Here is a 72,089-nt window from a genome sequence, read left to right on the forward strand (position 1 = left end):
TTTATTTTATCTATTGAACTCTTCATTTCTAATATTTCATTTAGATTTCTCTCTAAAATTTCACAGGAAAATTTATCATTCATGTTATGTATGGATTCCTTTAATTCCTGAATTTGCTTCTGGTTACTTTTGAGTAATACTATGATTAAATTTTGGTTTCCATTTCTAGAATTTCATCAATCATTTCATCTTCACTTTCTAGGATTGAAGTGTTGTTGTGTTCCTTTGGGGGCATCATGTTGTATTCTTTATTCTTATTTCTTGAATTTCTCTATTTGTTTTTAAGCATTTGTGGAGATGCTTGTTGTTTTTTTTTTTTTTCCCTCTGATTGCTTTAATATTTGGACTATTTTTCTGTGGCTTAGTGGAGTGTCTGCTCTTTCAATGAATACCCACTCATGTGCTGGGTGTGGCTCTGTTAAGCACTCCAGGGTGGGGCCATGGCTCACTTGGTTAATCCTCCGCCTGTGGTGCTGGCATTTCATATGGGTGCCAGTTCTAGTCCCGGTTGCTCCTCTTCCAGTCCAGCTCTCTGCTGTGGCCCAGGAGTGCAGTGGAGAATGGCACAAGTGCTTGGGCCCTGGATCAGCATGGGAGACCAGGAGGAAGCTCCTGGCTCTTGGCTTTGGATCTGTGCAGCACCAGCCATGGTGGCCATTTGGGGAGTGAACCAACGGAAAGAAGACCTTTCTCTCTGTCTCTCTCTCACTGTCTACAACTCTACCTGTCAAAAAGGGAGGAGGGGGGCTCCAAGGTGAAGGGAGTGTCCAAGGTGGAAGCCATATTGGGTATGGTAAGTGTCTCACCTTTCTCTCTCTCTCTCTCTCTCTCTCTTTTTTTTTTTTTTTTTAATCAAAGGAGAAGACTATATCAGCTCTGTTGGCATAGTCTCAGCCTCACACCCTCACTTCCAAGGCAACCAATGTCCAGATGCTAGTCCCATTGGGTGCAATATTATCCATGCTACCACACAAACCACAATAAGAAACCACACTCAGTGTGAGCATGGAACCCACTGCAGTAAACCGCCCAAAGCAATCAGTGAGCTTTAGCTTATGGAGTTGCCCACAGTGACTGCCCAGAGAGACAGACATTTCCTGCACCCTTCCAGGCAGCCACAGATTTTCCACAGCCCTAGCACACAAGGCTCCCAAAGTAATGGGGCACTGAGGATCCATTCTGCCCTTCTAGTCCATCCCATCCACAGCAAGTCAGAGGTGCTCTCAGAGCCAGCTGCCTGTGGATTTTCCACCCAGGCAGCCTAAGCCCTAGAGCCTATGCCATACTAGGAGGCTGGGCACACCTCACACTGCTACTTGGTAGCCCAGTCCCCTGTCAATCTTCCTAGTCAGACTCTGACATGTCCTCTTTGCTGGTTGCTGGACACAGGGACACAAGCTGAAGCCAAGGATATGGGCCATCTTCTACTGCTTTCCCAGACCATAGCAGAGGGCTGGATTGAAAGTGAAGCAGCCGGGGCTCAAACCAGGACCCATATGAGATGCCAGCACAGCAGGCAGCGGCTTTACCTGCTATGCCACAGCACCAGTTCCTGAAACCCCATTTTCTATACCCTTTTCTTCCCTCCTTTCTGAAGATTGTGTACATATTTGCTTTTTGAAGGTAAAATTATTTTAAATGTATATTGTGCAATTGTACCATGTTAGATCATTTAGAGTTTCTTGCATTAAATATTTTGATTGCCAGTGAAGAAAATTAAGTTGTACCATAATAACGCAATGAATAATAACATATAACATAACATATAAAATATAAAAAGGCATTAGGTCCCTTCTATGAATCAAATATTCTGGTATCTTATTACGTGCATTTAAAAATTAAATCTTTATAATAAAGAAAAAAAATCAGTGATATAGACCTTAAAATGATAACCTGGAAAGAACACTTTGCATTGGATTACATGGTCAAATTGTCTTATTCATCATGTAAAATCTGCCCTGTATCAAACAATAGTTATTTAAAATATTAACTCATTTATTATGTATAACAGTTATAAGAGGTAATTCATTTATTATTATTGTACATTTCTTACAGCTCAAGAAAATAGAAGTTCAAGCCTTCCCATAGATTGTCTGGTATCATATGACTAAAATACAGTGGAACATGAATTTAAACATAGATGGTTTGGCTATAGAGTATACATGCTCAACCACAATGCAATGGGGGGTCTCTTCTCTCTTGCCTTCATCAGAATGTAGCAAATGCTAACTACAATTAAAACCTGCTAGGTTATTTAAAGACAAAACATAATGGAAGCAAAAGAGATCTGCAAGTATATTTGGGCATTGTCTTTATACAAAGATCTGAAAGATTAAGAGTCAAATGAATTATTTATATTTACGCTGAGAGATAATTGTGATTCAAGAAAAAGAGACTGTTAGATGGTGTTAAAATGTGAATCAAATAAATGTATGGTCATGTAACAGGTTAGATGAAATTTCAACAACGGTTATACATTACAGAAATGGAGGAAACAATTTGACTCATTTTATTGGCCTTATTATTATTCTAAATTACAGAGAACTTGATGAGAAAAATTTATAAGTCCAATGATTATATCAAAAGATATCACAGAGGAAGCAGTCAAATGGAGGAAGATGGAAAACATCATGCTGAGTGAATTAAGCCAGTCCCAAAGGGACAAATATATGTTCTCCCTGATCGGTGACAACTAACCAACAACAAAAAAGGACACTTTATGTTCTGTGTGGATGCAAACTGATGAAATCTTTACTTAATATATACTAAATTGATCTTCTGTATATAAAGATAATTGAAAATGAATTTTGATGTGAATGGAATGGGAGAGGGAGTGGGAGATGGGAGGGGTGCGGGTGGGAGAGAAGTTATGGGGGGGAAACCAATGTAATCCATAAACTGTACTTTGTAAAATTGTATTTACTAAATAAAAGTTAAAGAAAAGAAAAAAAAGTAGCTAATGTTGGAGTCTTCCAGCTTGGGTGTTGAGTGTCATTTAACTCTGCCTATCTCAAAATTTGTTCTATCAGACATTTACTTATATTTTTTTTTTTTCTGGAATGTGTTATTCTATGTATATAAAACTACTCTGTGAATGCTGCCTTATTTTTTTTTCTTTTATTTATTCCTCTTACACATTCTTTACTTATACACCAAAGCCCTTTTTGATATTAATTATATCCTATCACCTCCAGTATTATTACAATATAATATATATGTATGTATATATATTCTCCCATTAAATGCTATAAGAATAAAATGCTCATAATTTAATGGCAAAATTTTGTATCTTAATATAATTCTAGTTTAGGGTAGTCGCTTGAATATTTTACTTTTAACAGTACTTTGTGTTGGTGTTATCCCTGGATAAAAACTGTTTAAGGTCCATAGTACGTCTTCTAGAAATATTTTTTTCGTTTTTTGACAAAATATTCTTAAGATGCTCCAAATGATAAAATAAAAATCTATTTTAATGCCTTGAGCAAAATGATTTATCATAACAAAATAATCTTGAAATATAGAAGCCCTTGTTTTAGCAGAATAATAGCTTCTAAAGATGTTCAAATTCTTATTTCCAGAACTTATCAATATCTGATCTTCCATGTCTAAAACAAAAAAACTTGATTGGATGATTATATTCAGTATTTTTCTATTTGGATGTATTCCTTGATTATCTTGGTGGACCCATCTAACCAAATGGTTCAATGAAACTGATAAACTGTCCTGCCAGTAGACAGAAATGAACAGTGGTCAGAGAGATGTTATGTTTCCAATTTCGAAGGCATACGAAAATAAAAAGCCAAGAAATGTGATTTGGCACTGGAGTTTGAAAAAGCCTAGATATAGATTTTTTTCCCCTAGACCTACAAAAGAAATAATTCTGGTAAAGATTTGGCTTTAGCCCAGAGAATAACATCAGATTTCTGATCTATATGACTGTAAAATAATAGATTTATATTTGTGGAAAAAAATTTTGTAATTATTTGTTAGTATAGTAATGCAAGTCTAATGCAGCTGAAATATCAATAAAATTTTTGCCAAACAAATTTTTATGCAGTGTGATTTCTATTATACATTATTTTTAAATCATGCCATTATTTCAAAGTCTATGATACTTAAGCTTCTATATGGTCTCATCAAATTATACCATCCATGCTATGGAGTAGAGTCAGCTTTGGAGTTTTTAATAACAATTGATGCATTTTTCCATATTTTGCATAAGATAGTAAATTGTATGGGAATAGTTTTCCATGTATTTCCCTGAGCATGTTCCTGAAATATCTGTCTCTTTCTCTTTTCTATCTAGCTATCTATGTATCATCTCTAATTTCTCTGTCCTTCTCTCAATCTGTCTTCTATTTATCTTGCATCCAATTTCTATGCATTAATTTCCATTAATATACTTATATATAATACACTTATATACTTAATATACTTATAATATCTTAATGTATGTGCAATTTTGAAGATTTGAATCTACCCACATTTTAACTGAAAACAATTATGTCTACCCTGTAAATATTTCTAGTGTCAAAACTGATTTATTATCATTTATATCATTACCTTCAGGTAAAAGTATACAAATCCCTGTCTGTTTCATTTACGATATAGCTGCACTTTATTACTAGGTTTCAGATTCTGAAATAAGTCACTGAATATAATTTCTTTTCTCTGGTAAAATTACAGTTTTTATGACTAAACAAAGTGACACAAGACTGACTGACTACTTCTTGTTAATGATTATGTCATCTCATGAATCTCCATTACAAGTGTTGACTCTTAGAAAGCGAAACTGACCAGCTGCTTTTCCCACGTTTCTAGCTTTCATTTTCTCTGTATGGCTATGTCACAAAGTCCTCTGTTCCCTTGCCTCTTTTCCCTTCTATCTATTGAAATTTCAGTCTTTCAAATCAATATAATTTACATAATTTAGATGATTTTATTCTCATTGAAAACTACATCAGAACTAATCTAGATAAAATATTAAACAGATACAAAATGAATTATTTTAGCTTGTAGAAATATATTTAGAACTTTTTTTACATTTGTATTAACTTCTGCCTATTGGAGTAAAAAGAAATTAATTTCTTATAGTTTTAAATAAATATTAGTATACTTATATTACAGTGTATTTATGGATACAAAAGAGAAAAATAAATCAGATTCCAAAATCGTACTTAAATATTTAATATTATATTTTTAAAATTTATAAACAATGAAACTTAAAATGTATTTTTTATCTTTATAACACAAGCTGAAACATATCCAGCTACTTAACTACTTATCCATCAATATGTTGGAGAGTGTCCATTAGTGACCAGGAATGCAGATCCCAAATTCACAATATTAGCTAATAATCTTGGCCCTTATCCTGCCTGGCTCTTTGAGGTAGAAGACGTTTTTACGTGTTATCTCCGTACCTTGGTAACTTGCTCAGTTACTAGAATTAAAATGGATGTGTACAACAAAATACTCAGAAAAACATAAACATACAGAAAGAAAATATTATGATCTGTTCTATAATAAGAAAAGGTGAAATAGAAAGTGGAATAGATATCAATGATGACCCATTGATAGTGAATAGCTCTGAAAGATTTTAAGCAATGGTTTTTGCACTAGGATGGCATATAAACAAGTATGATGTGGCACAATGCATTAACCTGCCTCAGTATCAAAATAACTATTACTGTGCTATTTACCATCAATAAAGAAACACAAAAAGTCCCTATAAATAGTGAAAATTCAAAACCTGTCCAGTTACAAATTGCTTTTATATTGATGCCACCTTTAGGGAGACATTTCAAATTGAAATTCCTGCTTTTGATCACCTTGACATTGTTCATTGGAATGTACAAGAGAAATTGCTTATCAAAGACACATAAAACTTCTTAAACGATTGGAATTTAAAACCCATCCCTGGAGCATGTCTTAATATTGAAACAATTTCATAGTCAGGGTTTGAATCTAAGTCCTCATGGATTTTAAATGGGAATTGTTTTCACATGGCTTACACAAAAAAGGAGGACTAAATACAATCCTATGCTATTATTTTGATGTAGTGTGAAATTCAAGTTTTTCAAGGAAAATCATAATATATTATGTACTTATGGTCATGTTTTCTGATAAACTTTGTTTCCATCTCAATTCTCAACTTTTTGCAAAGATTAATTAAATTATGAAATATTGTTACATTTTAGAACTCATAAAATACCAGTGCCCGTTCTGTGGCATAGCTGATAAAGCCATCATCTGCAGTGCCAGCATCACATATGGGCACTGATTGGAGTCCCAGCTGTTCCACTTCCCATCCAGCTTCCTGGTAATGTGCTTGGGAAAACAGCAGAAGATGGCCCAAGTTCTTGGGTCCTTATACCTACGTGGGAAACCCGGAAGAAGCTCCTGGCTCCTGGTTTTGGATCTGCCCAACTCCAGCCATTGTGGCCATTTGGTTAATGAAGCAGTAAATGGAAGATCTTTCCCTCTCTCTCTCTCTGTCTCTCTCTTTGTAATTCTTCCTTTCAAATAAATAAATAAATAAAAGAAGAAATCATAAAATGCTGACAAATGGAATTAATCATTTTGTAGACATGAAAATGCTGCTACAGCAATACTTATCTTTTTTTTATTTGAAAATTTATGTGACATATTCTTTTGTTAATATGTAGCGCATTTACATAAAGCATAATAATTCGTATATATAGCAAGAAAATATTAACATACTAAACTAATATTTAACATATTTTCTAAGTTTATAGTGCTTAACACCTAAATGATGAGACTGAATAAAATATCAGGAATTTAGGTTACAGCTAGCTATGAATATGTTTCTCAGTTTTATTTCATTCAATCTAGGTTCAAAGTTTTGGGTAGACAATGTTTGTTTGATTTCTTTTTGTAGGGAAATATCCTGCAGCATTGCTGTCCCACACCACTACAATCAATTCAAAAAATAAGTATTAACTCAACTAGCATTTTTTTAAAGCAGAGGCAGAGAGAGAGTGAGAGGACTTTCACCTGTTGGTTTACTCCCCAGCTGTCCACAATGTCAGGAGCTGTGCCTATGGGAAACCAGGAGCCAGGAACTTCTTCCGGTTCTCCCAGGCAGGTGCAGGGGCCCAAGGACTTGGGCCATCTTCCATTGATTTCCCAGGCCATAGCAGTGAGCTGGATCGGAAGTGGAGCAGCCTTGATTCAAACTGGCGCTTACATGGGATGCTTGCACTGCAGGCAGCAGCTTTAACTGTTATGGCACAGTGCTGGCCCCTCAAATGGCATTAAATGTGCAAGAGACAAGCATATCTTCATGGCTGATATAAATGGAATTAGTACCCTACTATGAAAAGACAGATAAAGAAAATCATATCATTCCTTAATACATTTTATAAAATGAACATTATAGAATGACAAGGAATATCAACTTTGGTTAGGGTAAGTTAGGATAATTTAAAGGAGAGCTTTTCTGTAATGAGATAGCCAAAACACAGTCCAAAAAAGGAACAAGGAAACCAAACCAATATCTGGGCTGGAATGTAGCCCATGAAACAGAATGAGCTATGAACTGCTCAGAGAGACTGATGTGAATCCTCTGCCTAGCATCAGAAATACACATAACATGTGCTCTCAACTGTTAGAAGACAGTCATGAGAAGCCGGTGAGCAAGTGTGTTACTTGATTTTATTTACTTTCTATGAAAATCCTTGTGACAACTTGTTAGGATATTCTATAACATGTAGGGAGGTAAGAGGGTGGGAAGGATTCCAGTAAGAGACTATTGCAGAATCCAGGAGAGAGAAAGTACTAGTAGATCTAAGAATTGAAGCATTAACCCAGAATATCCTGTGAAAAATAAAGTAGAGATGTTTCCAGTGCTAATGAGAAAAACCTTTCACTCTTGTTTCTGATTCAGATGTTTATTCTTCTGAATGGCCAATACAATCTCATGGTTGGGCTTCTAAGAAGCAGCTTGTAGCACTGTAGAAGAGATTTTAGAAGAGTACATATTAGATATGCACCTCCAATGAAATTACCAAAATTTGTCTACAAAAGACAACTTTTAACTATTAAAATGTTAATGTCTGTCAAGTTACTCCATGTTCTAAAAATATTCAATTCTGACTGTACACAGTTGTCATTACTTACTTGTAACTTCTGTTGTAGATCCAGGAACATATATGGGTCAGGTTAAGATTGCATAGTGAGACACGATTACTTCAAACAATGACCTTGCCATTTGACAACTGGTTTAAATTCAGTGTGCCACTTGAACTCTTTAGTCTCTTAAGCTTCTGTTTTCTCACCTATAAGAAGATGATAATAGTATCTCCTCAGAGGGTTGCAAGAGGGTTAAATTCATTGGTTAATAACTTATAGGGATGACTTCATGCTAGTAGTAATACCATTACATACATTTTTAAAAAGAGTTAACACAGAGAGAGAAGGAGAGAGAGAGAGAGAGAGAGAGAGAGAGAGAGAAAGAGAGAATCTTCCATCCACTGGTTCACTCCCCAAATGGCTGCAACAGCTGGAGATGAGCCAAATTGATGCCAGGATCCAGGAGCTTCCTCTGGATCTTCCCATGTGTGTGCAGGGGCCCAAGGACTTGGGCTATCTTCCACAGCTTTCCCAGACCATAGCAGAGAACTGGATCAGAAGTGGAGCAGCCAAGATTCGAACTGGAGCCTATATGGGATGCTGGCACTGCAGGCAGAGACTTTACTCGCTATGCCATAGCACCAGCCCCCTACATGTTTTTATATCATTCATACTCCTTATGTCTATATGACATAGAAATTATTTTCCTACATATAAAAATACTTATCTAAAATAGCACAGGAAGCACATCTACTCCTGGGATAAATCTTTTCATAAAGGTTTAAAACAGAGATGCTTTTAATCATCTCACTTGTGGTGGAATGAGAAGGCCATGCCAAGGTGGCCACTGGCAAGCGAGCCATCAGTTACTCAGGAATGGCTTTGGAAACTGCCTGGCAACAGGCTGTGACTGGATGGCTTTGGAAACTGCCTGGCAACAGGCTGTGATTGGTTGGGGCATAGACCACCCCTAGACCAGCTTGGCTGGTCTTGGCTATATAAGATGTGGTCAACTGAAATAAATGAGTCTGCAGGCTGCTCGCCTCAAGCCTACTTTCACACGACTCCCGGGGTTTGTGTGGTGACTCCACGCCTCTTGCCCCCACCACGCTGCTCCTCTCAGAAACGAATCCACTGCAACACTCACTGGTATTTTATGGTTAAATAGTTTTCTATTCCTTCTTTGGAAAATTTCCACAAAACTTATTGTAGGGGCTGACGCTGTGGCAAAGTGGGTGAAGCTACTGCCTGCCGTGCCGGCATCCCATATGGGCTCTGGTTTGAGTCCTGGCTGCTCCACTTCTGATCCAGCTCTCTGCTATGGCCTAGGAAACCAGTAGAAGATGGCCCAGATCCTTTGGCCCCTTCACCCATGTGGGAGACCCAGAAAAAGCTCCTGGTTCTGGCTTTGTTCAGATCAACTCAGCTCAGGCAGTTACAGACCATTTGGGAGTGAACCAGTGGATGGAAAACCTCTCTCTCTTTCTCTCCCTCTCTCTCTATAACTCCATCTTTCAAATAAAATAAATGATAAGAAACTTATTGCATCAAAGAATATGATTTTTTTTTTCTTATGGTTTCATGGAAATGCAATGTGGATCTCATTGGATCAATTTCAAGGTGTTGTTACTAAGGCTATACCCAATTTGGAGTCTCTAAGGAAAATTTTATTTTCTAGTCTTTTCCAATGTCAAGAGTGATCCACATTCTTAGAGTTGTGACTCCTTTCGTTTTCAAAGTCAGAAGTGTTGCATTTTTATCCATTTTTCCTGTATAGATACTTCTGTTCTGATTTTTCTCCCTCCTCCTTCCACATTTGAAGAAGTTTGTGATGGCAATGGGCCTAACCACATGACCTAGAATAATCTCATTTTAACATCAGTCTATTAGAAATCTCAATCCCATCTGCAACCTTAAGTCTATTTTGATGTATAACCTAATTCATTCTCAGATTCTGGAAATTAGGACATGGACATATGTAGGAAGCCATTATAATAAAATGTCTGTGTCAATGTGCAGTGTTCTTTGTTAATAATACTCCCTTTACGTGATAGTTCCTTCTGCCACTTAAAACGTCACTTTGATTCTATTTGTTTTTGAAAAGATGATGAGAAATGTCTTTGTGAAACACAAGGTATGTGATAAATTGTTATTAAAATGATACTTTGACACATAAATTATGAGTTAGTAACAAGCAACTAAAGCTGCAGACTTTAAATTTAAATCCAGGGGATGGGTGTTCAGCCTAGAGGTTAAAATGCCTTACAAAACGCTGAAGTAATTCGGTTTAATTTCTGGCACACCACTGGGGCATCAGTATTGTCTACATAATTAAGCACCTGCCATCTTTGTTGTAGACCTGGATTGAGTTCCCCAGTCCTGGCTTTCACCTCTGCCCAGCACCAGGACACTGCAGACATTCAGAGTGTACACCCGTAAAATGGAATGTTCTCTCTGGATATCGCTCTTCCTCACAAACTGTCTGCTATTATTTCTTTTTGGTTATACACTATTAAATGTGATATCATTTAAATTATATATTGAGCACAACACTCCAACAAAAAGAAGAAAAAGATGAATTTTCTTCCCTGGAAACATCTATATAACTTGTTTTTTTTTGTTTGTTGTTTTTTGTTTTTTTGTTTTTTGTTTTTTTTGTTTTTATGTTTTTGACAGGCAGAGTTAAACAGTGAGAGAGAGAGACAGAGAGAAAAGTCTTCCTTTTCCGTTGGTTCAACCCCCAATGGCTGCTCCGGCACACCGCGCTGATCCAAAGCCAGGAGCCAGGTGCTTCCTGGACCCAAGCACTTGGGCCATCCTCCACTGCACTCCCGGGCCACAGCAGAGAGGTGGACTGGAAGAGGAGCAACCGGGACAGAATCTGGAACCCCGACCAGGACTAGAACCCAGGGTGCCGGTGCCGCAGGCGGAGGATTAACCTATTGAGCCGCGGCGCTGGCCTATATAACTTGTTTTGACCAGAGTTGAAATTTTCACTTATGGTTTCCTGCTCAGGATTTTGTTCCATTATTTTAGCACTGTAGTTTACAAAATCCCATTTTTTAAATATTATTTTTATTTTTTTTTTTTTAATTTGTAAGGCAGAGTGACAGAGAGAGAGAGAGAGTGAGTTCATTCCGCAAATGGCCAACACAGGGTCAGGCTGAACCCAAGAGACAAGAGTACCATTGGATTCTCCCACATGGGTGGTAGGGACCGAAACACTTGGGCTGTCTTCTGTTTCTTTCCAAGGTATATTGGAAGGGAGGTGGATTAGAAGTGGAGCAGCTGAGATGTGAACTGGCAGGCAGTGCCTTAAAGACCAGCTGCTTCACAATGCTGACCCCTTAACTGAAAAATCTTTACTCCAAACTTAAATCATATTGAATTATCTTCAACATTATCTATCTGGTATGGTATACAATTCTCAGTAGTCAATGGTTGGATGTGTGGATATAAGTAAAGAACAAAACAAAAGTTCATTTTCCTGGAATGTTAATTTTGCACTAAGTTTTGGCAAAATACAGCCTTGATGTTAAGATTTAAGACCTGTTTCAACAAGTACAGTATGATACTTAATATGTTTTCATGATACAATTGTAACTCTGAGAACAATGTCTGATTATATGTTTAAACTTTCCTATTAATAGAGTATATCTGACAAGGGCTAAAAATCAACAAGGAAACCTAAATGAGCCAAAAGCTGATAAAGTATAAAATATGAATATAAACTGCTTAAAGTGATAAGTAATAGTGAAATCAATCAAGATTTAGGGTGCCAGAGAAGGAAGCCAATTATCTGCAACCTGATAGTCCCTGGCTATTTCACCTAACTGGCTGTTCACACAAGGCTAATATTTTGGATTTCAGCAAAGCAGAGACTCATTCCTGTGGTGTCAGACAAAACTAGAAAAATTTTTGAAGTTTTGTAAAATTAAAATACTTTCTTTCCAAAATATTGCTAAATCTACAGCCAAGAGGTCTAAAAGGTAAGTGGGTAGAAATTGGCAGTTTTACAGCACTGAGGAGAATAAAATTAGAATTAGGTACAGCTCCAGGAGACCATTACACATGAATCCACTCAGATGTCAGCTAGGATTTCTGTCTAGTATCCATCCAGCCTTCACTCCTCCTGTCACTAACTTGCTTAAGATAAAAAGCTCGCAAATATCTCTTTTTAGTAACTAATTTAAGAACCATTTCTGGAGAAGGTTTGCTTCTGCTAGGATACAATAAAAAAAATTCCAACAAACAGGGCCACATGAACATAAAATAAAGGACAATTAAAATTTCCAAAGTACAGTTTATGGATTACAATGGCTTTCCCCCCATAACTTCCCTCCCACTCTCACCCCTCCCATCTCCTGCTCCCTCTCCCATTCCATTCACATCAAGATTCATTTTCAATTATCTTTATATAGAGAAGATTGATTTAGTATATATTAAGTAAAGATTTCACCAGTTTGCACCCATACAGAACATAAAGTGTAAAATACTGTTTCAGTACTAGTTATAGCATTACTTCACATTGGACAACACATTAAGGACAGAGATCCTACATGAGGAGTAAGTACACAGTGACTCCTGTTGTTGACTTAACAATTTGACATTCTTGTTTATGTCATCAGTAGTCTCCCTAGGCTCTAGTCATGAGTTTCCAAGGCTATGGAAGCCTTTTGAGAAGTGTACCTCCTTCTTTGATGACCCGTTCCTTCTACTGGGATCTCACTCGCAGAGATCTTTCATTTAGGTCCTTTTTTTTTTTTATGTTTGTGACTCGAAGTGGTCATGGTAATATTGTTTTGGTGTTTTTTCCCCCAAAATAGTGAGCAGTTCCTAATAAATATTTCAAAAAAAAATTACATAGTGTTTATAATACTGGAGATTTAGGGACCAGGATTGTGGCATAGTGGGTAAAGTGGCCGCATGCAATGCTGGCATCCCATATGTGTACCAGTTCATGTACACGCTGCTCCACTTCCAAACCAGCTCCCTGCTATTGGCCTAGGAAAAGCAGGAGAATATGGCCCAAGTTCTTGTGTTCCTGTACCCACTTGAGGACCAGGAGGAAGCTCCTGGTTCTTGGTTCTGGCCTTTCTCTGCCCTGGCTATTGAGGCCATCTGGGGAGTGAATCAGTGGGTGGAAAATTTCTCGCTTTTTTTGTCTCTCTCTGTTTGAAACTCCAAGTTTCAAATAAACAAATAAATCTCTAAAAAATACTTAATTTTTCTTGAGTAAAATGTATCATTTCCCTGTCTCATATTTTGAATGTCTTTTCTTCCCTTATAGTAAAACTCTAAGATGCATTTCTTTTTACACTGGAATTTGCTAAAATGCCGAGACTCTGGCTATGTCTCTAAACTTGTATTGTACCACTATTCCTTTCATTAGCAATGGTACATTTACTTTAAATTCTTCAGGCAAATATTAAGCTCAGAAATCTAAGAATGCTACCACATCGATCTTCCAACTTCCATGACTGTACTTCACTATGTTGTACCTGATTTGAAATTTTCTTTGTTTTATAAATATCTTATTCTATCTAAACCAGTGTTCAATATACTTTGTGAATGTGATTTTCCATCAAAACATATGAAAAATTAACATAAAGGATAGGAATGCACAGTTATGACAATCCTGCCCCACACCAAATACTGGGCCTGATTCCTGGCTTTGGCTCCTGACTCCAGCTTCCTGCTAACACACAACGTAGATTGCAGCAGAGATGTCTCAAGTGGTTGGATCACTGTCACCTACGAGGGTGGTTGCATTTCTGGTTCACAAATGAAGATCTTGTATTGTTCCATTTAGGCACTTAGGATGGCAGCTCACTCTCTCTCTGTCCTTCCTTCATCTCTCACAAACAAATACATAAAAAGTTTAAAAATAATTAACATTATAGTATATATGTATTTATTCATCTGCAATATATTATCTTTTCTTTATAAGCGATCTCCAAAAAACTGGTGCCCGAGACAATTCCTAGAAATGAAGTGAGGGTATTTCAAAATGTTTGTGGAAAATAGAATTAAAAGATGTTTATTTTGATACAAAAATATTTTGAAATCCATGAATATGTTTTTTTTCATAATGCATATTTCCCATGAATTACCTGAGGACACTTTGTATAGGTTTGCTAAACGTTAAAACCATTAGTAAATAATAGTGTCCTTTCTTTGCAATTAAAAAGAAATAGTTAAATGCAATTACTATATAAGCTTATCAAATAATTTATTTTAGTCAATCCCCAATATTCCTAACAAGAGAAAATTATTTGCTTTTTTTCCCACTTGACTACACAGTGTATTATTTTATAAGAAATAAAGTGATATTTTTTGGTTAAAATTTCTTTTTTTTTAACTTTTATTTAATGAATATAAATTTCCAAAGTACAGCTTATGGATTACAATGGCTTCCCCCCCATAACGTCCCTCCCACCCACAACCCTCCCCTTTCCCGCTCCCTCTCCCCTTCCATTCACATCAAGATTCATTTTCAATTCTCTTTATATACAGAAGATCAGTTTAGCATATATTAAGTAAAGATTTCAACAGTTTGTACCCACATAGAAACACAAAGTGAAAAATACTGTTTGAGTACTGGTTATAGAATTAAATCACAATGTACAGCACATTTAGGACAGAGATCCTACATGAGGAGTAAGTGCACATTGACTCCTGTTGTTGACTTAACAAATTGACACTCTTGTTTATGGCATCAATAATCACCCTAGGCGCTTGTCATGAGTTGCCAAAGCTATGGAAGCCTTTTGAGTTCACCGACTCTGATCATATTTAGACAAGGTCCTAGTCAAAGTGGAAGTTCTCTCCTCCCTTCGGAGAAAGGTACCTCCTTCGTTGATGGCCTGTTCTTTCCACTGGAATCTCACTCGTGGAGATCTTTCATTTAGGTGTGTTCTTTTTTTTTTTTCCCCAGAGTGTCTTGGCTTTCCATGCCTGAAATACTCTCATGGGCTTTTCAGCCAGATCCGCATGCCTTAAGGGCTAATTCTGAGGCCAGAGTACTGTTTAGGACATCTGCCATTCTATGGGTCTGCTGTGTATCTCGCTTCCCATGTTGGATCGTTATCTCCCTTTTTTATTCTATCAGTTAGTATTTGCAGACGCAGCTCACTAGGCTAATCCTCCGCCTTGTGGCGCCGGCACACCGGGTTCTAGACCCGGTTGGGGCGCCGGATTCTGTCCCGGTTGCCCCTCTTCCAGGCCAGCCCTCTGCTATGGCCCGGGAGTGCAATGGAGGATGGCCCAAGTGCTTGGGCCCTGCACCCCATGGGAGACCACGAGAAGCACCTGGCTCCTGGCTTCGGATCAGCGTGGTGCACTGGCTGCAGTGACCATTGGAGGGTGAACCAACGGCAAAAAGGAAGACCTTTCTCTCTCTCTCTCTCTCTCTCTCTCTCTCACTGTCCACTCTGCCTGTTAAAAATAAAGACTCAAAGCTTTCAAGTGATATATTTTTAATCTCAAGAAGTACTTATCACTGAAACATTTGATCAAAAACATGTTGCTTTAATATTTGCTAAAGTTAGCTTTCTTCTATTGGAATAGTTTTTAAATGCCCTATTTATACTCTTCTATAAATGAGCTGGGGGAATAATCTAGCCACAAAAGACCGACAGTAACTCAGATGCCAGTGGGAAATTAAATATTTTTAATCAAATACTGTACTATGGTAGGTTATTTTACATCTTGTGTTGTGTGATCTGGAATACAAATATGCCTATCTATGTATTAAGAAAAGAAAACATCCTAGAAAGGAAATCCTAAGAGTCATATAGACATACTGCAAAGTCAATGCAATTGTTTCACTCATAATTTTGAGACTTCTCAAAAGTAATGGTAGAGAGAGTTAAGGTTTCCATACAATAAGAGAATGTCCAATGCAGAGAAATTAAATCTATGAATCAGAAGACTGTGGTATCAGAAGCCTGTATTATTTTAATTATGTTCTCATCGTTTCACTTAGAGGGATTGTCATAGATGTGTAATTATTTAATCTCCCAAAGATTAAGTTAACTTACCTTTGAATTATACAATTCTACTTCTCCACAGAGGAAATATTAAAAATTAAAGAACAAAGTCTCTAAAAATAGAAAAATAATGTAAACGGCATTTTGTCAATACATAATTGTTGGATATGATGTGTGAGTAGTTAGAGTCTGGTAAGAATCAAAATCAGAACTTAATCAGAAGGCCGACTGAGCAGTCAGAACTGAGGGCTTTGCAAGCTGCTCTTTGGTTAGAGGTCTTATACTTTTATTACATGGTGGGTACCAGCACTGAATCAGGTTTAAACAAGGCAGATTTATGTGTGGTTGTCAATCACAATTCCTGGTAATAACTTATGGTCTTAGTTATTGATGCTGAAGGTAAATTACTTTGCCATACTATATGCAGGTAGATGCAAACAACTTTTCATAAAATGATCCAACAGATAAAACTTACTCTGTTTTAACGGACAGCAGATGTTTCCAGAGTCACAGATTTTGTTGAAAAGTCAGACTGAATCTGAGTGCAAGGTGTCATCCCTGCACAGATATTGTTCCATATGACCAGGCCCCTGAAGTCACCATTTCACTCTTAGGTTCAGATGTAGAAACACCTGAATATCTACTTGTTAATGGTAATTTTTATTATTATTGTTATTATTATTATTGAAGATGCATGCATTTCTACATGTATTTTCATTGCAAGAATGGATTTGACACAATTCTTATCTTAATAAATTTAATATTTATTGAATCATATTGGTTTGTAACTTTTCTGCCTTCTATTTTAGCTTTTATGAAGATACCACCTTTCTCCATAGAAATGCAATTACTTCATTTACCTAAAACAACACCAGGTGTCTAATGAGTGAATTTACTGCTGATAATTTGCATATCTGTACATTATACCAAAATTATTTTTTCTTTGTATTTTTGTCAGTCAATAACTAAAATTAATAAATACATATAGCATTTATTGCAATTATTTCTAAAAATGCATCCAAAACTTATATTTAGACTATAATTTTCTTAGGAACAAAGGACATAGGAAATACAAACCTAAATAGGTATTCTGAGTGCTTTATATCAATGAATAATTTGAGTCATTGTTTATTTTTTACATCTGAGAAATTCTATAGCAGCACTTACATTTGAAAGTACAATAAAGAAAAAGAATTTTGAAGATATACTATCAAGTATAATAGTAAAATTATATATCAGTCACACACATTATTAATAATTAATGTTAATAAAATAGCTATAAAATAATCATTTTCAAAGTTTGCCTCAGTATGAGACATGTGCAAATTTGTTTTTAAAATTGGATTATTTTGGGGCCAGTGCTGTGGCATAGCAGGTAAAGCCATCACCTGTGGTGCCAGCATCCCATATGGACACTGGTTTGAGTCACGGCTGCTCCATTTCCAATCCAGCTCTCTGCTATGGCCTGGGAAAACATTAGAAAATGGTCCAAGTCCTTAGGCCCCTGATCTTTTAAAACATCGGATTATTTTACACATTTTACTTATTTATTTAAAATATTATTTATTTGAAAGACGAAGGAACACTACTTGCTTGCTTAAAGGATCACTAAGTAGTAGAACTAAATAGGTATTACTTTGTGGTCTGAGATAAAAATTCACCAACCCACATTCCAAGAACTGGGAAGACAATATTTAGCCTGCAAAGCCAATCCACTCAAAATCAAAAAGTTGTTTTCTTTAAATGCAAATATTAGGGAGTGGTTATAAGTAGTAAGAAACCATACTAGGAGAGAAAGGAAGGGACAATAATTGATCATACCATACAAAGAAACAGGCAACATCCAGATTTCCTTGGGTAGGAATAATTCTAAGAACCAACATATTAGTTTGTGCACTAGTTGAAATCAGGTATACGAAAACTGCTGCTGAAGAGACAGTGCATTTCTTTAGCCTGGGGAGGGAGTGGTTGCAGAGAGCTCGTGGCTAGTCACATTTTAAGGACAGATGTTGAAGCATCTGATGCTTACACCTGAGAAAGTTAATTACCTAATTAAATTCTTAGAAGGAGCAGGAAAATAAGCCCGTGGTGCATAATTTGCCCAAGCTGAGTTACATGCTGTACTACTGGAATGAATGTAAAGTTTAAACTCTCTGACTCAGAAGAAAGAAAACAAATAAGGATTGCATTTCAGAAGAATTCCAAAAATTAAATACATGGAAGAAAAAGAAAAATAGCATCAAAAAGATACACATTCAAAATTTTCTTCTAAATGATTAATTTCTCTAAAATAGACATATATAGAGAAATATTACTAATTAAATTTTGTATTATACAAAATGCAAATTTATATTCCTCTTATACTCACCTAAAAACAATAGCTCTTGATTGCTGGATAACACTTACTGAGGTTGAAAAGTTAATTCAGGCCACCAAATTAGCATCTATATGTGGCTAAGATTTGTTTTTATTTGCTGGCTGCCTAGAAGGCTTATTTTTGTGAACCACATTTACTATTCATGTCATACACATGATTAGGTCAAAGTCAAAATGCTAAAATTATGTCAGTTACAAAATCAAATTTTATTTTACACTACACTTCTTGATTGGATAACTTGATTGGATAACTTTTTTTCATATGTTACATATTTTTCACCCAAATGGCTGTATGCAAATTCATTAACTGAAGAAGTTTTAGCTAGAACTTAAATTACCTGAATTTTAAATATGGATTGTTGTAATTTTGTTTAAAATTTTAATCCAGTATTTAGTATTGTTCTAAAGTATTTGCTATCAAAAAGCTTTAAATAGCCAAATGTAAATATATTGGTGTTTTGACCATGATAGAAATGGAAGCGTTGAAGGCCAGCGCTACGGCTCACTAGGTTAATCCTTCACCTGTGGTGCTGGCACCCCTGGTTCTAGTCCTGGTTGGGATGCCAGTTCTGTCCTGGTTGCTCCTCTTCCAGTCCAGCTCTCTGCTGTGGCCCGGGAAGGCAGTGGAGGATGGCCTAAGTGCTTGGGCCCTGCACCCGCAGCGGGAGACCAGGAAGAAGCACCTGGCTCCTGGCTTCGGATCAATGCAGCGTGCCGGCCTTAGCAGCCATTTGGGTAGTGAACCAATGGAAGGACCTTTCTCTCTGCCTCTCTCTCTCACGGTCTAACTCTGCCTGTCAAAAAAAAAAAAAAAAAAAAAAAAAAAGAAAGAAATGTAAGAGTTGAAAGAAACCATTTGTATCTAAGCTGAAACCACCAAATTATTTTTATGCTAGGATATGTTAACATACTAGAGTTCGTGTGAGAGAAAGAGGTTACATTTGCAAATTTTTAAAAAATACTTGAAATACATCTACATGATTATCTTAGGGCAAGAAAAAGGAAATGTGTAATTGCCTTATAAATAAAATTTGAAAGCTTATTGTTTACTACCATGTTTAAAAAGTTTTAATTAATATCTCTTGAAAAGAAAAAGATTTTTTCTATATAATAAATTATTGCTTCATTCTAATTCTAATCACAAAATTACCAAGGAATTTAAATAAACGAAAAAGAATCAAACAAAAGAGGGTACTCCTGAGTATTACAATAATACCTTCTTATACAATGTACTGTAAAATGACCTAGAGTGTCATTTAAATCTTGGAATTGATGTAGTAAACAAATGGTTTTCATTTCCAAGATCAATAAATCCTATATGAAAATATTTTGGGTGCTGGCACTGTGGCATAGTGGGTAAAGCCTCTGCTTGCAGTACCAGCATCCCCTGAGGGTGCCGGTTCAAGTCCTGGCTGCTCCACTTCTAATCCAGCTCTTTGCTGTAGCCTGGGAAAGCAGTAGAAGAGGGCCCAAGTCCTTGGGCCCTTGCAGCCATGTGGGAAACCCAGAAGCAGCTCCTGGTTCCTGGCCTATGATCAGCACAGCTCTGGCCTTTGTGGCCATCTGGGGAGTGAACCAGCAGATGGAAGACTTCTCTCCTTGTCTCTCTCTCTCTCTCTCTTTCTCTGCCTTTCTGGAACTCCGCCTTTCAAATAAAGAAATAAATCTTAAAAAAATATATTTTGCTGCTAGTAAATTGTTAAACATCATATAACAATTACATAGAATACAATATTAAATAGATATGGTCTCTACAATTTATAACTTTCCATAAAATACATATGTTTAAAAATACTTATTTTGATGTGGGCAGAAATGATTTAGTATGTTTCTTAGCAAACAGAAAGAAGTCACACAATAATGTAAATGTACTTCAAACTTCCAGTACGTTTTAGCTATGAAAATTTGACAATATGTATGGGAAAGATAATTTCCAGCAGTACATGTGAAATAACATGAACCATCAGAAAATGCTACATTTATTTGTGATTATTTTAGCTAATATAAATATCTACATAAAATTTAAGTTTTAAAATATGAATAATATGAATTCTGGTAACACATAAGGCCATCATAATTGCAATATAATTTACAAAGCAGTATAATTAGCATAGAAATCCATACAACTTTACCCTTGCAAATATCAGAGTTTTCTTCCATAAAATTGTCTAATGGAAGCTTGTTTTTCAATAATATGGTTAGTAGTTACCTTTTACAGAGTTCATCTAGCAATGTAATTGATGCCATTAGAGTAGTGCTGAGATGTAGGGGATTAGGAGATGAGGTTTTCTTCTTTATCAATGAGTTCACAGTATAAATGGAAATGGGAAATGAGAGTGTGTTTTATTCACTCATAACCTTACCTCACTGACTGAGTGCTGAACATCAATCTACATAACAATGAGACATTCATTATCAGTGATTGCCTATCTTTCTGTTGATTTTTTTAAAAATTGCAACCATCTGTAAATGTTCAAAGCATGATTGTGTTTAATTCCTTTGGAAAGTCTATTTTATGAGTGAAATATGAATTCCATAGTGTTTTCAGGTTCAAGTGACCTGGGCAAGCCTTTACCTTTTCTAGACCCTGTTTTCATATTTCTATGATGTGATAACAAAATCAGTCTCTGTTTACTTTGAAGAGAATGAAAATAAAAATGATAAGGCAGATCCTCCAAGGACCCAAATAGCTCCTGATCTTAAGTGAAATACTTTAAAGAAATTGAATTAATATTTCTCATCCACTTACTAAAACCTCAATAGTTAGTATATCAAAATCATTATAGAAACTCAAAAGAATGGAAGTACAAATGCAGCAAAACATAAATTAAACTTTACATTGATTTGAAAATACTAAAGATCACATTATGTAATATAACATCAACTCGGAAAGAAAATAGTAAGAAGGCAGGAGCTAGGACTAATGAAGGTTGATCATGGAAAATATTGCTTGTGGAGTGCCTTATGGTTTATATATCATCTGATATTTTACTTGCTTTCAGTCTCCAAATGATGATTTGAAGTCTTCTCTAAAAATGGATTGTGAATTATATTTGATGTGCATCTCAGATCCTCTTTCAATAATTTTCCAAAGCCTCCATACAGTGTGACCAAAACTGAGCCCTATGCAGTTCCTTTGATGTAGATCCTAGAAACTGCCTGGCCCCAGGTTCCCACAGTCTGCCAGTCTCCCTCTCTTTCTTCAAAGTTTATTTTCTATGCTTCTGTAATTGCAAATCAGTCGCTTACTAAAATTACCTCACTAAATTGAGGGAATAGTACAGTCAGCCCCACAAGGTCCCAGACCACAAAACTGATGAGATCATTTATCTTCTTTAAGTTAACATGTTGGTATTTCTTCTTGTCTTGATGATTTGTCAGTAACTCTAATTTTTGTGCAAAAATTAACATCCACCTGTGTGTAACCCAAGACTGATTGGATCCCACTTTGCAATCATGAGAATTCCCCAAAGAACAAGATATTGTTGACCAAGCAAATGAAGGCCACAAACAGAGCAGACAAACCAGAGATATACACACAAACTGAACACACACTTTTAAGCTTATCCTTAAACTCTTGAAGAGTCCAAGAATTAAGTAACAGCTGCCCAGGTCCCTGCTCGGCACTGTGCAAAAAAACAGCTACTCTCACCCATCACCCTGAAGGCAGTGATTTGCTTGCTGTGCATCAGGCAAATAGACCCAGATTTTAAGCATCTACAACAGGGAGAGCTAACAGTCTCCTACTCTTTGTCCAGTTGCCTTAACTTCTACAGCAATGAAAGGCTATTCTCACTGTGACTGTCAGCCAGGTTGTGGTAATAGATCACTCTTTTAACAGAATGAATCCAGCCTATAAGCAGAACAGTAGTATACTGACCTACTTCTTCCAATCCTACTTGGTTTGCCTCAAGTGGGCATTCTTTGATCCAGAACTCCACAGCGGGATAAGAGTGCAATCTGAATCAAGTGCCATGCAAGATTCTGTCTGATCCTTCTCATTTCCATCACTTTCATAATAGTTATTCCTTAGTAGATTTGTGAATGCCTAAATCCACGTTCCTCTTTGCTTTCAAGAGAACACAACTTATACACATATAACAGAAGAATGAACAAAAACAGCACCATGTCCAGGGGATGTGTGTTGATTAACTTTTTTTGAAGATTTTATTTAATTATTTGAGAGGCAGAGTTACAGACAGAGAGAGGGAGACACAGAGAGAAAGGTCTTTCATCTGCTGGTTCTCTCCCCAACTGGATGCAACAGTCAGAGCTTGAGTCAATCCAAAGCGAGGAGCCAGGATCTTCTTTCGGGTATCCCACGTGGGTACAGGGGCCCAAGCACTTGGGCCACCTTGTACTGCTTCCCTAGGCCATAGCATAGAGCTGGATCAGAAAAGGAAACATGAGGACGAGTACTGGAACCCATACTGGATGCCCAAGCCACCTACCGGGGCTTAGTCCACCATGTCACAACGCCAGCCCCTTGATGATTAATTTTGACTGAATCACAGCTTACAAAGCACACACAAAATTCCTGGGTGCATGTATGAAGGTGTTTTCTATAAATAAAGATCTCCGTCACCAATGTGGAGGGATTTCATCCTTTCACTGAGGATCTGAAGAGAGCAAAAAGACTGAGGAAGCACACATTCTTTCCATCTGGCTTTTTCTCTATTTTTGCCTGTTTTAGCTGTGGCACATGGATTCTTCCTTCAGTCAGATTTAAACCATCAGTGCTTTTGCTAATCTTAGGTCTTCAACTTGCACTATCATTTATACCTTTGGTCTCTGTATCCATGTGCATGTGTGTGCATGCACACATGCAAAATTGATTTTGTCTCTGGAGAAGCCAGACTAATGTATGGGTAAATAAATTGAGAATCACTGTGAGAACCTTGTAAACCAAAAATAAGCAGACAGCAAATTTCTCTCCAATCTCTAATCAGTCTTTATGTAGGCAAGTCATAGCCAGAGTTAACATGTTGTTGAAAGTATTTCAAAGTGAGATTCAACTGAAGCATCAAAAATCTCCAGAGTAAAAACTGGCAAACGATGTCACTAACAAAAGACTGTTCTTAACTTACATAAAAAGAAGAAGAAATTGGCGAAAACATAGTATCTTCTCAGGAGCCAAATTTACACCAGCTTCCAGCAAAGATAGAATAACTAGAAAAAATTACACCACCACCTATAAACTGTAAAAACTTGCGAAATAATAAGGCAGTATTTTCAGAGAGTAACAAAGAACAACACAAGTTCAAGATCCCTGAGAGAGGTGGGTCCATGATCTTGCAGGATTTATGCTTGTGAAATATTTCTCAGTAGCAACACATAAACCTGGTTTGCAAACACAGCATGGTGGCACAACTAAACTAAGGAGGCTCAGATCACAGTCTGGGGACCCAGAGGCTTCAACATCTCCTCGGGCATCCAAAGATAAGAAGCTGCACAATACAGTTGTCCAATAAATTTACAAAAGGGTATTCAACTATTTTGTGCCTTACAACTACAGTCTGCCTGCACTAGATGAGAATATTCATTCTTCCCAGAGAGAGGCTCTCATGGAGCAAGAGTGGAATTCATCTTTCTGTATTTACCACAACTCAATGATGGTATATTGAATATGAGAATGTTAATGCTTATAAATTATAATTCAATAAAGTTAATCAAAGAGTGCTGATTTAAAAGTAGAATCTTTGGGCAGGGGCTATGGTGCACTGGGAAAAGTAGCTGCCTACAGTGCTGGCATCCCATATGGACACCGGTTCTAGTCCTGGCTGCTCCACTTCCAACCCAGCTCTCTGCTATCACCTGGGAAAGCAGTAGAGGATGGCCCAAGTCCTTGAGCCTCTGCACCCATGTAGGAGACCCGGAGGAAGCTCCTGGCTCTTGGCTTCGAATCAGCACAGTTCCAGCCATTGCAGCCAATTAGGGAGTGAACCAGTAGTTGGAAGACCTCTCTCTCTCTCTCTCTCTCTCTCTCTCTCTCTCTCTGCCTCTTCTCTCTATGTAACTCTGACTTTCAAATGAATAAATAAATCTTTAAAAAAAGAGTAAAATATTCTAGGCATAAATGTATTGGGTAATTTTTATTTCTTTTTTTTTTTTCAAATATGCTTTAGAGATAGGGAGGAGCCTGCCTCTTGTTTCTTTTTTTTTTTAAGATTTATTTATTTATTTGAAAGGCAGAGTTACAAAGAAGCACAGGCAGAGAGAAAGAGACAGAGAGAAAGAGAGAGATCCTCCATCCACTGGTTCACTCCCCAAATGGCTGCAATGGCAAGAGAAGGGTTTATCTGAGGCCAGGAGCCAGGAGTTTCTTCTGGGTCTCCCATGCAGGTGGTATAGGGGCCCAAAGACTTTGCTATCTTCTATTGCTTTTCCAGGCCATAGCAGAGAGCTGGATCAGAATGGAGCAGCCAGGACTTGAACGGGCACCAACATGCGATGCCAGCACTGCAGGTGGCTGCTTTACCAGCTAAGCCACGGTGCTGGCCCCACTTTTTGCTTTATATTTTACTCTTGTTTTAAAGATTTATTTTATTTATTTGAAAGACAGAGTTACAGAGAGAGGTAGAGCCAGAGAAAGAGAGAGAGAGAGAGGTCTTCCATTCGCTGGTTCAGTCCCCAAATGCCCACAATGGCTGAAGCTGAGATGATCTGAACCCAGGAGCCAGAATCTTCTTCTGGTTCTCCCATGTGGGTTCAGGGACTTAAAGACTTGTACCGTCTTCTACTGCTCTCCCAGGCCATAGCAGAGAGCTGGATGAGAAAAGGAGCAGCCAGGACTCGAACCGGCAACCATATGGGATGCTGGTGCTGCAAGCCAGGGCTTTAACCTGCTGTGCCAGGAGGCTGGCGCCTATTTTACTATTTTAAACATTATTTTCCTTTATTTGAGAGTAAGAGAGACAGAAAGAGAGAGAGAGAGAGAGAGAGTCCACTGATTCACTTCCCGAATGATCACAATTGCCAGAATGGGAGCAGGTCAAAGCCAGTAAACAGGAGCTCAGTGCAGGTCTCCCATGTTGGTGGCAAGAACTCCAGCACTAGGAACGTCATCTGTGGCCTTCGATGGGATGTTGGAATTGCAGCAGTGGCTAGGACCACAGCCTGGCACACTGGTATGGGACAAATATGTCCCAAAAAGTGTCCTTAGGTGTTGAGTCAAGCACTGCTCTACGTGGATTATTTTTTACATCACAAATATGTAAGCAGAATGACGAACTTGATAGCTACATTTACTACTCCCAATTCAAAACTAAAAGTGGTTCTCAGCTCCTATTTCTTTCTGTATCTATCTGGCTAACTTCCCATCATCATCATCATCTATCTCCCAATTAAAATCTCTCTACCTAGTTTTCTTTAGATAGATAGAGGAATATAGAGGTAGAGATATATACATATACAAACCACACCTATATATATATATATATATATATATATATATATATCCTTGTTATTTTCTGTTATATTTTAAAAATTTACAACAAATGCTGAAATATTGTTTTAGAGGAAATGCAGGTCTCCATATGCCTCTGGTCAAAATATTTTCATGAATTTTACAGTATTTAGCCTTGCCTGGTATGTGTTTTTACTTATATAGACTTTATTTAATATTTATTACAAATTATTTAATATTGAATCATAGAACAAAGCATTCATGCTAAACAAAGGTCAGATATTTATTTATTTATTTATTGGTAAAGCACATCACGCAATTTTGCATAGGAATACAAGGCAGTTCTTTAGCACTTTACAAGTATCTGTGGATCATTTGAAGCAATGAGGTCTTTAAAAATGAATATTTGAAAAAAAGTGAAAGTAGTGGGGCCGGCGCTGTACCACAGCAGGTTAAAGCCCTGGCCTGAAGCACCGGCATCCCATATGGGCGCCGGTTATAGTCCCAGCTGCTCCTCTTCCAATCCAGCTCTCTGCTGGAAGGCATTATAGGATGGCCCAAGTTCTTGGGCCCCTGCACCCACATGGAGGGCCCAGAAGAAGCTCCTGGCTCCTGGCTTCAGATAGGCGCAGCTCTGGCTTTGGTAGCCATCTGGGGTTTGAACCAGTGGGTGGAAAACCTCTTTCTCTGTCTCTACCCCTCTCTGTAACTCTGTCTTCAAATAAACAAAATAAATCTAAAAATGAAAAAAGTGAAAGTGGTAATGAATTGATCATGGAAGGGACAGTTGTTTATATGATGAGAAATTCAGCATGAAAACAGAGATATCTTCTTGTTCAGCTTCCGCTTGGAACATGGACATCAGGTGACAATTTGTTTTACTTTTCTGTACATGACTGTAAATGACAGCAAATGTTCTGAGGAACACTAATTTGGGAATTACAAATTTTATAATGGAGGTATTGTCAAAGATGGAATCTATACATAAGGGGGATTGACACTATAAATTTAATACAGTAATATATACACATTTTTACTAAAAATTATAAGTCCTTAATCATTTTGTTTTATGGCAACAAGGCTTACAGTCTAACAATAATTGGCAAGCTTCTATCTCTTCTGGAGAACTCATATAAATAGTTAAATACACACCTTGAATGGTCCCTATCTTATTTTTACTACAATTCTGGAGAAAAAATAACTTCCTTCTCTTTTTTTCAATCCCAATGAGATCTGGAAAAATCAGGGTCACAGAATCAAGTGCTCCTACCACATATATCTAGGTACTCTGAGCCTTGGACTTCTTAAATTCGTTGAACATTTGAACCCACTTTCTTGACTTCCACAATTCAATGAACAGAAAACGAAAGTCCAATACGCTTGTAAGTGTAAGCTCCTGAGTTAGGAACTGCTGAGTTATTTTAATTGTCAATTTTTGTGTCAACCTGGCTATTCCATGGTTCCTCAACATTTAGTTAAACACCAGGGAAGATGTCAATGTGAAAATATTTTTTAGATGAGATTTATACTTGAATCAGTAGACTTTGAGAATTCTTCATACTTTGGGTAGACTTCATTTAATCAGTTGAAAATCTAAAAAGAAGAGACAAAATGGTAGATCCTGATGGAAGAGGGAATTCTGCTTCCAGATTGCATTTGTGTTAAAGCTGCAACGTCAGTTCTTTCCTGGGTCTGCGCTGTGAAGCCAGATAGGAAGTTTTCAGACTTATTAGTCACGCAATCATGAATTAACTCTACATTTTTCTATTTATTTATATATGTATGTATATACACATATATACACAAGTTCTAATGGTTAGTTTTATCTGCAGAATTCTAATATATTTGTTGCACTTTTCTATATAAAATATTAAGACAAATTATGTGAAAATGGGACTATGTAAGCATGGGTAATATTTACAAACTCATATAAAACACAGACACATGTGCACACAGACACACACTCTAATCACACGATCTTTATTCCTTATTTTCAGATATTGCAGGCTATATTCACATTACTATTGCTTGAAGAGTATTACTTGGAAAGTTTAATTTGTAAGATATAAAATTCAGTCATTTCTGTAATCATCTAGATTACCTATATTTTTGGAACTCCTAATCCGGATGTATCTAATCTGGCTATAATTTCTTATCTCCCTTTAAAATCTGAGCAATGGCATCTGTACCTGTTAATAGTTTTGCTTTATTCTGCCAATCAGACACGTATCTATCACTTTTAATGTGGATTAAAACATTGCTATTACTTCATCAAAGTATATTTTTGTAAGTTACAGATATTTCTATAAACCCATTTTTCCAATCATGAAATAGTTTTTATTTTTATGATAATTATTGACCAAATTGTCTTCCATTGCAACCCAGAGTGAAATAATGTTAAATATTTGCATATAGTCATGCCTTTAGGCTTCCATTTAAATCACTCAGAAGCATGTTTTGCTCTAATTCAAACAGTTTTAGGTAATGTACAAAGTAAAATCTGTAATATTGAATATTATTTACCTTGTAGGGTTTCCATGGAGATTGTCTGATAGAAAGCATGTACAAGGCCCACCTTACTTCCTTGCAGATAACAAATATTATAATGTAGCTGCTCTATTCTTAGCAAAGATAGTTTACAATCAAGATTGCCCATAAGAAGAATTTTGAAATTTGAGAATAGATATAAAATATATATTTGATAACATAACAGTGAAGACTTTCCATAACCAAGATAACAGAAATGAAGGAAGCTAAGAAAAGTGAACTCTATGTTGACATGGCTAAACCTTATGTATGACAGATATGATTTTAAAAAGAGAAACTGAAAGTCTGTTAATAAGAAATCGCTGAGTAGTACAGAATTTTCAGGAGTCTCAGGAAGCATGAAAAAAAAAATCCACAGCAAAGCAAAACAAAAACCACCATTTAGTTTCTTTAAAAGACAAGAGACTGGGCAGGCATTGTGCCCTAATAGGTTAAGTCCTCACCATGAAAGCCGGAATTACAAATGGGTGCCACTTCCAACCTTGCTCCCTGCTAATTCACCTGGGAAAGCAGCAGAAGGTGGCGCCTGTGCTTGGTCCCCTGCACTCATGTGGGAGATCCCCATGAAACTTCTGGCTTCTGTTTGACCCAACTCGGGATATTGAAGCCATCTGGGGGAGTGAACCAGTGGATTGAAGATTTCTCCTGTCTCTCCATCTGTATCTCTGCCTTTCAAATAAATAAAATAAATCTTTAAAAAAATAAAAAATAAATTTAAAAAATAAAAAAAGGTGAGAGATTATAATACCAAGTTTCAAGTGGAAAAAATGAAGAAAATCACTTCTAGGACAAGATATATCAGAATGAGACTACAGTTCTCAAAGAGTTAAAGTTTCAAAACTTTTCCAATGCTTGAAGAGGTTGAAAAATATATTTCCAACATATTATGAACATTCATATTAATCATGATGACATTTTGTAAAACTTTAAATTATTGCTACAATTTCACATAAAATATCTTATATCCAAATAGACATATATGAATTGACACAAAACAAAATGAAAAATATAAATAACCCAAAGATATATCCAGATATAGATTTAACCAACAAGATTTAAAAGCTACTTTTATTATTAAACTTAAAATGATAAATGGTAAGTTAAATACTTTTCAATAGAAGGAGTAATTGCAAAACATCAGTTACATGGAAACTTTTATTTATAAATAAAATATTTCAAATCTGAAATTTAATAGGTAGACTTCACTGTAGAATAATAAATGCTGTAGAGAGAATTAGTGGATTGGAAGAAGAATCAAGAAAATATGCAGTCTGAAAGCTGAGAACGATAGTTATAAATTTAAATAGAATATATACACTCTACAGGATACTATAACCATGGAAGAAATGATACTACAACCCCAGATACAATAAAAGGGACATAGGTAGAACTGTTAATTGAAGAAATAATAATGACTAATTTTCAAAATATATGATGATATATTGAAAATTTTTAATTTATGTAAATTTATTAAATATGAATTTACTTCTCAGAAGAAGTAAAGGGCTGTAAAAGAGAGAAAGTAAGCTGGAAATTCTTGGTATAATGGCAATGTCCCATTTGTTGAGACTGTTCATTTCATAATTCATTAATCTCCACACTTATGGTTGATTCTGTTTTTATGTATATGTTATGTGTCAATATTAAACCAAATAATAATAAGCCCATCATAATTTATAACGTCATTTACATTATTTTTAAAATATATATAAAATAATTATAACCTTATCAAAATTCTTTCTCTAGGAAAAAAAAACAATAAAAAAGGAGAAAAACCATTACTTAGTCAGCTATTTGTTCACAATAGTTGGTCATTTTTCCAGGTAACATTTAATATTGATGGCTTTTGCTTTATTCTCCTGAGTGCTCTTATTCTGAAGAGTTCATAAACTTCAATTGCCTGTCCTAGACTCAATGGTATTATAAACTCTTGTATTTATTATGTGATAAAGCCCCCTCAAGATCTTTTTCATCCCTTATTCTTCAGCTCCAATCCTTTCCTAATCTTTCTCCGTTACATCATCACATATCAAGAATTCCACATTTATAAACTTGTCTTCAAAACATGCACAAAATACATACTGAAAAATACATGTATTACTGTCAATAAATTACATTTTAAAGAAAGTTAAGTAATTTTAATGAGACTTCAAGTGATAATCAAGCTTAAAAACTAATCTCAAAAATAATTATAGTAATTTAACAATCTTCATTAAACTTAAAAATAAAATCTTGAACATAAGTATTCATAATAAAAGCAGAAGTTAGATGAATTAAACATTATCAATTATATGTATGATACAGAACAAGCAAGAATGAGGGGAAATTCACAATAACTTTTTACTCTAACTTGCTTTGTATCATTTTAAGCTGTTATTCTTGCACCTACTTTCAGATTAATGTAATAAATGTTGACTAAATTAAAAGGGGCAAAAGATGTTTTGATTTTTTGTTCTTTGTATTCAGGAACATGGTATGTTTGAATAGCAAATTAAGTTACCCAAATGAGATCAGCTTGGAATTCTAAAGAATCTTTTCTGATTCATGCAGAGTCATGCATTAACCACTTGAGATTTGGATAAAAGGAACTTAAGACTTTTCCTTTCTCATTTAAAGATAATTGCTTTAATAACTTACTCTCTAGTTTGTCTTCAGAAAATCGGCTTTCTAAATAAGTTCTCTATTGAAGGTCCTCAGGTGTACACAATGTCAAATTTAGTATTAACTGGAGTGTATTATCTATGATAAGAGGAAGCTCCACCTATGCTTTTATTTCACGCTTGATCTTAGCCAAAAGGCCGAGAAGTGATATGCTTATATTTCAATGCACATTTGCTGGAATATATGTAATCTCACTATCTATATTAATGACTAGATAAGAGAACTATACAAGATGACAAGTTAAAAATTTCCTCCTTTTGACATTCAAAATAAACAGTTGATTAACAATACTAAATATTAAAAATTATGTATTGTACTGAAATATATATATAATGTATCAATATATTCACATAAAGCACAATATTAATTTTGTCATTTAAATTATGTACTCAGTTGTTTCCCACAGGCAAATGCACTAGACTAACATTATAAACATTTGAGAAAATGTTACTTGATTTGAAATAATTTGCAATATCACTAACTATTGATTAGTCCTCAGCAGATTTAATAGTGGAATAAATTTAGATTTGTATAGTTTATGGTTTCTGAAACTCACTCTTTTATACATGTTTCACTGATATATGTCCAGAAAATGCAGGCTGATCCCTGGGGGCAACTCTTTCAACTATTGTGTTCTTGGTTTTCCTATCTCTGTTATGTATAACTAAGTCTCTTTTCTCTCTACTTTTTTTTATTTTAACAATGGCTAATAAGATATTTTGCTTTAACCAATGTTGTACCACTTAATTATATTTGGTTTATAAGATTGAATATCTATTAGTAAAAATGTAGCACTCCTCAAACCTATTGATAATAGTTGAATCTTCAACTGTGAAGTATATACCGTTATTTTTTAAAAAACATGTACTTATTTATTTGATTCATTTGAAATCAGAAGAAGAAACAAACATAGACACAAACAGAAATGTCTCATTCACTGATCCTATCATCAAATATCCACAACCACTAGGGCTGAGCTTGATGGACTCTGGAACTCAGGAACTCAGTCTGTGCCTCCCACATCCACGGCATAGACACAAGTACTTGAGCTGCCACCTGTTGTTTCCCTCAGTATGCAGTAGCAGAAAACTGGAATCAGGAGTGCAAGTGGGACTCAAATGTAGGCATCTTAATATAGAATGTGAGCAAGTCAAATAGGGTCTTAAACTGATAAACCAAAAGTCTTCCCACTGTAGTTGGTCTTGATTCACTGCTGTAATTTTATATAATACCTTCAAGTAACTGTATACAGGTCAGCTTTTATAGCTGGCAAAATTATTGATTAATCTAGGCTATTAATTTGTGGAAATCAATAGTTTATGTAATCTTCTGCAACAATTTGACTATTAGTGCACATTAAATATATAATGAAACACTTGTCTACACATTTTATTTTTTAAATAGCCTGGATATTTAGTGAGCCAAAGTGGCAATATTTATTATTTCAGGGTTCTAAAATGATTTTCAAATGTAATACACGCTATCAATTATACATGTATGTAAATTCAAATAATACAATTCCCTGTATTTATTGATGATGTGTTAGTAAAGTGAAAAAACATTATTTCTATTTACTGAATAATCAGGATGTGCTTATCTAATGCATGAATAGTTATCACCTAATTTATTCTTCTTTTAACACTATGATTTAAATATTATTTTGTCACATTAAAAATGAGTCATTGAATTCTAAACCTGTTGTGTATTAATAAAAAAAATTCAAATTTTTATAATTTTTCTTTGAAAAAAATTATCTTAAATAATTTTAAATCTTCTTATTAGAATACACATTACTTGTGAATTTGAGTAAAAGGATGACAAAATGAGTACTCAGACTTTCAATTTCCAGTGGATAAATACCCTGAAAACTGTGTAACAATTAAAATCATGTATCTTCCACTTCATTTTAATTCTAGGATGAACAAAAAGATAAAATAAAATCATATTTTCTTTTTTGAAAAAAGAGTTACAGACAGTGAAAGGGAGACAGAGAGAGAAAGATCTTCTATCACCTGGTTCACTCCCTAAATGGCCACAATGGACACAGCTGTGCTGATCTGAAGCCAGGAGCCAGGAGCTTCTTCCAGATCTCCCATGCAGGTACAGGGGCCCAAGGACTTGGGCCATCTTCTACTGCTTTCCCAGGCCATCACAGGGAGCTGGATAAGAAGAACAGCCAGGACTCGGACTGGCAACGATATAGAATGCCAGCACTGCAGGCAGAAGATTAACCTATTGAGCGATAGTGGCGGCCCCAATATTCTTTCTATCTTCAGTTCTCTTATAATATATTTAGTATAAAGTACAAATATATAAATGAAATGATCAGGATAGAGTATCCTACAATTGATAGATAGAAGTCGTAGTTCAGATTGTAAATACTGGAAGAGATACTCCAGGTAGGTGAACATCTTTCAAGATAAAATGAAAATATTGTGTAAGAAGACTGACAATACAATCAGCAGATTTTAATAGAAAATAAAGTTGAATAAATGTGATGTGACAGGTTATAAAATGACTTCTAAGAAACTAATGAGAAATTTAAATCTTATATAAATGTAATTGAAAGTTACGCAATACAAGGAGACTAAGATGAAAATTCAGTGATGAATTGAATGACTTTAGATGCTACTTGCGCTGAGTCTTAGTTCTACTGTTTAGCATGCATGCAGCTGCTGTAAACATTCTTTTCTTCCCGCTAGATTCCACAAAAAGCAGCTAGAAAATCAGTCTATCAATAACATGCAACTTGAAAATCATTAGTAATCTATTTCATCACTACTCTCTATCATAAAGAGTGATGGTGCCTTTGTCAGAGGTCAAATATGTGTGGGAGCTGATACATTTACCTAAATCTTCTCTTCTCAGGTCTCTTGGATGTATATCTTGTTTCTTCCCCAAGGCCTTTGAAGTTAAAAGGCAAGAAAGCTGCCAATCATGATGGTTACTATTTGAGATCAATCACCATTTTACATTTTATTTTCAGTGGATTAAATATTTTATTTCTATCAAATCTACTTTGTAACTCTTAAATACACACACACATATACACACACAGGTATGTCTTAGATCTGTAAACCAATATATATTTATGTAAGTCTGTATGGGATTATTGAGTTATATGGTAACTCCATTTTTAATATTTTGAAGAATTACCATATTGTTTCCATTTTACAGGTAAGCCAGGAACTGTGTATGAGTATGCAAGGTTTCACTTTCTGCATGCCCTTACCAATACATTTTTGTATGGTTTTTACTCATACAAAGGATGGGAGGAAGTATTATATTGTGTTTTTATTTGCATTTTTAATTTGCTGCAGGAGCTCCATTCCCAGCTAAGCCCACAACTGGACTCACTCGGGATTGAAGTGTAGTTATCACCTTTTGCTAATAAGTCTACTGCCTCATGTAAACCGGACACAGGATGGTATAAAAATAGAAGTCAAATATTCTCTAAGGTTTTTGACCCAGGCATTTATGAGAATTGTAGAAGTACATAGTTGCAGACTGTGAAGCTTTTAAATGGTATATAATTAAACTCTTCTCAAAATCAAGGAGGACGTTAGCTACTACCTGCTTGAATTGCTGATAACTAATCACATTTCCTTATTCGCCAGTTTTTTCTATTTAATCTGTATAATTGAAAGCACTTTGTATTTTTGGAGCTGTTCTAGCAGGCTATTTCTTCTCTTCTAGTGTCTTGAAGAAACTAGTTTTCCTGCATGATTAGCATAAAGATTTATCCCCACCTCTCTAATTAATATACAAAGATCTTCACCAAGTACAACTCTTGATATCATCAATTGTTCAGGCTGCTTCTATTAGAGATAAAAGGTTTTTGTTGTGGTGGTGGTTGTTGAAAACATCTTTGTCTGTTTTATTATCCAACAGAACCCCTACAGAGAAGCAGCATGGGTCCACCCCAGCAGCACTGTATTTGATTGCTCTATCACTGTATTCAGAGTATATTCTATTGTAAGTGTAATAATAAGTCTTTTTGGTAAACTATTTGCCCTAAAAAATCATCTCTGAATTTTTAACTGAAATTTCATTTGAACAAAAGAATGCTTAAATTATAATTTTCTCTGAATAGAATATGTAATTTCTTATTATTTAGTATGATTAAATATTTTTTAAATTTAAAATTTTATTTATTTGAAAGGAATTGAAATAGAGAATGCTCATCTGCTGGTTCATCTCCAGTTGCATGCAACAACCAGGGATGGGCCAGGCCAAAGTCAGGAGAACAAAACTCAATCCAGGTCTGCCTCATGCATGGTACAGACCAAATCATAGAGACATTACCTGCTGCCTCCCAGGGTGTGATTAGCAGGAAGCTGGAAGGAGTGGGGCAGGCTTCCAGCCAAGCTGTGGGCAGCCCAGGTAGTCTTCATCACTGCACTAAACACCCACCACTAAGTGTATTGACAGAATATGTGCACAAGTATTTGATTTAATAATTTTATTTAACACTAAATCAAATGGTTAAAGCAACAGGGACTTACTGAGTACATACTTGCCTCAGTTTGACTCTTCTTTCTGAGGTATAAAACTGGATGAAGTAAAAGCAGGTCTGTTGGTAGCAAAGCTATGATTGGGAAACTAAAAATTGGCACAAGAACTCTGAATTTCCACAAGCTATGGTTTCTTACAAGTCCAAATTCAATGCCAGTACAATCAGAGACAGTATATCAAGACAAGATTTCTGATATATTGAACTAATAGTAACTCTACACCAACTCGTATTCCTGAAAATAAGGAAAGTGACTGGTATACTAACTTCACTATTTAACAAATTCTTTTTTTTTTTTTTAATTTTTTGACAGGCAGAGTGGACAGTGAGAGAGAGAGAGAGAGAGAGAGAGAGAAAGGTCTTCCTTTTCCGTTGGTTCACCCTCCAATGGCCGCCGCGGCCAGTGCGCTGCGGCCAGCGCACTGCACTGATCTGATGGCAGGAGCCAGGTGCTTCTCCAGGTCCCCCATGGGGTGCAGGGCCCAATTACTTGGGCCATCCTCCACTGCACTCCAGGGCCATAGCAGAGGGCTGGCCTGGAAGAGGGGCAACCGGGACAGAATCCGGCGCCCTGACTGGGACTAGAACCTGGTGTGCCGGCGCCGCAAGGCGGAGGATTAGCCTAGTGAGCCGCAGTGCCAGCTCTATTTAACAAATTCTAATGAATTTTATAACCAAGGAGAGCCATTCATATCCCACGAATACCCTTCACCCTTGCTCCTGTGATTCTTCATGATTTCCTGGATTCCTTTTCCATTACTACAATAAGCCAACATATCAAATACATCAGATATTAATGTATTGAATTAAGTCTGAGCTACTCGTCACAGGGCAGCCAATTCACCAAGATTTGGTTCAAGGAAACAGGCTTATTCAACAGCTAATGGTCTGGGTCCAGTAATGTGGCACATCAGGTTAAGCCAGATCTTGTGAAGCTGGCATCAAATATGGACTCTGATTTGAGTTGTGGCTGCTCCACGTCTGATTTAGCTCCTTGCTAATGGCCTGAAAAAGCAATGAAAAAGACCTATGTGGTTGGGCCCCCGGTATGCCAATGAGAGACCAGGAAGAAATTCCTGACTCGGCTACTGGCTTTTGCCTGGCCCAGCTTTAGCTTTTGTGGGCATTTGGGGAGTGAACCAGCAGATGGAAAATCTTTCTCTCTCTCTCTCTCTCTCTCTCTGCCTTTCAAATAAATAAACATTTTTAAGAGGTTAGTAGTTTTGGGAGGAAAGCAGACATACCAGTATAAAAGGGCTTTTCACAGCTTTCAAATTACTAGAATTTTATGTGTTTATCTTTATTCAATTTTTATGTACTTGAGAAAAAAGCAGCAGAGACAGAGAATAAGAGAAATCATTTGCTACCACACTCTCCAAATGCATGCATTGTGACTACGCTGCCCATGTTCATAGTTAGGAACCCAGACCTCCGTCTATTTTTCCTGGTAGGTGGCAGGAGCACAAGCACTTGAGGCATCTTGTACTGCCTTCCAGGATGCAACAGCTGGATCAACAGCTAAATATGGAGCAGCCGTATTTTAACCGTCTGTTCATATCTGGGTTCTGATCATATTCGTTTGCTTACCATAGAGGAAAATATCCAAATTATAGATATTTATTGTATACTTTTCTGAATTTCTTAGATTTCAATAAAAATTAGCAAACAAAATGAAAATTGGAAGTCAAAAATATTAGGTAGTATTATTCCAACAAGATCTCTTCTACAAAATATCAGTTCTCATCTCTTAAATTTAAAAAAAAAAAAAAACTTTAATATGATTGTGGTCACATGTCATTCAAGTTTAAAGAATGAGGTATACTAATTAGCTAAAATTTCATATACTTCATTAAATAAGAAAAATGCTAGGCTGAGAAAATTAGTTTTCTTAAAATATTACCCACCTATTCATTTTATTAATAATTTATAATATAATATCTCTTTTTATACAAATATATACCTGTTAGGTTTTTTTTTATTTTCTAATTACAAATACATGCATAGACTGTGTTAATAAAATTATTTAGTTTTCCAGAAACCATGCTTTTTTTTATTCTTAATCCATATTTATCATTAAAAGCTCAGATAGAAATAAATACCTATATCAAATACAGGATTATTATCCATGTGAAGTTCTTAGATTCTTACAATCATATTTTCTGGCAATAAATAACACTACATTTACCTGTGTTATTTTACAACCCTGTAAATAGCACAACTTTGACTAGTACAACATAAGTATTAGTTGTTATACAATGAATTTGCTTATTAAATATTTCACTTTTAATTGTCTTAAATATCTTGAACTTTTCACTTTTAAAATTTATCAACATGATCATGAAACCCTTTACTCAAAATAAGCATTTAAAATCTGCTTTGTAAAGCATTCATAGATTTGACAATTACCAGGGATTTCAATTTCTACTACTATATGACCATAAAAATGAGCACTTTTTGAGTTATTTGAGAAATATCTGTATTTATGAACACTTAAAATATGATGACCAGTCAAATAAGCAAAATGAAATGACAATTGTTTGATAAGTAATTTAGAGTATGTGGCAAATGTACAATTGATAATACTCAAACATACACACTTTTTAAAGACAATAACACTAGGGTCGGCGCCGCGGCTCACTAGGCTAATCCTCCGCCTAGCGGCGCCGGCACACGAGGTTCTAGTCCCGGTTGGGGCGCCGGATTCTGTCCCGGTTGCCCCTCTTCCAGGCCAGCTCTCTGCTGTGGCCAGGGAGTACAGTGGAGGATGGCCCAGGTGCTTGGGCCCTGCACCCCATGGGAGACCAGGAAAAGCACCTGGATCCTGGCTCCTGCCATCGGATCAGCGCGGTGCGCCGGCCACAGCGCGCTGGCCGTGGCAGCCATTGGAGGGTGAACCAACGGCAAAGGAAGACCTTTCTCTCTGTCTCTCTCTCTCACTGTCCACTCTGCCTGTCCAAAAAAAAAAAAAAAAAAAAAAAAAGACAATAACACTAAATCAACCTAATTAAATGAATCAGTATTAGCAAAAGTGGTAACAAAATTTCTCATCTGGCTCAAATACCAACAGGAATGGGTTTTTAAAACACTTTTTTATATCTTGATTTTTGGTTTAGTACCAAGATAACATCAAAGATGTGAATTCCAATGTTATTCTAATGATCAAGAAAATGTCAGTTTATACTTTATTTGTTAATTTAAGAATAAATATTGTCAAAATGGTCATTTACAGTTTGAGTGCAGAGAAATCTTTATAATCACATGTGTATAATCACACACACACACACACACATATATATATATGTTCTATATACCTTAACAAATTAAAAAAAATTGCTCTACTCCCATGATTTGAAAACATTAATAAATAATTTGTATTAAATACATTGATTTTTATGAATAGACCACATTGTCTCTATTACATTGTATGATAACATGCTGAAATAATAAGGTTTAATTAGAAAAATGTAAAGCTAAAAACAGTGATTTAAATACAAAAGTGGCCTATTTCTGACAGATTTATAAAAAGATACATTCCAGATCACCTTAGTAACACAATACCTTCAAGCCTTTGAGCTTCTGCAAAGAAAAATAAATAAGAACACTGTTTTTTCCCTTAATTATTGATAATTGATATTAATTTACACCAGTTTGTTAAATCTTCTAGTTACCTTGAAGTTTTCTCTTATTGAATGAAGAGCTTTGTTATAATGACAAGTACAAATATTTACTAAGATATTATTTTTGGGTGATGTTTGTTTTTCATGGAAATCATCTTTGAAATGCTCATGTTTAGTGGTTTCTCATTGTTTGTCTGTCTCCATGGATAGTGTAACCAATTCCTGAGGCAGCAAGATAAGGAAAATATCCAAACAACATTGGTTCTTCAGATCTGATGATGTTGGTGAGTCAACATGCCCAAGTGTGACTCTCTGTGAAATGCTTTATTACTTAATTTATCTATTTAATTATACTTTATAAATTATCACTCATCAATATTGATGGAGCATTTGATATGTATCCAGGGCCAGATCATGGCAGAGACAATTAAGTATGTTACCCATTACACGTTGTTTTTATTATTTATTAGAGTCTCCAAACGTTTACACCGATTGTTGTTAAGTAAATTATACTTTCTCTGGCAAAGATGAAAGAGAGAGATAGAGGGGAAAAGAGAAAGAGGAGGAGGAGGAGGAGGAGAAAGAAAGGAGGAAAGAGAGAGAGAGAGAGAGAGAGAGAGAGAAGGAGAGAGAGAGAACCAAGCTTTTGGCTATTTTGTAATATATTCGGCTAGTCAGTTGAAATTAAATTTTTTTTTAATTTTTTTGCCAGGCAGAGTTAGACAGTGAGAGAGAGAGACAGAGAGAAAGGTCTTCCTTCCCTTGGTTCAATCCCCTAATGGCTGCTACGGCTGGTGCTGCGCTGATCCGAAGCCAGGAGCTGGGTACTTCCTCCTGGTCTCCCATGCTGGTGCAGGGCCCAAGCACTCGGGCCATCCTCCGCTGCACTCCCAGGCCACAGCAGAGAGCTGGACTGGAAGAGGAGCAACTGGGACAGAATCTGGCGCCCCAAATAGGACTAGAACCCCGGGTGCGGGCGCCACAGGCGGAGGATTAGGCAAGTGAGCCACGCCGGCGGGGAAATTAAATTTAACAATATAATTAGATGGTATTTACTAAAAACAAATTACTTTTGAAATATTGCTTTATATATATATATGTCAAATATATATGTCATATATATATATATATATGTCAAAGTACTTGCTTCAAAAGCTTGTGAAAGAGGGGCTGCCTTTGCGACCCAGCAGTTAATGCTGCTGTCTGAGAGGCCAGCAATGCATATAGATATGGATTCATGTCCCAGCTGCTGCACTTCCAATACAGCTCCCTGCTAATTGCCTGGGAAAAGCGGCAGAAGATGGACCCCCGTCATCCATGTAGGAGACCCTGATAAAGCTCCTGGCTCCCAGCTTCAGTCTGGCCCTACCCTGGTCATCACAGCCATCTGGGGATTGAACCAGCCGTTGGAAAATCTCTGTCTTGCGCTCTCTCACTGTAACTCTGACTTTCAAAATAAATGAATAAATGTTTTTATTTATTTATTTATTTATTTTTTATTTTTTGACAGGCAGAGTGGACAGTGAGAGAGAGAGACAGAGAGAAAGGTCTTCCTTTGCCGTTGGTTCACCCTCCAATGGCCGCCGCTGCAGCCGGCGCACCGCGCTGATCCGATGGCAGGAGCCAGGATCCAGGTGCTTTTCCTGGTCTCCCATGGGGTGCAGGGCCCAAGCACCTGGGCCATCCTCCACTGCACTCCCTGGCCACAGCAGAGAGCTGGCCTGGAAGAGGGGCAACCGGGACAGAATCCGGCGCCCCGACCGAGACTAGAACCCGGTGTGCCGGCGCCGCTAGGTGGAGGATTAGCCTATTGAGCCACGGCGCCGGCTCATGAATAAATGTTTTTAATAAAATATGAAAGAAAGTGATGAGACAAGAATGAGAGGAAAATGGCAACTTCTTTAGCACTAATTATAGCACTTTAAAAAACACCGCAAGTGTTAATGCATTAATATATGATCATATTACTCCATGAGAATTTTAGTAATGAAACAGGCTTCCTCTTTGACATCTACATATGCTAATGTGTTTGTGTGGTGTGTGTATGGGGATGTATACTAGATTATTTACCTTTCTGTGTTCTTTATATGTTTTGGATCAGCTTCAGATCAAAATTTAATAATTTGAATTCAAAGAGTAACATCTCAAGTTTGATTGTATCATAGTTGTTTTCTACATCATAACCTTAGAGCATAAGATTTTAAAGTGTTTCCAAATGCAACAAGTAGACATCTTAATTCAATCATCATGGAACCAAAGCCCTTTTACTTAATGAATGACAAATTCATTAAACCAATACCCTTTATCAGTTACATTTTTACATTAGCTTGTTATTTTATTATAAAGCTGAATGGATTATCCAAGTAGGAGGTAGTTGTGTTAAAATTTAAAGATATCAAAATTATTATTTTTTCTGTATTCATGTATGCACTATCTTCACAGACTGTTTAAATACTGTGCTTACTTGTGACTTAAAAATAGGATCAAAATAGTAGCTGCCTACCATATCCATTTACAATTATTCAAGTTATTTCTCTAGAAACTCAATCCCATAAAATAAGTTCTGCAAACATTTTATTTCTGACCTAACAGTACCTTTCATGGTATATTTAAACACACTTTATTGGTATAATTAAACACTGTTACTCAAAAACACTCAGGTTGCTTGTATTTTATTTTATAGTATTGGCAAAATAACTTTCCCAGATCACTATCACCCACAAACAGTGACCCCATGGTATTTCTGAAATTCATCATGGTCTTAGAACTTGGCATTCTCTCTGCAGATATCTGCCTGGTCTATTCCCTCAACTTTAATACCATTCTGCTCAAATATATTTTTATCAGCAAGGACTTTCTTGATAGCCCTCAGATTGTCAGTATCCATACTGCTTCCAAAGAACAAGATTGTGTGCATGTATGTCATCTGTGTTAATATATTATAGGTCAACTTTATGGTAAAAATAATGAGTCATAAACAAAGCATTTTGAAAATTAGGAAACATTAATATGAGTTTCATAAAATTTACGAAAGCAGTGTATGAGTCCTTAACTGCAATGAAGACCTTTTGTTTAACTATCTCTTCAACTACTTGCAAAAAATGACATATTCACATAATATTTAGTTGTGATAACCATAATTTATTTTTAGTAGCAAAAGATAAGGGACAATATAACTGATTCCTAGCTATTTCTTCTGTGAATTTCCTATTGATAAAATTCTCTGCTCAAATATTATGTGTAAGTAATTCCAACATTTTACGCTACTAATTTTATAGTCATGCTGAACTATGGCCTTTTCCTTTCTTTGTTGAATTTTTTATGGCGCATTAACCCTTGACTGTAATTTAGATTAAATATGCTATCTCAAAAAGAAAAAGTATAAAAATTGGTGAGATATTTGATTAATTTGAACTTATTGTATTATATGAAATAAGGAAGATTTCCAAATTTTTATTCTTCAAATGATTAGTAACCCATTGCAGTATTACCTTTTCTCCCCAATGTCACCTTAAAGTGTAAATATCACCATAAACTGTAGAATAAATTTTTCCATATGTTTGAGTTAGTCAATGTATTACTCTATTTCCTTTAAAAATCTGCATGCTTGTATTCTAGTAAGCAAAACTATTAGTTTAATCATTCCTTTCTTTATTTCCTGTTTCACTGTACATTTACATTTTATGTGAATTTTACAATACACTTTTGTATGAGTACAATTATATTAAATTGTTTCATTAATATAATAACTGACATATACAACATTGAATTTTTCTCTGTAAAACATTTCCAATTATCCAACTTATTTAAATTGTATGTTTTCATCAATAAAATTTCAAAGCTTTTCTGCTAAAGTACTTGTTATTCATTAGAAGAAAGTGTGTGTGAGCATGAGTGTTTGTACTACTAATTTAATAATTTTAATTGCTATTACAACTACAATTAGTTTCATTTGTTAAATGTTAGGGCTAGTTATTGTTCATGCAGTTAAAATTTATTGCTGGTTGTATATATTCTGTGACAATTAATCCTACTCACATTTATAATTATTTACATTAATATTTATCACATGCTTATATTGTTGATTTTCCAAATACCTAACCTCACTATATAAAATAATGATAAATGTGTGTCATTTCTATTGTTTTAGTTGATTTCTTTCCCTTGAATAAGCTGGTAATTTAGAAATATATTCAGAATATTCCTAGTATTAATATGATTTAATCTTGATTTGTGCTTCTGGGTTTTGAACATGTAGATTTTAGTTTTACACACAGAAATAGAAAAATGAGATCAAGAGAGTGAGAGCAAGAAAAAGTGTGAAGAACAAAGTGGATCTAATGAACAGAGGGAAACAGTAGGAAAAGAAACAAAGAGGGAGAGTGAAAGGGAAAAGAAGAGGAAAAAGAGAAAGAGACACAGAGAGATATTTATGAGAGGACTTTTTAAATTACTTTATGTTGAATTTTTCAAACAAGCCTTAAGCCATCAGTGAGCACAACACATAAAAAGTTTAGAAAGTTTTCACCTATCACTATGTGTCAGGATATTTTCTGACCCTCCTTACATTTGCATGTTGCATGAGTCTTTATCTGCCAAACCCGATGACATCCGCCTGGTGGGTGCCAAGTAGGAGTGTATTCAGGATTCTGTTTACTCACTGTTCTCGTGGTGATAGCACCTGCATGCAGCTAAAGAACTGTGGTCATGGGTGAAAGAAGGAGGAAGATGATGTTATTTAAACAGGCTGTAATGGAAAGATGGAGATATCTTTGCAGACAGATGAGATCAGCACAATTGGATGATGTTCCCAGGGCTTGAAACAATCATGTTACGTCCTGCCATCATCTCAGCAAAAAAGAATAGAACTTAGTTTTATCTTTCAGACATGGTGCACACTAGTAACAGTTGAAATTTGTTTTTCTCTTAAGGAGTTAACTTAGATTCCTGCTAATCTTTAACATCCAAGGATTTTTTAAAACTTGGAAAAAGAAAGGATACAAAATCACTTGATGACTCAACTTAGGGCAGTTGATTGGAGGGGTTACTTCACATGTGGTTTCCAGGTTTTCAATTCTGGTAAATTTCAAGATTCCATAAGGTAAATACTGGAATTAGATAGGGCATGGGAAGCTGAAGAGCTAGTTTTTCTGCACTTCCTATGGCTTTAAATCAAGAGGATAAATTGCTAAGACAACTCCTCTTTGAGCCAGGAAACATTGTGGCTGGTACTTGCTATATCACAGCTTGATGTGCTCTTTGAATAAGGCAGTGTGAATATGGATGAAATAATTTAAGGGAAGTGGAAATGGAAACTTGAGAAATGTAGCTTTTGATGTCTATTGGAAAGAGGATGTTATAGATTATTCTAAAGAGAACATTTATGGGAATCTTTATGACACACGATCATGGGAATGTATATGCATGTTGAGTGTGCTCATGTGTAGCTCCAAGGCTCATGATGACTTTCACCACTCTGTTAGAGTTATTAGATGTATCCCAAAACATTTCACTGATAAAATTAAGTGAAATTGATATGTATGAGAATAGTACTCCCAATATGAGAAAATATTTTCATAAGTTGAAGCCCCCATTTTAAGTCATATCATGTAAGCTGATGTGCTAGAAGGAATAAGCATTTGGCCTTACAAATATGTTATCCATATCTATGCTTTCAAATGACACTCAATCTTTTATTTAAAAATGTTGCATAACTGCAGGTTTAGTCATAAAAGGCTATTTGAACTGGCACAAGATATATGTAAAATTCTTGAAGAGACATGATACAATTAACCTGCTCTGCAGAATAAATTCCAATTTTCTACTGGATGGCTACAATCCTAGTGTTTGTTGGAAGTTAGCAAGTTACTAATTTTATATAAGATAGCAAGGCAGTAAATGTTATAAGACATACAATGAGTGTACACTCAAGGATAATGTGAGGCAAGGGGATCTTTGCCAAGGTATGGAGTTGCACAAGAATGACAGAGAAAGCAGAGTGTCAAACATCTGGCCTGTGATTAATTTTTCTTCTGAACACTAGAGTCACAGCAAAGGTTACAAATCTAATACTCCATTAACATGCTGTTCGACACTAAAATATTAAGATTTGACATGTAAAAAACCTTGAATACTATGCATTTTGTGTGCATCACTGGCAGAGGCTTATCATATCAACAATACAAATATTCAGGCTACACAGTGGAAATAATTCATAGTTCAGCCTCTCTGCTTAGTGAGGCAATAAACCCATTATTATGTTAGAGATCTCATCTGTTTTAACTTGGAAAGTGCATTAAAATGTTAGAGTTGTCTTGAGAACTACTTAGTGTATCTGTTACCTCTTTCTTATAGCCACAGGCTTCTTGGTTGTTTACTAATGTTTTGAAAACATTGTAAATCTTGATTCCAAAAAGTATCTCCAATTCATGTGAAAGTCTACTTTTGCTGTGTTAACTTGAAATTTGAAGTCAAGTGGAAAACTTGGAGAACACGTTGTTTATTAATATCTCTGGTAAAGGGCTAATATTTCAGAAATAGAAAGAGCCTTTTCAGTTTGAAAAAGCACCAATTACAAGACACATTTAAACAAGGACAATGTATATTAAAAACCTTTTATTTACAAATGTATGCTAATAGAACTTAAATATAAAAAATTAAATTTAAATTAGAGACATTATTTTTAACACAATGTTTTCAAACATAGTTGACAAACATTCTCTGTGGCAATGAGAAGTCTCCACAATCATACATTATCACAGAGGTGAAAAATGCTATAAACACCATAAAGGCAGATTTGGCAAAATTTATCACAACCGTAAATGCATTCGTCATTAGCCCCAGCAATTTCATACCTCAAAATTTATAATAATCACATTTATTAGTAATGTGTATGCTATTAACAATTTTATATAACTTATCTTTTGTTAAATAACATACTACAACAATTGTAGCTGCTAACACCCAGTACATATTAACTGTCTTATATCTTCTCTCTATCAGGAATCCGGTGGGAGATCAACTGTGTTCTTTCCTTCAAAGTCTATAACAAGGTTTCCATAGAGGATGGAACAGTGTTGGGCTCTCACTTAGAACAGAGGAAAGACCCCTGCCGCCTTTGCAAGCTCCTATGGATGTTGACAGGTTTCATTCTTTGCAGCTGATAGGATTGACACTCAGTTTTCTGCCAGCTGTTGCCTAGAGGTCCTGAGTTCTCTTCCATGTTTGCCTCTCCAGCGTAGCTCTGGTTTCATCAAAGTGTACAAGCAGAGAATGTGGAGATCAAATGAACTAACAACATGAAGATAAAATCATGTGTAATGTAATTGGAAATTAATATATTTTGCTACATTTTGTTGTTTAAAAAGAAGCTAAAATTCTTTGTTTCAATTCTTACATTATGCAACTTAGATATAAATTGATTGTATTGACACCAGGTAAAAATTCTCTTTCTGAGAAACTTGAGATTGTAATCATTATAATTATACCTATTATAATAATATTACTATAATAATATTATAATAGATATAATTACAAAGCATGAAAATCATGTGAGTATATACTGAAATTAAACAAAAAGAAAATAAAACTCTGGACTAATGCAAAATTGGTGACTTTTCTCCACCATGAAATAATATTAGTAATTTTGCATCAAAATATCCATCCAAGATGGAGAAAAGATACAGACTGGCTGAATGATATTTCTCTGATACTAGGATGACAGCACCAGCTCTTTTTTGGTTTCTGTTAGCATGAAATATCTTTTTATATCCTTTAACATTCAGTCTGCATGTATCTTTGTTGGAGAGATGTGATTATTGTAGGCACTAAATAGATGTGTCTTGTTTTTAAATCATTCAGCCAGTCTGTATCTTTTAATTGGAGAGTTTAGGCCATTTACATTCAACTGTAATTTACTATTGATAAGTAAGAAGATGGCCCTGTCATGTTTCATAAATACTCCTTTTTTTTTTTTTACTTTAGATTTCTTTTGTACTTCTTTTGGGGCATTATCTGCCTTCTTATTCTTTAATAATGATGGCTATTTTTCTGTGTTTCTGTGCATAGCACATCCTTAAGCATCTTTGGCAAGCTCTGGTTATTGGCTGTAGCAACTGTGTTCCTGCTACATGTCTGCACCCTCTGCACAGCTTCACAACATTCCTCCTCCTCCCTTAGGACTGCCAGTGCAGTTTTTGCTACAATTTTCCCCTGAGAGTGCACTTACTACACTTTTTTTCAGTGTTTATTCTTAGCCCAGCCCGGTATGTTGCTCCCTAATTCTCCATCTTGGAATTTTTTCCTAGGCTGTACCATTCTATGCCAGTTTATTTTCTTGAACTATGGCAACATGTTGTCCTTGTTGCATTAATCTTTTCATATTTTCTCCTTCAGCTTCTGGGACTTAACAATCTTAGTTATTTTCCTAAATAGTCATTACTTAAGTAGCAGAGACATCAAATTTAAACAGGTATTACCATTACCATCAGAACTTGATTAGAAAATATGATTATTATTATCATTGCTATTATTATTACATAATTCTAAGGCCAAAAAGAAGGAAGTAGGTAGGCATGCCTGTTTAATGCCATATTGCTATATGAAATTTCTCAATTATTTGAATGCTCTTTTGTGAGTCAAAAAAAGATGTATTCAGAATGCTAATGAATTTATACTCACTTGTGCTCTATATAAAATGTATATATGTGTATATATAAATATATGATTTAAATCACTAACAGTAAACATAAAACCTTTCTAAATTTACTGAAGTAAATTTTTTCAAATGAGAAATAAGCTTTCTTATTTTGTCTTAAATTGATTGTATTGACACCACATAAAAATTCTCTTTCTGAGTAACTTGAGATTCATTCAGCTTCTTCTTAAGTTCTGTTAATAAAACACTGAGCTATATTTTGTTTTTATTTTTCGTAGGTTAGTTGAATATGGAGTTAGAAGATAAGGTGCAATCATTATTTTTATATGTATGCCCCTCGTTCAGTGGAAATGCTTATGTGCTGCAATTAAGGAAATGTGTTGCCTACTCACACTAATCAAATTTTCTTTATTTATATAATCACAACAGTTCACAATTTATTGAGTCTGTATGCCAGGCACTTAGTTATAATTGGATCCTTTAATTTGGATTTCACTAACATTCCTGTGGAGATGGTTACATGTTCATTTTTTTAATATATTAGAACACGGAGGCTTATAAAATTACTTACCCAAGATCTCACCACTAGGAAAAGAAAACAAAGACAAGAAAAGACAGCCACATGAAAATTTTGCTTGTTTATTTGAAAGGCAGTGGCATACATAGAAAGAGAGTCATGGGGTGAGAGGGAGCAAGTGGGGGAGAGAGAGAGAGAGAGAGAGAGAGAGAGAGAGAATCTTTGGTTTGCAGGTTCCCTCTCCAAGTGTCTGCAATAGCCAGAGCTGAATCAGGCTGAAGCCAAGAATCGGGAACTCAGCTCAGGTCTCCCATGTATATGGCAAGAATTCAAGTTATTTGGCCACCATCTACTGTCACCCAGGCGCTGCTTCATCAGAACTGAATGTGGGGCTTATCTCAGGCACTCTGATTTGAGATTTGTACATCTCAAGTGATGGCTTAACTGCTAGATCACAAAACCCTACCTGTGCCAGGAAACTTTCAAACATTATATTTAACTGTCTCTCAACATCATTTTCTAGATTCCATAAACAGTACATAAATGACATCAAATGCTTACTTGTCTTTATTCAGATTACTTCAGATAAACTATAACAAAGTAATTCTCCCACATTTGTTAAAAGTTATTGTATAACTCACTACTTTCACACATCAGTATCCTTTTAGAAAATTATAAGTATGCATATCTCATTACACTATAGTTTTCTATAGTGATTTTTAACAAATAAATTCATTATATATCGATCCTGCAATATTTCATATCATATTTTACTTTACAAAAATATTGTGTTAATTTATTTGCAGTCATACAATGTACCTTATAAGACACTTCACATTTGGTATAAAACTTATATAAATATCAAATTGGAAACAAACATAAGACATGAATAATGTTCAGTGAGTTACTACATCAGAATCTGGAATAGAACAAAATGCAATTCTCTTATCTCTTAGATGCATTTATGTGGGACCTACAATTTTTAAAATAATGTAAATGAACATATGGCATGAGTTTCACCTTATGGTTCTGTATTTAATCCTTATCTTACTTTTTTAAAATATTTTTTATTCATTTGAAAGAGTTACAGAAAGAGTCAGAGACAGAGAGAGAGGTCTTCCATCCACTGGTTCACTCCCCAGATGACAACTATGGCCAATCCGAAGCCAGGAGCCAGGAGTTTCTTCCAGGTCATCCACACAGGGGCAGGGGCCCAAGGACTTGGGCCATTTTCCACTGCTCTCCTAGGCCATAGCAGAGAGCTGGATTGGAAGAGGAATAGCTGGGACTAGAACCGGCATCCATATGGGATGCGAGCACTGCAGGCCAGGGCTTTAACTCACTGGGCCACTATGCCGGCCCCTATTTCCTTATCTTATAAATAACTCGGTCACTTGTGTTTTAAACCTTGGCATTTAGTTTTAAAAAAATGAAAAAAATTGGTCATCCAAGATTTAAATACTATTTAAAGAAACAACAAATGAAATAGTGCTTTCTATCTAATCATACTACAATTTAAATTCAAGAATCTTGAAAGTAAGCATTTACATAACTACAAAATAAGACCTATTAAAAGGACTTATGAAGACATTCGGGGATAAATTATGAAAGTTGAAATACAGGTTTACTGAGGAGGAAGAATTGGTTATCTCTTCTCTTAGTTGATAGATGATAGGTAGATACATACATGTTATACATGCACACACAAACATGTATACACACAGATTGAAAGATTCATTCTCAGTGCATGAGATACTTAAGCATGCCAACTACATTTTCTCATTATAAGGGCATAACCACTTCCTCTTACTTGGTTTAACATCAGACACATCAGGTAAATTACCTAAGACAGAAATAGATAGATTTCTTAAATAATAGACCAGTCATTCTCTGAGATTGCCTATACGTGAACAAGTAAGATTAACATGCTGTTAACTAATAATTACTCCTGGGTAATGTAAACCAAAGAAAAAAAGACTTGTTTGCTGATCAAAGATAATACTGAAAGGAATGGCCAATAACTCGTTAGTAAAATACTGTAAGCAAATGAGGACATGAAAAAATAATTTTAAGAGAAAAAGATTAGGCTTAAACAGAGGTCACAAATCAACTCCTCTCATGACACAGCATGCAGTTGTAGAAATAATACAGAATTCTTCCCTTCTATGTGATGTTCCTATTTACTCCAATGTCTAAGCTTTAGGTATTCTGACTGAAAAATGTAGGTGTCAGAGAAAGGTGATGGAATAATATACTTAGTTTTATTTTCTTTTAAATGATACCTATACATAAGGGCCTCCATTATTATCATCATACCCAGTATGTCATTTTTTTAACTTTTAAGATTTATGTATTTATTTGAAAGTCAGAGAAGGAGGGAGAGAGAGAGAAGGGATATTGAGGGAGGGAGAGAGAGAGAGGAGATATTGAGGGGGAAAGAGAGAGAGAGAGTCTTCCATTCACTATTTCACTCTCCAAATGGCCACAGCAGACAAGACTGAACCATGCCAGTCTGAAGCCAGAACTCAAGAATTCCATTCCCATTCAGGTGACAGGTTTTCCAGTATCTGAGTCATTATCCGGAACCTGTGGAGGCCTGTTAGCAGGAAGCTAGCTTGGAATCAGAGCAGCTAAGTCTTGATCCAGCCCTCTCATATGGGATGCAGTCATCTCCAGTGGCAGCTTAACCCACTGAGCCCCAACAGCTTCCCCTCAAACACTGTTTATGCTAATTTTAAGAGTAACCTATGATGAGGCAGATGTTTCATTCAAAAGTTAAGATGATCGTGATGATACCTGTGCTGTAATATTTGTGTTCCAATCATTGCTCAGCTTCTGAACCATCCTCCTGCTAATGCACACCCTGGAAGGCATACGTGATGGCTCAAGGACTGGGGCCTTGTCATCCATGTGGAAGGCTAGAATTGAGTTCCAGGTACTTGGCTTTGGTTTAGACCAGTCCCAACAGTTCTGGATATTTGAGGAGAAAGCCAGCAGATAGATGATTTCTCTCCCTATTAGTTTCTGTCTTTCTATGTGTCACTCCGCTTTTCTAATTATCATAGAAAAAACAGTGACCTATGATGATACTTCCATTTTATTTAGTAGTTATTCTAATCATCTTTCCAAACCAAATTAATTTTAGGTGTATTTGGCAAATTATTCTCATCTGAAAAGCTATATTATTTATAATTTATCATATTAATATTTACAAAATGCATGTAAATAAAATTTAATACAATTTCACTATTTTTATCTTTTGAACTAAATACTGATGTATGTGAACTGTACAAAAGATTGGATTTAAAAAGATTTCTGCATCTTTGAATCATTACAAATTATTAGAGATTGATTGTATCAACCTGTTAATATTCTCAATAGTAGTTGTATTTATACTTGACAATTCTATTTTTTTACAATCTAATTTTTATACTGAAAAACAATATACACATTTTAAAAATTATTGAATTTCCAAATGGCTAGAAGCTAAAGCTGTAAAATACACAAGTATAACCTTCACAGCTTTAGAAATCTTTATCTTAGAAATTAGAATTTTTCAGCTGGCACCGCGGCTCAATAGGCTAATCCTCCGCCTTGTGGTGCCGGCACACTGGGTTCTAGTCCCGGTCGGGGCGCCGGATTCTGTCCCGGTTGCCCCTCTTCCAGGCTAGCTCTCTGCTATGGCCTGAGAGTGCAGTAGAGGATGGCCCAAGTGCTTGAGCCCTGCACCCCATGGGAGACCAGGAGAAGTACCTGGCTCCTGCCTTCGGATCAGTGCTGTGCACCGGCCGCAGTGCGCCGGCCGCGGCAGTCATTGGAGGGTAAACCAATGGGAATGGAAGACCTTTCTCTCTGTCTCTCTCTCTCACTGTCCACTCTGCCTGTCAAAAAAAAAAAAAAAAAAGAAATTAGAATTTTTCAAGTAATTGTATAAAATAAAAATACAATTGAAACAAAAAATTCTGAAAATCTGAGAGCTCCTTTAATTGGAGTAGAAACAGCAGTTGATTTTCTGTTAGAATGTTTTTAGTCTTTAAACAATCCCCTATTTGGTTGATGAGGTATAACTATGTTTTTTTTTTTAATTTTTTTAAATTTATTTGAAAGGTAGAGTTATAGACAGTGACAGAGAGACAGAGAGAAAGGTCTTCCCTCCCTTGGTTCATTCCCCAAACGGTCACTACTGCCGGCACTGCGCTGATCCGAAGCCAGGAGACAGGTGCTTCCCCTGGTCTCCCATGAGTGTGCAGGGCCACAGCAGAGAGCTGGACTGGAAGAGGAGCAACTGGGGCTAGAACCAGTGCCAATATGGGATGCCAGTGCTGCAGGTGGAGGATTAACCAAGTGAGCTACAGCGCTGGCCCAAGGTATAATTATGTTTTGAATGTACACTTCTAGTCATTACATTGATCATTAACTAATTCTATATCAAGTAAATAATGTAAGCTTTCTATAAAAATTAAAATAATGGGTTTCCTAGGAGACAATATATCACTGAGGATATATTAACTGCATAAATAGAAAAATTCCAAAAAAATTGAAAATATCTCTGAATCATTTTTCCCCTCTACAACAGTTTCTCTTGATCAACATTTCAAAGTTTGCTAAGCAGTGAACTTTGATTTGTTCATTTTGAATTTGACAGTTTACAGTTAACTATACATAAGATTTCATAGAGCAATAAATGATGTAAATGATTTTATATTTCTCATTATACCACTGATTAGATGTAAATTAGAAACAAACCTTTCTAATTTAAGGAGAGATTTATTTTTAAATCTTATTGTTTTGATAAATTTGTCCCTACAAATTTAACATAACAACACCTCAAATCATGTAAATCCAGATGAGATAATTTTAAATGTACAATTTCTAGATGTAAGATACTTTTCAGTGAAATTATTTTCTTTCAAATAAATCCACTGCTACTTTCAACAATAAAAATCACTGTGATCAGATGCTACATGAATTAAAGTTGTAAATAATACATTTATACTCAGTTCAGCTATAGTCCATCTTTGGAAGAAATACTCATTCTTAGCATTTATAATTTCAAGTATAATTAAAATTAAAATTTGGCAGTTTCAGGTTTTCCGTAGGAAAAAAAAAAAAATCAATGTGATGAGACTTAGGACTTGCTATCTTTATTATACAAATATAAGGGTGACATTAAAAAAAAAGTTCCTCGTGGCTATTACATATTTTAACAACTCTTCAACTCAAAGTTATTTCACAATGGCCTTTTGTGGTGTATTCAGTTAAGCTAATAATGCAATGCCTGTATCCCACCAGTACTGGCATGCAGACTTGGTTGCATGCTTTTCAATCTAGCTTCCTAATAATGTACCTGGGTAGGCAGCAGAAGATTGCCCAAGTGTTGTGTTCCTGTCTCCTGGTTTTGGTCTGAGCCATTTCTGCATGTTGTGGCCATTTGGAGAGTGAACCATCAGATAGAAGATCTTTCTTTCTCTTTATATTTCTGTGTGTGTGTGCGTGTGTGTGTGTAGGCGGGGTGTTCTCCACTCTGTTGTTTCCTTTTTTCAAATAAATAAATATTTTAAAAAGTTACTCTCAGATAGACTTTATGCATATCAAATTTACTGAATTTTGAATTTAATAAAATAGTCTTGACCTCATATTCCAAAATTTACTTTGAACCATTATGTCAGATTCATCATAAGACCTTTAGCTTGAAATATTAATTTATGAAAACAAATACAAGAAAAATTAAAAGCTTTTCAAATAAATTTGCAAAGAACTTTTTAAAAATAAGGTACAAGTTTACATAATGCATTGACCGGAATTCTCAATTGCACATTCTGATAATATACTTGCTTGTCATTTATATTCTTGTAGGGTAGTACAATAGTGTCTGCTGTATTTATACAATGATGTTTCAAGCTTCACAAAGAAATACAAAAAGCATATTTGAGAATGAACTAGAGTAATATACTTTTTATGTGTCAATGTCAAGATTTCTAGAAAAAAATTATATTTATACCTAGTTATTGCAACCCATCTTCCAGAAATTACCTTTTGGCTGTTATATACTGCTGTTTCATCAAAGGTTATTTATTAGTATATAAAGTTAGTGACTATTGATCATCTAATACATTTCAGGAAGAATTGATAACCAAGACCAACATCCAAAGTTTCCTATTCTTTATTCTTAAACATAAATAGAAGAGAAAAATCGATTTAAGAAAGCCAGACTTTTGTTCAGCAATAGCATTTAACATAATTTTGAATTAAGTTCTTTAACATTATTTTTAACATAAATTTAAATCCTTATACCAGATGTGATTTTATGGTTCCACATGCACCTCTCAACACATAAAATATAATTTTGTGGGGCAGGCATTTGGCACAATGGATTGACACCACTTGAGACATCTGCACACCATGTTCCAATGCCTGGGGTTGTCTTGGATCTGATGTGTTCCAGCTTCCTGTTAATGTGCATCCAGTGGGGGAGGTCAGGCAAGAATTGCAAAATTAGTTGTGTCCCTGGCACCTTTGTAGGATACCTGGATTGAGTTCTAGGCTCCTAACTTCGGCCTGGTCCATGCCTGACCGTTGTGCATGTTTAGGGTGTGAACCAAGATCTCTCTGTCCTGCCTTTCAAATAAAAATACATTAATTAATTTAAAATGCTGTTTTCTAAACATTGTCTTCAGGTATTTTTATAAAATGTTCTTAAATCTCTAATACCTATACTTACTAATGCTGCACAACACCTAATGAGGCAACTGATTACTTTTATACCGAGGCTAGCCACACAGCATTATGGCATGTCCAGGAGCTGGTTGGGAGTGTTGCCATCTTTCCAAGTCAAGGTAGGAAGGAGTTGTCATGTGCCCCACCACCTGCAGATTTTGTTGACAGAAAACCCCACAGTAACCCAATAACTTTAATTCCAGCCTGGGGAGATTACTGAGGTCTGAGTGACTGCTTAGCTCCAGGATGAGAAATCACATTGCCTTGCTCCCCTCTCCTACCCCACAGGGCACTAGACTCAGCTGCGAAAAGCCATTCAACTGATCTCTGTTCTGCTGTTAACAGAGGCAATTAGAACCAGAATCAGGGCAATTTACAGGGTAGAGAACAGACTCCCTGCATCCAGCAACTGCAGGAGTTTTGAGCATGGGCTCACTCTCTTTGTGACCCAGGGGTTCCCATTTATTTTCTGGGGGCAATCACCAGCAGCAGCCCATAAAAAGTGTGCTTTTACCCTGGGTGTCTGGATAATGATGCCTTGTACCATACAGCACCACAACTGTAAGAATTAGCCCTAATTTCCTCATTCTCACTAAAATCTACCTGGTGAGCCTAAAGAAGAAAATACCCACATTCCAGCTCTCGGGATCCATAGCTGCCAGAGCTCTCCAGTATACCATGTGGTCACCCTGTATACCCCAGTATTCCCCAGTACCAGAATTAGGGCTATTGATATTATAAGCTCTGGACCAGTTAAATTTCCCAAGCAGGACCTTAGGGAGGACCTATCCACATCACATTGTCCTAGAGTCGTAGCAGCTGGCGCACAAGTCCAGCATTACTCTGGCTTGCTAGTAGGACAAGGGGCAGCTCCCTTTGTCCCTCTCAGCACCAAGGACAGCACTGGAATATAGCTAGTCTCTTCTGTAGCTCCCATGATGGCATTTCCTTGAAGAATATTATACTAATGATCACAACCCCAGATCTGCAGAATCTGGTAGGGTCCCTACCAGGTTTCAAAGTGAGAGCCAGTTATGCTGGGGATTATGGCCTGGCAGGCTCTAGCCTGAATCAAAGAAAGGCATGTAGGTCCCTCTAGATCCCACAGGTGGGTGTACATAATTCCAAGGGTGTGACAGAAGCAGTGACAGTCCTGGAGTTGCAGGGTATAGAAGGAACATCTTCCAGTTACTTAAGGTCATAAAATGGTGATGTTGGGGCTTGTCCTCTGGACTCTTAGCACTCTGAGGTAAGGGCTTCAGAAGCAGGTTTCTCAGCTCTGGTCCATTTCATGGAAATTTCTGTTTACTTCTTCCTGGTAGGATGGCATCCTTGGCAAGGGGGGTGTAGAAGGAGCAATGGTCAGTGGCCACTGGTGGCCTGCTGTGGACTTCGGTCTTGTTCCCTTGGCAGACCTCGCTTCTTACTGAAGGTTTCCCTCAGTCAGTCTTCCTCAGTTCTATTATTGCGAAGATAGAACCCTTTACCTGGCAAGCTGGCATCTTCTGGCTGGGGCGCCAAGGTAGGAGCAGTGACTGCAGCAGGTAGTAATGGCAGTGGAAGTCTGCTTCACTTCGCTTGCTCTATTGGCTTTCAGAATCTCTGCAATACTTGTACTTCTGATCATGTGTTTACTAAACTATTCCTTCAATTAGTCTCCTCCATTCTAGTATTTTATATTTTGTACCCTCTTCCTAACACAATGGTGGTCCCTGAGCCAGGGCACAAGGGTGGTTATGGTAGCAGCAGCCACAACAGTGGTGACATGCTTTCTCTTTTTCTTGATTCCAAAGTCTTCATCCAATTTGCAGTTCCAATCACTTCTGTACTCTGTACTATAGCTTTCCCTTAGACAATCTTCTGAAAATATAATACTTTCCTAGTTGTTCTGAAACTTTTTCCTATCTGAGGTGGTTGCAAATCCTGTTTATTCATTTTTGTGTTTTTAAAAAGATTCGTTTATTTATTTGAAATACAGTTACAGAGAGGCAGGGCAGAGAGAGAGAGAGAGAGAGAGAGAGAGAGAGAAAGGTGTCTTTCATCCATTGATTCACTCCCCAGATGGCTCCAACAGTTGGAGCTGTGCTGATCCAAAGCCAGGAGTCAGGAGTTTCTTCCGGGTCTCCCATGTGGGTGCACAGGCCCAAGGACTTGAGCCATGGTCTACTGCTTTCCCAGGCCATAGCAGAGAGCTGAGTTGGAAGTAGAGCATCCGGAACTCAAACTGGCATCCATATGGGATGCTGGCACTGCAGGCGGCGGCTTTACCTGTTATGTCACAGTGCCAGTCCCTATTTATTCTTCTTGATGCTCCCTTATATGAACACTTAAAAAATTTTTTTGAACCTATTTATTTGAGAAACAGAGGGAGACACACAGAAACAGAGAGACAGAGATAAAAACAGGAAAATCTCATGTGCTGCTTCTTCTCCATGTCTGACATAGCCAGGGCTTTGCAAAGGCATTTGTAGGGAGCTGTAATGCCATCCAGGGCTCCTGTGTGGGCAGCAGGAACCAATTACTCAAGCCATCGCTGCTGGCTCTGAGTCTGCATTAGCACAAAGTAAAAATTATGAACTGGAGCAAAGAATTCACTTCCATGTGGGATGTGGTTGTCATCACTGTGTCTTCTAAGCGAAAAGCCAACCCTGGTTATGTTGCACTATTTTAATAGGAATCACGAGGCTGGCACCACGGCTCATTAGGCTAATCCTCCGCCTTGCGGCGCTGGCACACCACGTTCTAGTCCTGGTCAGGGCACCGGATTCTGTCCCGGTTGCCCCTCTTCCGGGCCAGCTCTCTGCTGTGGCCAGGGAGTGCAGTGGAGGATGGCCCAAGTAATTGGGCCCTGCACCCGCATGGGAGACCAGGGGAAGCACCTCGCTCCTGGCTTCGGATCAGCGCGATGTGCTGGTCGCAGCGCTCCGGCCTCGGTGGCCATTGGAGGGTGAACCAACAGCAAAAAGGAAGACCTTTCTCGCTCTTTCTCTCTCTCTCTCTCTCTCACTATCCACTCTTCCTGTCAAAAAAAAAAAAAATAGGAATCATGAATATTTATTTTATTCAGGCTTCTCTGAGAGTGCTATGAGAAAACAAGCATTTAGTAAATACTATTGCTATTATTTTGCTTTATAATGATAATGAAAAGACATGAACACCAAGTTTTGATAGATGTACAACAGGAAATATATTATTTGTTATTAGTCTTTTCTGAAAGATTACATGTAGATATATTTCAATATTGTAATTACTAACAAGTAAAAATGTCATAATAAAAATATAAACATCATTAGAATGCTTCAGTACAGATATATTTTTGTAATTTTAAGAGATACTACTTTTAGTGTCATATAAAAAAGAAGAAATTCTGACATAATAAGTTAAAATTATTGGAAATACTACTTCTCTTTCAAAAATAAGACATTTTTGACAAATAATTTTATCTCTATCTTAATAATTTATTTTGTAATTTTGTTAAACTATTCCTATTTGAGTAATTGCTTTTGTACAATTCTGCTAGTCTACCATTCTTATTATATTATAGCATATAAGTTATGAGACACAAATTATTTTAATATAGAGAATAAATATACTTTAAGCCAAACCCTTTGAGTATGTTTAAGCATTTGAAAACATTCACATTTCATCTGTGATTCAAAGCCTTTAGGATTTCTACTAGGAGTATAATACTAAATTTAAAATGACAGAGCCCATTATTTGCAAAATACAATGAAGACAACATAGTATTAATGAAATGTTACTCTCTGTTTTCCCGAATTTGAAACAAGTAGTAGCTTTCAACAGCTGGCTTTGTGGTACTGAGGTTTAAGTTGCCATTGTGACATAGATATCTCCTGTCATTGTGTATGTTTGAGCCCCAGCTGTTCCGCTTCCAATCTAACCTCCTACATATGTGCCTGGAAGAATGGGAAGGCTGGCCCAGATGCTTGTAGCCCAGCCACCCATATGGGAGAGCAGGATAGAGTTATCAGCTCCTACCTTCTGTCCAGACCTGACTGTTCTAGTCATTTGGGAAGTGAACCCGCAGATGAAAGACATCTGTCTCTGTTTTTCTCTCTGTCAATCTGAGTTCCAAAAAAAAACAGATCTTAAAAAAAAAAAAAAATCCAGTAGCTTGTGTTTAGTTAAATATGTTTCATGAAGGACTAAAAGCACTATCCTATCCCCCAAAATAAGAGATATTTATTGCTTCTTATTTTATAATATTCATTTTACACATGGGAAAGGCATTAGAATATTGAATTATGAAGCATGTAAAAAGTGTTTCAATTAAGTATGGTTCATTTGGGAGTTACTAGTAACATTGTATTATTGTGATTTGTGAAAACAAAGACAGACATGAAATTGCTGGTTGGTTTCTACCACAAATCTAAGACTGTCAGAATTATTTAATTTACCTTGTACAAAAGGAGGGACAATTTTTTTCTTGAATACTTTCCTCACACACTTAATATTGAGCCTTAGAAAAGTGGATCAGTACCTTAGAGTGTATTTCGAAACTTTGCCAGGAGAATTTCTTCTCAACAATCAAAGGTTATTGGGAGTTGAGAGTACAAATCCTAAAAATTTCCTATACACTCTAGTGAACATAAACTAATTGCAGAAAAAAGTTCATTTAAATTAATCCAAGACCAATTTTTTAAAAAATATGGTTACCTATTTTAAAATTTTAATTAATCATAAACTTACTACACAAAATGGATTTTATGTTCCAAATTACAAGATAAATGTTTTGCTTTAAAAATAAATCAGCAATTCTATAAAGATGATAAAGTGTCTGAATGTAACTACAATAATACAATATAAATACTTGTGTTTTAGCATCAAGATTCATGTTGCTAAACTCATATTCAAAGAGATTATGATTGCTTGTAATTAATTGGAGACAATATTTAGAGTTCAATTTGCTAATTGCTTGGCAGAAGGAAAAGTGGAGACAGAGTGAGCATGGCTGGCATCTAACTTTTTGAGACTCCATTCTTTTATAGTTGATTATCTGTTCCTTCCAGATTGCTTTTGCTAGGAGGATTTCTGAATCCATGGCACAGAAGGTCTATATTGTATGGTGCTATTTTTCTTATGGTGAAAATTGTATCTAAGTTAATGCCATCTGTATGGCTACTTATAAGATGATTATTCAGCTGCTAACAAGACTAAATGTCTTTGCATAAGTGTTATGCTCACTTAAATAAAATTACTTCATAATAAAACTGTCCTTTTTATGATTATATTTTTGTATTTCCAGTAATTTCATGTTGTATCCAATTAATTAAAAACAAAAACAATTTTGAAATTGAATTTGGAAATATTTTTATTTTTATTAATTCATCTCTGTTTTTAAAAATTGATTTTTATTTATTTTTAGAAAATGCTTAATTATTTGCAAAGCAGAGTTGTAGATAAAGAGGGAGAGAGGAAGGGAGATCAATCTTCCATCTGCTCGTCTACTTCCCACTAGCTGAAATGGCTGAGGCGAACCAGCCAAAACTCCAAAACTCCATTCAGATCTCCACATGGTTGTCAGTGGCCCATGTGGTTGCGCCAACTTCCACTCCTTTCCCAGGCACATTATCAGGGAGCTGTATTGGAGTGAAAGCAGCTAAGACTCAAGTCAGTGCTCCTAGGGGCTGCTGGCGTGGCAGACAATGGCTTAACCCGCTGCTCCACAATGCTGGCCTGAAAATTCACCTCAATTTCTGAAAGAAACTAATTAAGCAGGATAACAATATTAGCTTAATAATAGTACTTATAAGTGTTTTTCCCCTGGAAATGGATTCTTAAACACAAGAGAAACAATAGACAGGACTAGTATGTAAAGACACACAGCAGAACTAAACTTTAATGGCAGGTAATTCATGAGACTATTCTAGGTACTTCCTATTTTATCCTTAACTTTGTGTTTAACAAGTAAAGAACTTCCTCAATTTTTAAGCATAGATTTTATGAATATAAATAGCTTGAGGACAACAGAGAAACTAAGGAACCAAGGAAGAAGCCTCTCTGCTGCTTTGGACATTGAAACTCCTGGCTGTCAGTCCTTGAAACTGATGGCTTTATACCAGTAGACTACTCAGTTCTCAGGCTTTGGGCTGTGGTAATGACACCAATATCTTTCCTGTTTCTGCGATTTCCAGACACAGTGTAAGTATTGGCAGCTAAAAGATGACTTTTTTAAGAGACTTTTTTTTTTTAATTTATTTATTAAGGCCGGCAATGTGGCATAGCAGGTAAAGCCACCACCTGCAGTGCCGGCATCCCAAATGGCAGCTGGTTTGAGTCCCGGGTTCTAGTCCCAGTTGCTCCTCTTCCAGTACAGCTCTCTGCATGGCCCGGGAAGGCAGTGGAGGATGGCCCAGGTGTTTGGGCTCCTGCACCTGCCCGGGAGACCAGGAGGAAGCACCTGGCTCCTGGCTTCGGATCGGTGCAGCGCCAGCCGTAGTGGCCAACTGGGGGGTGAACCAACGGAAGGAAGACCTTTCTCTCTGTCTCTCTTTCTCTCACTTTCTGTTAGTCTACCTATCAAATAAAAAATTAAAAAAAAATAAACTCACATAAGTTTTAGGATATGAAGTTCTAAGATCTGAATTCAGCAAGGAGGAAAGGCACAGTACAGATGGTGTGGTTCCAGAATGGATGTGAAGGACTGAGAACTACCAAATCAATGGTATAATGAACAGAAAATTACCAGCAGGATTAAATCCAAGAATGAAGGGTATTTTGGTTCTTCCAAAGAAGAGCTATGTTTTTCCAAAGACAGGAAAAGACAAAGAGGAAAAGACTGGAGGAATTCCTTCATACTCATAGAGGGAATTTTGTTTTGTTTTGTTTATTTGTTTGTTTCATTCAGACATTTAACCAATTGTTTGAATATTACCAACAATACACACAGCAATATTCTTTTCACAGCATATCAATTCAAAGGTTAATGGAATCCAAAAATACCATAACCAATATACTAATAGCAATGTTCTAAACAAACACCTAGATACCCTACGCCAGGCAGCGATAACGAAACTGCAGCTTTCTACTTTGAGGCCATTGATGGAATCTTTATGAACCTAGGGCAGAGAAAACCAGGGAGAACATAATAATAATAATAATAATAATAACAATAATAATAGCCAGATCCCTGGATGAAGTATAGAAATACACACAAAGCCATCATCACTTTTCAATAATATGTGAAATACCTGTTAAATCTTTACCTCCAAGCATCCCTGCTTAAAATTGAGTATAAGAACTTCAGAAAGCACATACACAAACACACACATACATCACTACCACCATAACACTAATAAGAGCTGAATAGAAGCAGTGAAACATATTTGAAAGAGATGAAAAAGACAGATTCTCTTTTGAGAGCTCTGCAGAAGTAAAACCAGGTCAAGAGGAAAGAAAAAAGTAAATATTCAGTAGAAGAATTTAAGACTCTGGAGAACCAAAATCAACAACAGTAAAAACACATTTCATTGTTAGCTGTTATGACTGCATTCATATAATCTTAAATATAAAGGACTTGCAGAAAGACTCTAAATAAACAGCAGCAACAACATAAAACCTTAGTTTTAAAAAGGATGATGCATAGGAAGGCAGAAGATAAAACATAGTCTGAAGACACAAATCAATCCTGAGAATGAGATTAGAAGGTTATGATATACACATTAGAACTGTCTGTTAGCAATATTAAAATAATTGTGGGTAATACCTTAAAAGTCAAATAGAAAATGAGGCAACATAAAAAATAAGGTAGATAATATAAAAAAGGGAGATGAAACACAAATAATCAAATGGAGATGGTACTTATAGAAAAAAAAAAAAAACACAGTTAACAGAGTAGAAGACCTTCAATGGGTAGAACTGACAGAGCCAAGAAAGAAGCTTTTAACTTTAATATAGTTAAAAAAGAATTTCCCCAAATTGGAATGCAAAAATGACAATGAATTAATCTTCAAAATTTACTGAGACACTAAAATTAAAATTAAGAATCTCAAGCAAACCTCAAATATCGGTTTCTCTCTCTTCTTTTCTCTCTCTCTCTCTCTCTCTCACACACACACACACACATACAGACACACACACAAACATATACACAGTGGGGCACGGAGGGAAAAGATCAAGGTAAACTATATTTCTTCTACTGCTAACTTTAAAATAAGGGAAATATTGTATAAACTACAAAGGTGATAAGGAGGTATATTCTGTACAAAAATGCTGTGATAATTACAGAAGGTTTCCCATCAAAAATCATGCCTGCAGTAATATGATGTGTGATGATTAAAATGATGAAAGAGGGAAAACATAACAATGTAAAATTAGATATCCAGTGAAACTGTCCTTCACAAATGAAGAAAAATTACAACTTTCTCTTACTAACCAATACTGAGAAGATTCATTATTAGCAGTCCCACTCAACAAAGATTAGAACTTACACAGACAAAAGGAACATCACAAAATATCAACACAGGATGAAAAGCATTTGAAGTTGACTAAATAAAAATAAAACAAAAATACTAGTTATGTTTAATTGCTTTAAATGACACATGCCTGTTGGAAGCAAAAGTAGAGGCAATAATGTTTGTATTTATAGTGTGCATAAATTATGTCATAACAGCAAAGGAGTAGGTGGTCTTCACAATTGTAATCCAATAGTTTTTATACTTAATAATTTAATATTAACCAAGTATGCCTCCCTTTATTTACCTCAACTACTTGGCATAGATTGTCTAGTTATTTATTTAGATTTTATTTATTTGACAGGTAGATTTACAGACAGAGAGAGTCAGAGAGAGAGCAAGGTTTTCCATCTGCTGGTTCACTTTCGAAAGGTCCACAATGGCTAGAGCTAGGCCTATCTGAAATCAGGAACCAGAAACTTTTTCTGGGTCTCCCACGTGATGCAGGGCCCAAGCACTTGGGCCATCCTCTACTGCTTCCAGGCCATAGCAGAGAGCAACCTGGACTTGAACTGGTGCCCATATGGGATGCCAGCACTGCAGGCAGCAGCTTTACCCGCTAAGCCACAGTGCTGGCCCCCTTTTCTCAGATTGTAAAGAATTAATTAATTTATTTATAATGCTGAGACAAATTAATAGAGATCTCCCATCTACATAGGTACTCCCCAAGTGCCCTCAACATCCAGGGCTGGGCCAGGCTGAAGTCAGGAACCAGGAATTCAATTCAGGTCTCCCACATGGGTGGTGGGGACCCAAGTATTTATGCCAAATGCTGCAGCCACTTAGGGTACATATCAGCAGGAAGTGGGAATGGAGCAAAGGCAAAACTTGAATCCAGACACTCCCACAAAGGATGCAGGTATCTAAAGTGGCAGCTTACTTAGCTGCTCCAAATGTCCACCCCTGCCTTACTTCTTAATGTTTTTACAATTAGAAATGCTACCCTTGGGAAACTTGAGTAAATGACTAAAAAAGGCTGTATAGCGATTCCCTTCAAACTCTCTACGACAATACAAGGCTTTATAGGATTCTTGTTTATCTACGTATAACTTCCTCAGTCTTCAGAACAGTTTATATTTAAAAATTAAGTGATGAGAAGTATGAAATGAAAAACTGAGAGAAATACTTACCATAGTTTAGAGATAGACATTTTTTTCTTTTTAGAAATAGAGTTATAAACAGAGCAGAGGAGAGTCAGAGAGAAAGGTCTTCCACCCACTGGTTCACTTTCTAAATGGCCTCAAGGGCCAGAGCTGGGTTGATGTGAAACCTGGAGTCAGAAACTTCTTCTGGGTCTGCTACCTGCATGCAGAGGTCTAAGCACTTGGGTGGTCTTCTACTGCTTTTTAGGATAAGCAGAGAGTTGGATCAGAAGGAGCAGCTAGGGACAAGAACCAGAGCCCATATGGGATGCTGATTTAGCCTACTTTGCTACAGCAATGGCCCCAGAAGTAGACGTTTTTAAAATTAGTTTTGTAATTTGTATGTACAATTTTAACTTCTTTCAAAAAATATACTGCGATATGTAGCAACTGACATCTAGACAATTATCAATATAATGTATTTTATTATGTGTAATAGCTAAAATAAGCTGTAGTGATGTATCCAATTTCAACAATATTTACTTACGATTTCTTACATTAAGATTGTCCAACCTTGGTGTTTTGTCAGTATTTATCATACTATCTATATTTTATAGTGTATGTTGATGAATGTGATATTTAATATGAAGTTATGGCCCAGATGTAGCCTACGTATGAGAAATATCTAGAAAAATCTATTTTTGATGGTTGTTCTTTACTTTTAAGATTTTTTTTAATTTGAAACACAGAGTTGCAGAGAAAGGTAAACACACACACAGAGATGAATTAGTAGGGAGCTGGATTGGAAGTGGAGAAACCAAGGCTCAAACGGCACTCACCCGGGTTGCTGGCAGGTGGTGGCTTAGACTGCTGTGCAACAGTGCGACAGTGCAGCCCTTGGTGGTGGCTCTTTCAAGTTTAATTAATGATGGAACTTTGTTTAGGGATAAATGGGGGGATTAGGTGATGCAATACAGTACACTTTCCTTATTTGATATTATAACAAATTTTATCATAGAGAAAAAGATATTTGGGGAATTATAGCTAAATACAAGAGTATATTCTTAGAATCACATAGCACATGTTAGCATTCAACTGATGGTGTTCTCCCTTTGTTATTACAATTTAGCTTGGTATATATTTTTTTAAAATTTATTTATTTATTTATTTGAAAGGCAGAGTACAGAGAGGCTGAGGCAGAGAGAGAGAGAGAGAGAGAGAGAGGTGTCTTCTATCCGCTGGTTCACTCCCCAAATGGCTGCCAAGGCCAGAGTTGGGCCAGTCCGAAGCCAGGAGCCCAGAGCTTCCTCTGGGTCTCCAATGCAGGTGCAGGGGCCCAAGAATTTGGGCCATCTTCTACTGCTTTCCCAGGCCACAGCAGAGAGCTGGATTGGAAGTGGAGCAACAGGATTCAAACAGGCACCCATATGGGAAGCTGGCATTACAGGAGGCGGCGTTACCTGTTTCACCACAGCACCAACCCGTAGCTTCCTATTTAAAGCTCACAGCACATAATACGTTTTCTTGGCATAATATGGGGTATTTTATAAGTTGAATAATAAATCTTTTCTTGGTTAATGGTAGTTTGAAAATATAACACAGGGGACTGGCACTGTGGATCTGTGGGTTAACCCTCTGCCAGCAGTGCTGGCATCCCATATGGGCACCAGTTCTCAACTGGCTGCTGCTCTTCTGATCCAGCTTTCTGCTATGGTATGGAAAAGCAGTAGAATATGGCCCAATCACTTGGGCCCCTGCACCTGCTTGGGAAACCCAGAAAAGGCTTCTGGCTCCTGGTTTCAGATAGACCCAGATCCGGCCGATGCAGCCATTTGGGGAGTGAACCAACAGATGGAAGACCTTTTTCTCTTTCTCTTAACTCTCACTGTCTGTAATTCTACCTCTCAAATAAATAAAAATCTTTAAAAATAAAGTATACCACAAGTAAAGCATTAAAAAGAGACAACATTTTATCACTTTGATGTCTCTGGAATTTGTATTGTACTTTGTCTTAGACATTGTAAAAGATAATAATTATTTTGTTATGACACTCACTTGATTTTTTGTAAAAGCCAGACCACTACTGACCAGTAGAACGTTCTTCCATTTAGCAGTTCTTTCAAGCTTAAAATGAGACTGTAAATATTTTAAAAGTGAAACAAATTCATATTTATTTTCATTTATATTTAAACATGACTAAGTACACATGGCTCATGAATCCTATATTGGATTCAGTACCAAGTAGAACAGTACCAAGTTGCAGAATAATGTCTGTAGCTATAGTATTATTGAGCCCAGGACAGAAAGACTATGTTGTTTCTTTTATTTTAGTGCTATCAAACTTGATCAGTTCCTTAGATATCATAATGCATTCAGGGGTTGGAAACACTCTTTATGCAAATGTCATTTAGATATCTACAACATCATGAATGGGCTGTACAGAATTATCAACTTAAAAATCAGCCTGCTATAGATTTGTTGAATTTCAAGTCCCACTGTGGTTGCCTTGGCAGATACATCCCAAATGATTTCCAGGGATTGATGTTCCTTCCTCACCCTCTTTTTATTCAAAATAAATTAACAGGGGCTGGCACTGAGACATAGTGATTCAACCTGCTGCCTGTAAAGCTTACATCCTAGGGCAGAGTGCTGGTTTGAGCCCCAGCTGCTCTGCTTCCAAACTCGTCCCTGCTAATGTGCTTGGAAATACAGCAGATGATTGCCTAAATGCTTAGGCCTCCGGCACCAATGTGAGAGACCAGGATGGCGTTCCCCTCTCCTAGCTTTTGGCCTGATCTAGCCCTAGCTGTTATGTCCAATTTGGGAAATGAACTGTCAGATGGAAATCTCTGTCTCTCTTTCTTTTCCTCTCTCTCTCTTTGCCTTTCAACTAAATTAATAAATCTAATATAAAAATATAAATTACAGCACATAGTTTATCTAATTATAGAAAGAAAATATGAGTTATATGAAATGGATTCTGCTGTACTATGAATCTTCAATATATAGCTAACTCAAATAAGGAAATAAAAAAGGGAAAATCAATATTATGCTTATAAATCTTTACAAATATGGGATCCATAAGTAAATTAATGATGTTACCCATTCTTTCCAGATAATATTATCCTGTAATTCTCTCAAGTGTTTAGTCTGTTTAAATGTACATCTTAATTTTGACAGTTCTCAGCTCAGGGCAATAATGTTGACTTCAAATTTGTTGGGGGCTTACTATGCTCTTTGGTTCATTTCCATGTGTAGTCTATATAGAGAAATTATGTAAGTTAAAATTTGTGAGACAGAATGTTTTGAAATTAAAGTACACTAATCAAATTAAAAGGAACATTCATCAGTGAAGTTCAAATTCATTTCTCTTCAGCTGTAAAAGACAGATGACTGTGAGACACGCCATATCTATTAAGCTGAATAGAGAGTGATATAAAAGTGTATGTACAATAAAATGTGTCATTAACTCTGGAAAAACACTTTTATAAATGAATAAATTTCTTGAGTTGTCCACAAATAAATCATACTTAAATTCACCACCAAATTAAAGAACAGTCCACCAACTTTGTCTATTAGACAAAAGGATTCTTTTTTATTGGAATGTCATTTGGGTAAATATTCACTATAACAGAAACCACTTATTTAATTTCTTTCTACTGTCTGAGTTTGAACTAAATTCATGAAACGTAATTTTAATTTTTTGTTTGTTTTTATTTGGAAAGCAGAGAGAGAAAGAGAGACAGAGAGAGAAAGGGAGAGAGAGAATTATGTCTCATCTATTGATTGACTCCACAGTGCCTGCAATACCTGGGACTGGCCCACCTCAAAGCTGTGGATTAGGGAATAAATCCAGTTTTCCCACATGGGTGACAAGAATGCAAATACTAAGCTTTGGCCGCTGACTCCCAGGACATGCATTATCAAGAAGCCTGAATAGTGAGCAGAACCGGCACTCACACCCAGGTTCTCTGATACAGGATGAGGGCATACCAAGCAGCTTCTTAAGATCTGCACCAAGTGCTCTTCTTAACACAGATATTAAGTTCCCCCAATATTTCATTATGTATATACTTAACTTTTAATACTCTTGCTAAATTCACATTGGCATATTATTACCATATTATATGTAAAGAATAAGGACTTTGAAATAAGCTAACATTTTTCTTGTTAATTTTTCATTCATATTTTATAAAAGAGCATTTTTTGGATTAATTAAGAATTTTTTGGGATTATTCTTCTGTATACTCAATAAAACTAGAGCAGCACTCTTAAATACCTAACTCGAATTGCAAGGTGTCATCATACCTTCCCTGGAGAGTTTTTATAAAGGACATCAATGGACTTCGAATATATTAGTTTTCTCTCTTCTGTGCTTTGGAGAAACAAAAGTATGAGAGAAACACATACAAGAGTTCTTCCTCAGGGGATTTTTAGTTAAAAAATAGAGGAGGCAAACATTTTAACTTACTCTGTGCAATGTGGATATAAACTCACAGTATGTAAAACAATTTTAGGTTGTGTGTGTTGTGATGTAGCAGTTTAAGCCACTGTTTGGGATGCCACATCTCATACTGGAGTGAGTTTTGAGTCCTGGCTACTCCACTTTTGATCCAGTTCCCTTCTAATGCATCTTAGCAGATCACAGATAATGGCTTATATACTTGAGTCCCTGCCACTCACGTGAGAAATTGGGATGGAATTCCAGGTTTCTGACTTTGGCTTGGCCCAACCCTGGCTGTGGTGGACACTTGAATAGTGGACCACTGGATGAAAGATTTCTCTCTCTCTTTCAAATAAAAATAAACTTTAAAAAAAGTATTGGGCTTTATCTGTAAAAATAAACAAACAAAATAAAAATAAATCACGATTGTCAAATACTTGGCAATGCAAAATCATTAATAGAAGAATAAATATATTGAAATAATATGCAAGTCCACACACATAAGAGACCTTTTGTTACTTCCTGGATGTATACCAATGACATCATTTTTGGCCCTAGGAAGCTTATTATTTAGCCACAGGATATAGAGATGAGTAGTTGCATAAACACAAGAATCTAAAAAGAAGTGAGTTACTGTTTCTATGCTAAATTAAAAATTTTGGAAACAGTCTATGAAGGATACTGGATCAAATAATGTCAGATGATGTTAGCAGATGAAAAGAAGATAAAGACTTGCCATTTTGGTGCAGCAGCTGCAATGCTTACCTCCCATATTTTTACCAGTTCCATGTACCTGATAATGAGCCTGAGAAAGTAATGGCAGATGGACCAAATCCTTGTGCCTATTTCACCCATTGGGAGACCTGGGGAAAGCTCCTGGATCATGACTTTGGAATGACCTAGCCGTGGATGGTGCAGCTACTGGGGAGTGAACCAGTAGATGGAAGCTCTCTCTCAGAGTATCTTTCCCTTTCTTTAACTCTACCTTACAAAATCATAATTAAAAAAAGAAAAATACTATATTTTAATTAAGATTATCTATGTATATCTTTAAGTTCTTGTTGTACTCTGCGAAACCTATAACTAGAAATCAATGATAGATTGTTAGGACTTTTGCCATTAAAAGAAAGATGGTGTGGAAGTCTGTTCAGCACAACTGTTTTGTAAGGAAATACTTTTGCCCAAATATAAAAAGAGTGAAAATGAATGTATGGCTTAAATAAAAATAAAATACTTGATTATGTATTTCCTTTCCCTTATACATATTTATTTATTAGTTATTTGTCAGGTAGAATTGATATGTCTCAAATATATATATACTTTTAATAATGTCAGAAAATCTAGGGTCTATAAAATTCATTATATTTCTCTAACTTACTGTTTAAGTTTCACAAAAACTTAATGCATGTTTATACAGAAATTTTGTTCACCAAGAAAAATCTGATGTTAACTGAATTTCTCATTTTCTATGCTACTGTTAATTTGAAATATTTAAAATTTTACCATGTTTCCTTCAATATTATGGAATGATATTAGAATATTTACAGATATAGTTATTTTTTAAATGATCCATTGTCTCTAATTTTGTTCCTATGTAAACTTAGACATTATTATTTATGTCTTTCTTAATTTTATACTACTAAAATAACTTTTAAAATGAATTCACTCAAAATATATGAGTAAGTACATAGAATTCTATAGAAGCTGTTACAGGATTTGATATGTCAGTATAAATCAGAGACAAACATTATTTTTATGCAAGTCCATTTCAGCATTCATTCAGACTATATTTTTAGTATTTATTTGTTATTTGTGAGATAGAGAGACAGAGGCAGGCAGAGGCTGACAGAGCTCCATTCGCTACACTAGTAAGTGCTGGGCAAGAATGAAATTGGGATTCAGGATTCAAACTCAGATGCTTCTCTTTGAGATATGTGCATCTCAACTGCCATTTTGCCTGCTGGTTAAACACCCAACTCTATCCTTTATTTTTTAGTTGATTGTTTTATTTTCATTTTCCCTTGTAGCACATAAAGTTACTTCAATGAACTGATGGAAGATAGTGATTACAAGCTTAATATTGAGAAATGTATTTTATAACTAAAATTATCTTAAAACACAAGCATGAATATAAATTTTCTGATCATGTGTCTGAACAAAATCTCAGCACAATTATTGACAAAGCAATGAAATTTGTCTTAACATTTAATATGTACTACATGGTGAAATGATCACTCTAAATTTTCTGCTCAAATATAAGTCATCCACAAATTGTAGAGAAGTCAATTTGTACCACTGGTTCACAATTAATCGATTTGACAATTCTACACTCATTTAATAGTTTAATTTTCCAGTATAATCAAATCAAGGGAAAACATGTGAAAACTGGTTCTGTAAAGAAAAAAAAAATAAAGACAGCAATAGTCTTTGACTAGTCTCAATGTCCACAAATGCTATAAAGTAATGTATAGTTTATTTCACATAGGGACTTAAAGGGATCATTTAGGCTTCAATAAAACAAGTTAATATCAAAAGAAGAAATTATCAATTCCCAACTTGACTCTCACTGGGATTAAACATGACAATAGGTCTGATCTGATTTCATCATCATTTAAAAAATCATCTATTATTTTTCACTTTATGTTTCTGTGTGGGAGCAAACTGTTGAAATCTTTACTTAATGTATGCTAAACTGATCTTCTCTATATAAAGAGAATCGAAAATGAATCCTCATGTGAATGGAAGGGGAGAGGGAGTGGGAAAGGGGAGGGTTGCGGGTGGGAGGGACATTATGGGGGGGAAGCCATTGTAATCCATAAGCTGTACTTTGAAAATTTATATTCATTAAATAAAAGTTAAAAAAAAAAATAAAAAAAAACAAGTTAATATCAAAAACTACTTTAAAAATGGTACATTACAAAATTGTTTTCTGTGGCTGATATTTTTCAGTCATTAGTTCTCGAATATTGACATTTTTGAGCAATGCTTGTATCTATAT

General features: G+C 36.0%; 1 long non-coding RNA gene across 1 annotated transcript; it reads right to left on the reverse strand.

Moving 5' to 3' along the window:
* Positions 1–7,017: 7,017 nt before the first annotated feature.
* Positions 7,018–43,840, reverse strand: LOC103350851 (uncharacterized). Its single transcript, XR_007909515.2, has 3 exons — positions 43,769–43,840; positions 8,140–8,297; positions 7,018–7,971 (listed from the first exon to the last, which is right to left on the reverse strand). It is a non-coding gene; the product is annotated as an uncharacterized lncRNA (long non-coding RNA).
* Positions 43,841–72,089: the final 28,249 nt, after the last annotated feature.

The sequence above is a fragment of the Oryctolagus cuniculus genome, chromosome 8 (assembly GCF_964237555.1).
Source record: "Oryctolagus cuniculus chromosome 8, mOryCun1.1, whole genome shotgun sequence".
In the NCBI taxonomy this organism is placed as follows: Eukaryota; Metazoa; Chordata; class Mammalia; order Lagomorpha; family Leporidae; genus Oryctolagus; species Oryctolagus cuniculus.